Here is a 72,089-nt window from a genome sequence, read left to right as displayed (position 1 = left end):
TTAAAATATTCACCAAAAATACAAATTTCACTGGAATCCGATGGGGACTGCTGTGTCTCATTCAGCGAGTAGAGGACCACATTCGTGACGAATTTCGAGTCAATCGGTCAAAAGACGACCGTAACCCTAACCCTAGCTCCATAACCCTAACCCTAACCCTAACCCTAATGCCAGCCTTAAGGCAGTCTCATGAAACATTGTCTCTTTTCACTAAAATATTCACCAAAAATACAAATTTCACCGGAATCCGATGGGGACTGCTGTGTCTCGTTCAGCCAGTATAGGAGCACATTTGGGAGCGATTTCGAGTCAATCGGTCCAAAGACCTGGAAGCTATTGAAAAAATGGGCCACTTTTTTCTTTAAAATATTCACCAAAAATACAAATTTCACCGGAATCCGATGGGGACTGCTGTGTCTCGTTCAGCCAGTATAGGAGCACATTTGGGAGCGATTTCGAGTCAATCGGTCCAAAGACCTGGAAGCTATTGAAAAAATGGGCCACTTTTTTCTTTAAAATATTCACCAAAAATACAAATTTCACTGGAATCCGATGGGGACTGCTGTGTCTCATTCAGCGAGTAGAGGACCACATTCGTGACGAATTTCGAGTCAATCGGTCAAAAGACGACCGTAACCCTAACCCTAGCTCCATAACCCTAACCCTAACCCTAACCCTAATGCCAGTCTTAAGGCAGTCTCATGAAACATTGTCTCTTTTCACTAAAATATTCACCAAAAATACAAATTTCACCGGAATCCGATGGGGACTGCTGTGTCTCGTTCAGCCAGTATAGGAGCACATTTGGGAGCGATTTCGAGTCAATCGGTCCAAAGACCTGGAAGCTATTGAAAAAATGGGCCACTTTTTTCTTTAAAATATTCACCAAAAATACAAATTTCACCGGAATCCGATGGGGACTGCTGTGTCTCGTTCAGCCAGTATAGGAGCACATTTGGGAGCGATTTCGAGTCAATCGGTCCAAAGACCTGGAAGCTATTGAAAAAATGGGCCACTTTTTTCTTTAAAATATTCACCAAAAATACAAATTTCACCGGAATCCGATGGGGACTGCTGTGTCTCGTTCAGCCAGTATAGGAGCACATTTGGCAGCGATTTCGAGTCAATCGGTCCAAAGACCTGGAAGCTATTGAAAAAATGGGCCACTTTTTTCTTTAAAATATTCACCAAAAATACAAATTTCACCGGAATCCGATGGGGACTGCTGTGTCTCATTCAGCGAGTAGAGGACCACATTCGTGACGAATTTCGAGTCAATCGGTCAAAAGACGACCGTAACCCTAACCCTAGCTCCATAACCCTAACCCTAACCCTAACCCTAATGCCAGCCTTAAGGCAGTCTCATGAAACATTGTCTCTTTTCACTAAAATATTCACCAAAAATACAAATTTCACCGGAATCCGATGGGGACTGCTGTGTCTCGTTCAGCCAGTATAGGAGCACATTTGGCAGCGATTTCGAGTCAATCGGTCCAAAGACCTGGAAGCTATTGAAAAAATGGGCCACTTTTTTCTTTAAAAATATTCACCAAAAATACAAATTTCACCGGAATCCGATGGGGACTGCTGTGTCTCATTCAGCGAGTAGAAGACCACATTCGTGACGAATTTCGAGTCAATCGGTCAAAAGACGACCGTAACCCTAACCCTAGCTCCATAACCCTAACCCTAACCCTAACCCTAATGCCAGCCTTAAGGCAGTCTCATGAAACATTGTCTCTTTTCACTAAAATATTCACCAAAAATACAAATTTCACCGGAATCCGATGGGGACTGCTGTGTCTCGTTCAGCCAGTATAGGAGCACATTTGGCAGCGATTTCGAGTCAATCGGTCCAAAGACCTGGAAGCTATTGAAAAAATGGGCCACTTTTTTCTTTAAAATATTCACCAAAAATACAAATTTCACCGGAATCCGATGGGGACTGCTGTGTCTCGTTCAGCCAGTATAGGAGCACATTTGGGAGCGAGTTCGAGTCAATCGGTCCAAAGACCTGGAAGCTATTGAAAAAATGGGCCACTTTTTTCTTTAAAATATTCACCAAAAATACAAATTTCACTGGAATCCGATGGGGACTGCTGTGTCTCATTCAGCGAGTAGAGGACCACATTCGTGACGAATTTCGAGTCAATCGGTCAAAAGACGACCGTAACCCTAACCCTAGCTCCATAACCCTAACTCTAACCCTAATGCCAGCCTTAAGGCAGTCTCATGAAACATTGTCTCTTTTCACTAAAATATTCACCAAAAATACAAATTTCACCGGAATCCGATGGGGACTGCTGTGTCTCGTTCAGCCAGTATAGGAGCACATTTGGGAGCGATTTCGAGTCAATCGGTCCAAAGACCTGGAAGCTATTGAAAAAATGGGCCACTTTTTTCTTTAAAATATTCACCAAAAATACAAATTTCACCGGAATCCGATGGGGACTGCTGTGTCTCGTTCAGCCAGTATAGGAGCACATTTGGGAGCGATTTCGAGTCAATCGGTCCAAAGACCTGGAAGCTATTGAAAAAATGGGCCACTTTTTTCTTTAAAATATTCACCAAAAATACAAATTTCACTGGAATCCGATGGGGACTGCTGTGTCTCATTCAGCGAGTAGAGGACCACATTCGTGACGAATTTCGAGTCAATCGGTCAAAAGACGACCGTAACCCTAACCCTAGCTCCATAACCCTAACCCTAACCCTAACCCTAATGCCAGCCTTAAGGCAGTCTCATGAAACATTGTCTCTTTTCACTAAAATATTCACCAAAAATACAAATTTCACCGGAATCCGATGGGGACTGCTGTGTCTCGTTCAGCCAGTATAGGAGCACATTTGGGAGCGATTTCGAGTCAATCGGTCCAAAGACCTGGAAGCTATTGAAAAAATGGGCCACTTTTTTCTTTAAAATATTCACCAAAAATACAAATTTCACCGGAATCCGATGGGGACTGCTGTGTCTCGTTCAGCCAGTATAGGAGCACATTTGGGAGCGATTTCGAGTCAATCGGTCCAAAGACCTGGAAGCTATTGAAAAAATGGGCCACTTTTTTCTTTAAAATATTCACCAAAAATACAAATTTCACCGGAATCCGATGGGGACTGCTGTGTCTCGTTCAGCCAGTATAGGAGCACATTTGGGAGCGATTTCGAGTCAATCGGTCCAAAGACCTGGAAGCTATTGAAAAAATGGGCCACTTTTTTCTTTAAAATATTCACCAAAAATACAAATTTCACTGGAATCCGATGGGGACTGCTGTGTCTCATTCAGCGAGTAGAGGACCACATTCGTGACGAATTTCGAGTCAATCGGTCAAAAGACGACCGTAACCCTAACCCTAGCTCCATAACCCTAACCCTAACCCTAACCCTAATGCCAGCCTTAAGGCAGTCTCATGAAACATTGTCTCTTTTCACTAAAATATTCACCAAAAATACAAATTTCACCGGAATCCGATGGGGACTGCTGTGTCTCGTTCAGCCAGTATAGGAGCACATTTGGGAGCGATTTCGAGTCAATCGGTCCAAAGACCTGGAAGCTATTGAAAAAATGGGCCACTTTTTTCTTTAAAATATTCACCAAAAATACAAATTTCACCGGAATCCGATGGGGACTGCTGTGTCTCATTCAGCGAGTAGAGGACCACATTCGTGACGAATTTCGAGTCAATCGGTCAAAAGACGACCGTAACCCTAACCCTAGCTCCATAACCCTAACCCTAACCCTAACCCTAATGCCAGCCTTAAGGCAGTCTCATGAAACATTGTCTCTTTTCACTAAAATATTCACCAAAAATACAAATTTCACCGGAATCCGATGGGGACTGCTGTGTCTCGTTCAGCCAGTATAGGAGCACATTTGGCAGCGATTTCGAGTCAATCGGTCCAAAGACCTGGAAGCTATTGAAAAAATGGGCCACTTTTTTCTTTAAAAATATTCACCAAAAATACAAATTTCACCGGAATCCGATGGGGACTGCTGTGTCTCATTCAGCGAGTAGAGGACCACATTCGTGACGAATTTCGAGTCAATCGGTCAAAAGACGACCGTAACCCTAACCCTAGCTCCATAACCCTAACCCTAACCCTAACCCTAATGCCAGCCTTAAGGCAGTCTCATGAAACATTGTCTCTTTTCACTAAAATATTCACCAAAAATACAAATTTCACCGGAATCCGATGGGGACTGCTGTGTCTCGTTCAGCCAGTATAGGAGCACATTTGGGAGCGATTTCGAGTCAATCGGTCCAAAGACCTGGAAGCTATTGAAAAAATGGGCCACTTTTTTCTTTAAAATATTCACCAAAAATACAAATTTCACCGGAATCCGATGGGGACTGCTGTGTCTCGTTCAGCCAGTATAGGAGCACATTTGGCAGCGATTTCGAGTCAATCGGTCCAAAGACCTGGAAGCTATTGAAAAAATGGGCCACTTTTTTCTTTAAAATATTCACCAAAAATACAAATTTCACCGGAATCCGATGGGGACTGCTGTGTCTCATTCAGCGAGTAGAGGACCACATTCGTGACGAATTTCGAGTCAATCGGTCAAAAGACGACCGTAACCCTAACCCTAGCTCCATAACCCTAACCCTAACCCTAACCCTAATGCCAGCCTTAAGGCAGTCTCATGAAACATTGTCTCTTTTCACTAAAATATTCACCAAAAATACAAATTTCACCGGAATCCGATGGGGACTGCTGTGTCTCGTTCAGCCAGTATAGGAGCACATTTGGGAGCGATTTCGAGTCAATCGGTCCAAAGACCTGGAAGCTATTGAAAAAATGGGTCACTTTTTTCTTTAAAATATTCACCAAAAATACAAATTTCACCGGAATCCGATGGGGACTGCTGTGTCTCGTTCAGCCAGTATAGGAGCACATTTGGGAGCGATTTCGAGTCAATCGGTCCAAAGACCTGGAAGCTATTGAAAAAATGGGCCACTTTTTTCTTTAAAATATTCACCAAAAATACAAATTTCACCGGAATCCGATGGGGACTGCTGTGTCTCATTCAGCGAGTAGAGGACCACATTCGTGACGAATTTCGAGTCAATCGGTCAAAAGACGACCGTAACCCTAACCCTAGCTCCATAACCCTAACCCTAACCCTAACCCTAATGCCAGCCTTAAGGCAGTCTCATGAAACATTGTCTCTTTTCACTAAAATATTCACCAAAAATACAAATTTCACCGGAATCCGATGGGGACTGCTGTGTCTCGTTCAGCCAGTATAGGAGCACATTTGGGAGCGATTTCGAGTCAATCGGTCCAAAGACCTGGAAGCTATTGAAAAAATGGGCCACTTTTTTCTTTAAAATATTCACCAAAAATACAAATTTCACCGGAATCCGATGGGGACTGCTGTGTCTCGTTCAGCCAGTATAGGAGCACATTTGGGAGCGATTTCGAGTCAATCGGTCCAAAGACCTGGAAGCTATTGAAAAAATGGGCCACTTTTTTCTTTAAAATATTCACCAAAAATACAAATTTCACCGGAATCTGATGGGGACTGCTGTGTCTCGTTCAGCCAGTATAGGAGCACATTTGGGAGCGATTTCGAGTCAATCAGTCCAAAGACCTGGAAGCTATTGAAAAAATGGGCCACTTTTTTCTTTAAAATATTCACCAAAAATACAAATTTCACCGGAATCCGATGGGGACTGCTGTGTCTCATTCAGCGAGTAGAGGACCACATTCGTGACGAATTTCGAGTCAATCGGTCAAAAGACGACCGTAACCCTAACCCTAGCTCCATAACCCTAACCCTAACCCTAACCCTAATGCCAGCCTTAAGGCAGTCTCATGAAACATTGTCTCTTTTCACTAAAATATTCACCAAAAGTACAAATTTCACCGGAATCCGATGGGGACTGCTGTGTCTCGTTCAGCCAGTATAGGAGCACATTTGGGAGCGATTTCGAGTCAATCGGTCCAAAGACCTGGAAGCTATTGAAAAAATGGGCCACTTTTTTCTTTAAAATATTCACCAAAAATACAAATTTCACCGGAATCCGATGGGGACTGCTGTGTCTCGTTCAGCCAGTATAGGAGCACATTTGGCAGCGATTTCGAGTCAATCGGTCCAAAGACCTGGAAGCTATTGAAAAAATGGGCCACTTTTTTCTTTAAAATATTCACCAAAAATACAAATTTCACCGGAATCCGATGGGGACTGCTGTGTCTCATTCAGCGAGTAGAGGACCACATTCGTGACGAATTTCGAGTCAATCGGTCAAAAGACGACCGTAACCCTAACCCTAGCTCCATAACCCTAACCCTAACTCTAATGCCAGCCTTAAGGCAGTCTCATGAAACATTGTCTCTTTTCACTAAAATATTCACCAAAAATACAAATTTCACCGGAATCCGATGGGGACTGCTGTGTCTCATTCAGCCAGTATAGGAGCACATTTGGGAGCGATTTCGAGTCAATCGGTCCAAAGACCTGGAAGCTATTGAAAAAATGGGCCACTTTTTTCTTTAAAATATTCACCAAAAATACAAATTTCACCGGAATCCGATGGGGACTGCTGTGTCTCGTTCAGCCAGTATAGGAGCACATTTGGGAGCGATTTCGAGTCAATCGGTCCAAAGACCTGGAAGCTATTGAAAAAATGGGCCACTTTTTTCTTTAAAATATTCACCAAAAATACAAATTTCACCGGAATCCGATGGGGACTGCTGTGTCTCATTCAGCGAGTAGAGGACCACATTCGTGACGAATTTCGAGTCAATCGGTCAAAAGACGACCGTAACCCTAACCCTAGCTCCATAACCCTAACCCTAACCCTAACCCTAATGCCAGCCTTAAGGCAGTCTCATGAAACATTGTCTCTTTTCACTAAAATATTCACCAAAAATACAAATTTCACCGGAATCCGATGGGGACTGCTGTGTCTCGTTCAGCCAGTATAGGAGCACATTTGGGAGCGATTTCGAGTCAATCGGTCCAAAGACCTGGAAGCTATTGAAAAAATGGGCCACTTTTTTCTTTAAAATATTCACCAAAAATACAAATTTCACCGGAATCCGATGGGGACTGCTGTGTCTCGTTCAGCCAGTATAGGAGCACATTTGGGAGCGATTTCGAGTCAATCGGTCCAAAGACCTGGAAGCTATTGAAAAAATGGGCCACTTTTTTCTTTAAAATATTCACCAAAAATACAAATTTCACCGGAATCCGATGGGGACTGCTGTGTCTCATTCAGCGAGTAGAGGACCACATTCGTGACGAATTTCGAGTCAATCGGTCAAAAGACGACCGTAACCCTAACCCTAGCTCCATAACCCTAACCCTAACCCTAACCCTAATGCCAGCCTTAAGGCAGTCTCATGAAACATTGTCTCTTTTCACTAAAATATTCACCAAAAATACAAATTTCACCGGAATCCGATGGGGACTGCTGTGTCTCGTTCAGCCAGTATAGGAGCACATTTGGGAGCGATTTCGAGTCAATCGGTCCAAAGACCTGGAAGCTATTGAAAAAATGGGTCACTTTTTTCTTTAAAATATTCACCAAAAATACAAATTTCACCGGAATCCGATGGGGACTGCTGTGTCTCGTTCAGCCAGTATAGGAGCACATTTGGGAGCGATTTCGAGTCAATCGGTCCAAAGACCTGGAAGCTATTGAAAAAATGGGCCACTTTTTTCTTTAAAATATTCACCAAAAATACAAATTTCACCGGAATCCGATGGGGACTGCTGTGTCTCATTCAGCGAGTAGAGGACCACATTCGTGACGAATTTCGAGTCAATCGGTCAAAAGACGACCGTAACCCTAACCCTAGCTCCATAACCCTAACCCTAACCCTAACCCTAATGCCAGCCTTAAGGCAGTCTCATGAAACATTGTCTCTTTTCACTAAAATATTCACCAAAAATACAAATTTCACCGGAATCCGATGGGGACTGCTGTGTCTCGTTCAGCCAGTATAGGAGCACATTTGGGAGCGATTTCGAGTCAATCGGTCCAAAGACCTGGAAGCTATTGAAAAAATGGGCCACTTTTTTCTTTAAAATATTCACCAAAAATACAAATTTCACCGGAATCCGATGGGGACTGCTGTGTCTCGTTCAGCCAGTATAGGAGCACATTTGGGAGCGATTTCGAGTCAATCGGTCCAAAGACCTGGAAGCTATTGAAAAAATGGGCCACTTTTTTCTTTAAAATATTCACCAAAAATACAAATTTCACCGGAATCTGATGGGGACTGCTGTGTCTCGTTCAGCCAGTATAGGAGCACATTTGGGAGCGATTTCGAGTCAATCGGTCCAAAGACCTGGAAGCTATTGAAAAAATGGGCCACTTTTTTCTTTAAAATATTCACCAAAAATACAAATTTCACCGGAATCCGATGGGGACTGCTGTGTCTCATTCAGCGAGTAGAGGACCACATTCGTGACGAATTTCGAGTCAATCGGTCAAAAGACGACCGTAACCCTAACCCTAGCTCCATAACCCTAACCCTAACCCTAACCCTAATGCCAGCCTTAAGGCAGTCTCATGAAACATTGTCTCTTTTCACTAAAATATTCACCAAAAATACAAATTTCACCGGAATCCGATGGGGACTGCTGTGTCTCGTTCAGCCAGTATAGGAGCACATTTGGGAGCGATTTCGAGTCAATCGGTCCAAAGACCTGGAAGCTATTGAAAAAATGGGCCACTTTTTTCTTTAAAATATTCACCAAAAATACAAATTTCACCGGAATCCGATGGGGACTGCTGTGTCTCGTTCAGCCAGTATAGGAGCACATTTGGCAGCGATTTCGAGTCAATCGGTCCAAAGACCTGGAAGCTATTGAAAAAATGGGCCACTTTTTTCTTTAAAATATTCACCAAAAATACAAATTTCACCGGAATCCGATGGGGACTGCTGTGTCTCATTCAGCGAGTAGAGGACCACATTCGTGACGAATTTCGAGTCAATCGGTCAAAAGACGACCGTAACCCTAACCCTAGCTCCATAACCCTAACCCTAACTCTAATGCCAGCCTTAAGGCAGTCTCATGAAACATTGTCTCTTTTCACTAAAATATTCACCAAAAATACAAATTTCACCGGAATCCGATGGGGACTGCTGTGTCTCATTCAGCCAGTATAGGAGCACATTTGGGAGCGATTTCGAGTCAATCGGTCCAAAGACCTGGAAGCTATTGAAAAAATGGGCCACTTTTTTCTTTAAAATATTCACCAAAAATACAAATTTCACCGGAATCCGATGGGGACTGCTGTGTCTCGTTCAGCCAGTATAGGAGCACATTTGGGAGCGATTTCGAGTCAATCGGTCCAAAGACCTGGAAGCTATTGAAAAAATGGGCCACTTTTTTCTTTAAAATATTCACCAAAAATACAAATTTCACCGGAATCCGATGGGGACTGCTGTGTCTCATTCAGCGAGTAGAGGACCACATTCGTGACGAATTTCGAGTCAATCGGTCAAAAGACGACCGTAACCCTAACCCTAGCTCCATAACCCTAACCCTAACCCTAACCCTAATGCCAGCCTTAAGGCAGTCTCATGAAACATTGTCTCTTTTCACTAAAATATTCACCAAAAATACAAATTTCACCGGAATCCGATGGGGACTGCTGTGTCTCGTTCAGCCAGTATAGGAGCACATTTGGGAGCGATTTCGAGTCAATCGGTCCAAAGACCTGGAAGCTATTGAAAAAATGGGCCACTTTTTTCTTTAAAATATTCACCAAAAATACAAATTTCACCGGAATCTGATGGGGACTGCTGTGTCTCGTTCAGCCAGTATAGGAGCACATTTGGGAGCGATTTCGAGTCAATCGGTCCAAAGACCTGGAAGCTATTGAAAAAATGGGCCACTTTTTTCTTTAAAATATTCACCAAAAATACAAATTTCACCGGAATCCGATGGGGACTGCTGTGTCTCATTCAGCGAGTAGAGGACCACATTCGTGACGAATTTCGAGTCAATCGGTCAAAAGACGACCGTAACCCTAACCCTAGCTCCATAACCCTAACCCTAACCCTAATGCCAGCCTTAAGGCAGTCTCATGAAACATTGTCTCTTTTCACTAAAATATTCACCAAAAATACAAATTTCACCGGAATCCGATGGGGACTGCTGTGTCTCATTCAGCCAGTATAGGAGCACATTTGGGAGCGATTTCGAGTCAATCGGTCCAAAGACCTGGAAGTTATTGAAAAAATGGGCCACTTTTTTCTTTAAAATATTCACCAAAAATACAAATTTCACCGGAATCCGATGGGGACTGCTGTGTCTCGTTCAGCCAGTATAGGAGCACATTTGGGAGCGATTTCGAGTCAATCGGTCCAAAGACCTGGAAGCTATTGAAAAAATGGGCCACTTTTTTCTTTAAAATATTCACCAAAAATACAAATTTCACCGGAATCCGATGGGGACTGCTGTGTCTCATTCAGCGAGTAGAGGACCACATTCGTGACGAATTTCGAGTCAATCGGTCAAAAGACGACCGTAACCCTAACCCTAGCTCCATAACCCTAACCCTAACCCTAACCCTAATGCCAGCCTTAAGGCAGTCTCATGAAACATTGTCTCTTTTCACTAAAATATTCACCAAAAATACAAATTTCACCGGAATCCGATGGGGACTGCTGTGTCTCGTTCAGCCAGTATAGGAGCACATTTGGGAGCGATTTCGAGTCAATCGGTCCAAAGACCTGGAAGCTATTGAAAAAATGGGCCACTTTTTTCTTTAAAATATTCACCAAAAATACAAATTTCACCGGAATCCGATGGGGACTGCTGTGTCTCGTTCAGCCAGTATAGGAGCACATTTGGCAGCGATTTCGAGTCAATCGGTCCAAAGACCTGGAAGCTATTGAAAAAATGGGCCACTTTTTTCTTTAAAATATTCACCAAAAATACAAATTTCACCAGAATCCGATGGGGACTCCTGTGTCTCGTTCAGCCATTATAGGAGCACATTTGGCAGCGATTTCGAGTCAATCGGTCCAAAGACCTGGAAGCTATTGAAAAAATGGGCCACTTTTTTCTTTAAAATATTCACCAAAAATACAAATTTCACCGGAATCCGATGGGGACTGCTGTGTCTCATTCAGCGAGTAGAGGACCACATTTGTGACGAATTTCGAGTCAATCGGTCAAAAGACGACCGTAACCCTAACCCTAGCTCCATAACCCTAACCCTAACCCTAACCCTAATGCCAGCCTTAAGGCAGTCTCATGAAACATTGTCTCTTTTCACTAAAATATTCACCAAAAATACAAATTTCACCGGAATCCGATGGGGACTGCTGTGTCTCGTTCAGCCAGTATAGGAGCACATTTGGGAGCGATTTCGAGTCAATCGGTCCAAAGACCTGGAAGCTATTGAAAAAATGGGCCACTTTTTTCTTTAAAATATTCACCAAAAATACAAATTTCACCGGAATCTGATGGGGACTGCTGTGTCTCGTTCAGCCAGTATAGGAGCACATTTGGGAGCGATTTCGAGTCAATCGGTCCAAAGACCTGGAAGCTATTGAAAAAATGGGCCACTTTTTTCTTTAAAATATTCACCAAAAATACAAATTTCACCGGAATCCGATGGGGACTGCTGTGTCTCGTTCAGCCAGTATAGGAGCACATTTGGCAGCGATTTCGAGTCAATCGGTCCAAAGACCTGGAAGCTATTGAAAAAATGGGCCACTTTTTTCTTTAAAATATTCACCAAAAATACAAATTTCACCGGAATCCGATGGGGACTGCTGTGTCTCATTCAGCGAGTAGAGGACCACATTCGTGACGAATTTCGAGTCAATCGGTCAAAAGACGACCGTAACCCTAACCCTAGCTCCATAACCCTAACCCTAACTCTAATGCCAGCCTTAAGGCAGTCTCATGAAACATTGTCTCTTTTCACTAAAATATTCACCAAAAATACAAATTTCACCGGAATCCGATGGGGACTGCTGTGTCTCATTCAGCCAGTATAGGAGCACATTTGGGAGCGATTTCGATTCAATCGGTCCAAAGACCTGGAAGCTATTGAAAAAATGGGCCACTTTTTTCTTTAAAATATTCACCAAAAATACAAATTTCACCGGAATCCGATGGGGACTGCTGTGTCTCATTCAGCGAGTAGAGGACCACATTCGTGACGAATTTCGAGTCAATCGGTCAAAAGACGACCGTAACCCTAACCCTAGCTCCATAACCCTAACCCTAACCCTAACCCTAATGCCAGCCTTAAGGCAGTCTCATGAAACATTGTCTCTTTTCACTAAAATATTCACCAAAAATACAAATTTGACCGGAATCCGATGGGGACTGCTGTGTCTCGTTCAGCCAGTATAGGAGCACATTTGGGAGCGATTTCGAGTCAATCGGTCCAAAGACCTGGAAGCTATTGAAAAAATGGGCCACTTTTTTCTTTAAAATATTCACCAAAAATACAAATTTCACCGGAATCTGATGGGGACTGCTGTGTCTCGTTCAGCCAGTATAGGAGCACATTTGGGAGCGATTTCGAGTCAATCGGTCCAAAGACCTGTAAGCTATTGAAAAAATGGGCCACTTTTTTCTTTAAAATATTCACCAAAAATACAAATTTCACCGGAATCCGATGGGGACTGCTGTGTCTCATTCAGCGAGTAGAGGACCACATTCGTGACGAATTTCGAGTCAATCGGTCAAAAGACGACCGTAACCCTAACCCTAGCTCCATAACCCTAACCCTAACCCTAACCCTAATGCCAGCCTTAAGGCAGTCTCATGAAACATTGTCTCTTTTCACTAAAATATTCACCAAAAATACAAATTTCACCGGAATCCGATGGGGACTGCTGTGTCTCGTTCAGCCAGTATAGGAGCATATTTGGGAGCGATTTCGAGTCAATCGGTCCAAAGACCTGGAAGCTATTGAAAAAATGGGCCACTTTTTTCTTTAAAATATTCACCAAAAATACAAATTTCACCGGAATCCGATGGGGACTGCTGTGTCTCGTTCAGCCAGTATAGGAGCACATTTGGCAGCGATTTCGAGTCAATCGGTCCAAAGACCTGGAAGTTATTGAAAAAATGGGCCACTTTTTTCTTTAAAATATTCACCAAAAATACAAATTTCACCGGAATCCGATGGGGACTGCTGTGTCTCATTCAGCGAGTAGAGGACCACATTCGTGACGAATTTCGAGTCAATCGGTCAAAAGACGACCGTAACCCTAACCCTAGCTCCATAACCCTAACCCTAACTCTAATGCCAGCCTTAAGGCAGTCTCATGAAACATTGTCTCTTTTCACTAAAATATTCACCAAAAATACAAATTTCACCGGAATCCGATGGGGACTGCTGTGTCTCATTCAGCCAGTATAGGAGCACATTTGGGAGCGATTTCGATTCAATCGGTCCAAAGACCTGGAAGCTATTGAAAAAATGGGCCACTTTTTTCTTTAAAATATTCACCAAAAATACAAATTTCACCGGAATCCGATGGGGACTGCTGTGTCTCGTTCAGCCAGTATAGGAGCACATTTGGTAGCGATTTCGAGTCAATCGGTCCAAAGACCTGGAAGCTATTGAAAAAATGGGCCACTTTTTTCTTTAAAATATTCACCAAAAATACAAATTTCACCGGAATCCGATGGGGACTGCTGTGTCTCATTCAGCGAGTAGAGGACCACATTCGTGACGAATTTCGAGTCAATCGGTCAAAAGACGACCGTAACCCTAACCCTAGCTCCATAACCCTAACCCTAACCCTAACCCTAATGCCAGCCTTAAGGCAGTCTCATGAAACATTGTCTCTTTTCACTAAAATATTCACCAAAAATACAAATTTCACCGGAATCCGATGGGGACTGCTGTGTCTCGTTCAGCCAGTATAGGAGCACATTTGGCAGCGATTTCGAGTCAATCGGTCCAAAGACCTGGAAGCTATTGAAAAAATGGGCCACTTTTTTCTTTAAAATATTCACCAAAAATACAAATTTCACCGGAATCCGATGGGGACTGCTGTGTCTCATTCAGCGAGTAGAGGACCACATTCGTGACGAATTTCGAGTCAATCGGTCAAAAGACGACCGTAACCCTAACCCTAGCTCCATAACCCTAACCCTAACCCTAACCCTAATGCCAGCCTTAAGGCAGTCTCATGAAACATTGTCTCTTTTCACTAAAATATTCACCAAAAATACAAATTTCACCGGAATCCAATGGGGACTGCTGTGTCTCGTTCAGCCAGTATAGGAGCACATTTGGGAGCGATTTCGAGTCAATCGGTCCAAAGACCTGGAAGCTATTGAAAAAATGGGCCACTTTTTTCTTTAAAATATTCACCAAAAATACAAATTTCACCGGAATCCGATGGGGACTGCTGTGTCTCGTTCAGCCAGTATAGGAGCACATTTGGCAGCGATTTCGAGTCAATCGGTCCAAAGACCTGGAAGCTATTGAAAAAATGGGCCACTTTTTTCTTTAAAATATTCACCAAAAATACAAATTTCACCGGAATCCGATGGGGACTGCTGTGTCTCATTCAGCGAGTAGAGGACCACATTCGTGACGAATTTCGAGTCAATCGGTCAAAAGACGACCGTAACCCTAACCCTAGCTCCATAACCCTAACCCTAACCCTAACCCTAATGCCAGCCTTAAGGCAGTCTCATGAAACATTGTCTCTTTTCACTAAAATATTCACCAAAAATACAAATTTCACCGGAATCCGATGGGGACTGCTGTGTCTCGTTCAGCCAGTATAGGAGCACATTTGGGAGCGATTTCGAGTCAATCGGTCCAAAGACCTGGAAGCTATTGAAAAAATGGGCCACTTTTTTCTTTAAAATATTCACCAAAAATACAAATTTCACCGGAATCCGATGGGGACTGCTGTGTCTCATTCAGCGAGTAGAGGACCACATTCGTGACGAATTTCGAGTCAATCGGTCAAAAGACGACCGTAACCCTAACCCTAGCTCCATAACCCTAACCCTAACCCTAACCCTAATGCCAGCCTTAAGGCAGTCTCATGAAACATTGTCTCTTTTCACTAAAATATTCACCAAAAATACAAATTTCACCGGAATCCGATGGGGACTGCTGTGTCTCGTTCAGCCAGTATAGGAGCACATTTGGGAGCGATTTCGAGTCAATCGGTCCAAAGACCTGGAAGCTATTGAAAAAATGGGCCACTTTTTTCTTTAAAATATTCACCAAAAATACAAATTTCACCGGAATCCGATGGGGACTGCTGTGTCTCGTTCAGCCAGTATAGGAGCACATTTGGGAGCGATTTCGAGTCAATCGGTCCGAAGACCTGGAAGCTATTGAAAAAATGGGCCACTTTTTTCTTTAAAATATTCACCAAAAATACAAATTTCACCGGAATCCGATGGGGACTGCTGTGTCTCATTCAGCGAGTAGAGGACCACATTCGTGACGAATTTCGAGTCAATCGGTCAAAAGACGACCGTAACCCTAACCCTAGCTCCATAACCCTAACCCTAACCCTAACCCTAATGCCAGCCTTAAGGCAGTCTCATGAAACATTGTCTCTTTTCACTAAAATATTCACCAAAAATACAAATTTCACCGGAATCCGATGGGGACTGCTGTGTCTCGTTCAGCCAGTATAGGAGCATATTTGGGAGCGATTTCGAGTCAATCGGTCCAAAGACCTGGAAGCTATTGAAAAAATGGGCCACTTTTTTCTTTAAAATATTCACCAAAAATACAAATTTCACCGGAATCCGATGGGGACTGCTGTGTCTCGTTCAGCCAGTATAGGAGCACATTTGGCAGCGATTTCGAGTCAATCGGTCCAAAGACCTGGAAGTTATTGAAAAAATGGGCCACTTTTTTCTTTAAAATATTCACCAAAAATACAAATTTCACCGGAATCCGATGGGGACTGCTGTGTCTCATTCAGCGAGTAGAGGACCACATTCGTGACGAATTTCGAGTCAATCGGTCAAAAGACGACCGTAACCCTAACCCTAGCTCCATAACCCTAACCCTAACTCTAATGCCAGCCTTAAGGCAGTCTCATGAAACATTGTCTCTTTTCACTAAAATATTCACCAAAAATACAAATTTCACCGGAATCCGATGGGGACTGCTGTGTCTCATTCAGCCAGTATAGGAGCACATTTGGGAGCGATTTCGATTCAATCGGTCCAAAGACCTGGAAGCTATTGAAAAAATGGGCCACTTTTTTCTTTAAAATATTCACCAAAAATACAAATTTCACCGGAATCCGATGGGGACTGCTGTGTCTCGTTCAGCCAGTATAGGAGCACATTTGGTAGCGATTTCGAGTCAATCGGTCCAAAGACCTGGAAGCTATTGAAAAAATGGGCCACTTTTTTCTTTAAAATATTCACCAAAAATACAAATTTCACCGGAATCCGATGGGGACTGCTGTGTCTCATTCAGCGAGTAGAGGACCACATTCGTGACGAATTTCGAGTCAATCGGTCAAAAGACGACCGTAACCCTAACCCTAGCTCCATAACCCTAACCCTAACCCTAACCCTAATGCCAGCCTTAAGGCAGTCTCATGAAACATTGTCTCTTTTCACTAAAATATTCACCAAAAATACAAATTTCACCGGAATCCGATGGGGACTGCTGTGTCTCGTTCAGCCAGTATAGGAGCACATTTGGGAGCGATTTCGAGTCAATCGGTCCAAAGACCTGGAAGCTATTGAAAAAATGGGCCACTTTTTTCTTTAAAATATTCACCAAAAATACAAATTTCACCGGAATCCGATGGGGACTGCTGTGTCTCGTTCAGCCAGTATAGGAGCACATTTGGCAGCGATTTCGAGTCAATCGGTCCAAAGACCTGGAAGCTATTCAAAAAATGGGCCACTTTTTTCTTTAAAATATTCACCAAAAATACAAATTTCACCGGAATCCGATGGGGACTGCTGTGTCTCATTCAGCGAGTAGAGGACCACATTCGTGACGAATTTCGAGTCAATCGGTCAAAAGACGACCGTAACCCTAACCCTAGCTCCATAACCCTAACCCTAACCCTAACCCTAATGCCAGCCTTAAGGCAGTCTCATGAAACATTGTCTCTTTTCACTAAAATATTCACCAAAAATACAAATTTCACCGGAATCCAATGGGGACTGCTGTGTCTCGTTCAGCCAGTATAGGAGCACATTTGGGAGCGATTTCGAGTCAATCGGTCCAAAGACCTGGAAGCTATTGAAAAAATGGGCCACTTTTTTCTTTAAAATATTCACCAAAAATACAAATTTCACCGGAATCCGATGGGGACTGCTGTGTCTCGTTCAGCCAGTATAGGAGCACATTTGGCAGCGATTTCGAGTCAATCGGTCCAAAGACCTGGAAGCTATTGAAAAAATGGGCCACTTTTTTCTTTAAAATATTCACCAAAAATACAAATTTCACCGGAATCCGATGGGGACTGCTGTGTCTCATTCAGCGAGTAGAGGACCACATTCGTGACGAATTTCGAGTCAATCGGTCAAAAGACGACCGTAACCCTAACCCTAGCTCCATAACCCTAACCCTAACCCTAACCCTAATGCCAGCCTTAAGGCAGTCTCATGAAACATTGTCTCTTTTCACTAAAATATTCACCAAAAATACAAATTTCACCGGAATCCGATGGGGACTGCTGTGTCTCGTTCAGCCAGTATAGGAGCACATTTGGGAGCGATTTCGAGTCAATCGGTCCAAAGACCTGGAAGCTATTGAAAAAATGGGCCACTTTTTTCTTTAAAATATTCACCAAAAATACAAATTTCACCGGAATCCGATGGGGACTGCTGTGTCTCATTCAGCGAGTAGAGGACCACATTCGTGACGAATTTCGAGTCAATCGGTCAAAAGACGACCGTAACCCTAACCCTAGCTCCATAACCCTAACCCTAACCCTAACCCTAATGCCAGCCTTAAGGCAGTCTCATGAAACATTGTCTCTTTTCACTAAAATATTCACCAAAAATACAAATTTCACCGGAATCCGATGGGGACTGCTGTGTCTCGTTCAGCCAGTATAGGAGCACATTTGGGAGCGATTTCGAGTCAATCGGTCCAAAGACCTGGAAGCTATTGAAAAAATGGGCCACTTTTTTCTTTAAAATATTCACCAAAAATACAAATTTCACCGGAATCCGATGGGGACTGCTGTGTCTCGTTCAGCCAGTATAGGAGCACATTTGGGAGCGATTTCGAGTCAATCGGTCCGAAGACCTGGAAGCTATTGAAAAAATGGGCCACTTTTTTCTTTAAAATATTCACCAAAAATACAAATTTCACCGGAATCCGATGGGGACTGCTGTGTCTCATTCAGCGAGTAGAGGACCACATTCGTGACGAATTTCGAGTCAATCGGTCAAAAGACGACCGTAACCCTAACCCTAGCTCCATAACCCTAACCCTAACCCTAACCCTAATGCCAGCCTTAAGGCAGTCTCATGAAACATTGTCTCTTTTCACTAAAATATTCACCAAAAATACAAATTTCACCGGAATCCGATGGGGACTGCTGTGTCTCGTTCAGCCAGTATAGGAGCATATTTGGGAGCGATTTCGAGTCAATCGGTCCAAAGACCTGGAAGCTATTGAAAAAATGGGCCACTTTTTTCTTTAAAATATTCACCAAAAATACAAATTTCACCGGAATCCGATGGGGACTGCTGTGTCTCGTTCAGCCAGTATAGGAGCACATTTGGCAGCGATTTCGAGTCAATCGGTCCAAAGACCTGGAAGTTATTGAAAAAATGGGCCACTTTTTTCTTTAAAATATTCACCAAAAATACAAATTTCACCGGAATCCGATGGGGACTGCTGTGTCTCATTCAGCGAGTAGAGGACCACATTCGTGACGAATTTCGAGTCAATCGGTCAAAAGACGACCGTAACCCTAACCCTAGCTCCATAACCCTAACCCTAACTCTAATGCCAGCCTTAAGGCAGTCTCATGAAACATTGTCTCTTTTCACTAAAATATTCACCAAAAATACAAATTTCACCGGAATCCGATGGGGACTGCTGTGTCTCATTCAGCCAGTATAGGAGCACATTTGGGAGCGATTTCGATTCAATCGGTCCAAAGACCTGGAAGCTATTGAAAAAATGGGCCACTTTTTTCTTTAAAATATTCACCAAAAATACAAATTTCACCGGAATCCGATGGGGACTGCTGTGTCTCGTTCAGCCAGTATAGGAGCACATTTGGTAGCGATTTCGAGTCAATCGGTCCAAAGACCTGGAAGCTATTGAAAAAATGGGCCACTTTTTTCTTTAAAATATTCACCAAAAATACAAATTTCACCGGAATCCGATGGGGACTGCTGTGTCTCATTCAGCGAGTAGAGGACCACATTCGTGACGAATTTCGAGTCAATCGGTCAAAAGACGACCGTAACCCTAACCCTAGCTCCATAACCCTAACCCTAACCCTAACCCTAATGCCAGCCTTAAGGCAGTCTCATGAAACATTGTCTCTTTTCACTAAAATATTCACCAAAAATACAAATTTCACCGGAATCCGATGGGGACTGCTGTGTCTCGTTCAGCCAGTATAGGAGCACATTTGGGAGCGATTTCGAGTCAATCGGTCCAAAGACCTGGAAGCTATTGAAAAAATGGGCCACTTTTTTCTTTAAAATATTCACCAAAAATACAAATTTCACCGGAATCCGATGGGGACTGCTGTGTCTCGTTCAGCCAGTATAGGAGCACATTTGGCAGCGATTTCGAGTCAATCGGTCCAAAGACCTGGAAGCTATTCAAAAAATGGGCCACTTTTTTCTTTAAAATATTCACCAAAAATACAAATTTCACCGGAATCCGATGGGGACTGCTGTGTCTCATTCAGCGAGTAGAGGACCACATTCGTGACGAATTTCGAGTCAATCGGTCAAAAGACGACCGTAACCCTAACCCTAGCTCCATAACCCTAACCCTAACCCTAATGCCAGCCTTAAGGCAGTCTCATGAAACATTGTCTCTTTTCACTAAAATATTCACCAAAAATACAAATTTCACCGGAATCCGATGGGGACTGCTGTGTCTCGTTCAGCCAGTATAGGAGCACATTTGGGAGCGATTTCGAGTCAATCGGTCCAAAGACCTGGAAGCTATTGAAAAAATGGGCCACTTTTTTCTTTAAAATATTCACCAAAAATACAAATTTCACCGGAATCCGATGGGGACTGCTGTGTCTCGTTCAGCCAGTATAGGAGCACATTTGGGAGCGATTTCGAGTCAATCGGTCCAAAGACCTGGAAGCTATTGAAAAAATGGGCCACTTTTTTCTTTAAAATATTCACCAAAAATACAAATTTCACCGGAATCCGATGGGGACTGCTGTGTCTCATTCAGCGAGTAGAGGACCACATTCGTGACGAATTTCAAGTCAATCGGTCAAAAGACGACCGTAACCCTAACCCTAGCTCCATAACCCTAACCCTAACCCTAACCCCAATGCCAGCCTTAAGGCAGTCTCATGAAACATTGTCTCTTTTCACTAAAATATTCACCAAAAATACAAATTTCACCGGAATCCGATGGGGACTGCTGTGTCTCGTTCAGCCAGTATAGGAGCACATTTGGGAGCGATTTCGAGTCAATCGGTCCAAAGACCTGGAAGCTATTGAAAAAATGGGCCACTTTTTTCTTTAAAATATTCACCAAAAATACAAATTTCACTGGAATCCGATGGGGACTGCTGTGTCTCGTTCAGCCAGTATAGGAGCACATTTGGGAGCGATTTCGAGTCAATCGGTCCAAAGACCTGGAAGTTATTGAAAAAATGGGCCACTTTTTTCTTTAAAATATTCACCAAAAATACAAATTTCACCGGAATCCGATGGGGACTGCTGTGTCTCATTCAGCGAGTAGAGGACCACATTCGTGACGAATTTCGAGTCAATCGGTCAAAAGACGACCGTAACCCTAACCCTAGCTCCATAACCCTAACCCTAACTCTAATGCCAGCCTTAAGGCAGTCTCATGAAACATTGTCTCTTTTCACTAAAATATTCACCAAAAATACAAATTTCACCGGAATCCGATGGGGACTGCTGTGTCTCATTCAGCCAGTATAGGAGCACATTTGGGAGCGATTTCGATTCAATCGGTCCAAAGACCTGGAAGCTATTGAAAAAATGGGCCACTTTTTTCTTTAAAATATTCACCAAAAATACAAATTTCACCGGAATCCGATGGGGACTGCTGTGTCTCGTTCAGCCAGTATAGGAGCACATTTGGTAGCGATTTCGAGTCAATCGGTCCAAAGACCTGGAAGCTATTGAAAAAATGGGCCACTTTTTTCTTTAAAATATTCACCAAAAATACAAATTTCACCGGAATCCGATGGGGACTGCTGTGTCTCATTCAGCGAGTAGAGGACCACATTCGTGACGAATTTCGAGTCAATCGGTCAAAAGACGACCGTAACCCTAACCCTAGCTCCATAACCCTAACCCTAACCCTAACCCTAATGCCAGCCTTAAGGCAGTCTCATGAAACATTGTCTCTTTTCACTAAAATATTCACCAAAAATACAAATTTCACCGGAATCCGATGGGGACTGCTGTGTCTCGTTCAGCCAGTATAGGAGCACATTTGGGAGCGATTTCGAGTCAATCGGTCCAAAGACCTGGAAGCTATTGAAAAAATGGGCCACTTTTTTCTTTAAAATATTCACCAAAAATACAAATTTCACCGGAATCCGATGGGGACTGCTGTGTCTCGTTCAGCCAGTATAGGAGCACATTTGGCAGCGATTTCGAGTCAATCGGTCCAAAGACCTGGAAGCTATTCAAAAAATGGGCCACTTTTTTCTTTAAAATATTCACCAAAAATACAAATTTCACCGGAATCCGATGGGGACTGCTGTGTCTCATTCAGCGAGTAGAGGACCACATTCGTGACGAATTTCGAGTCAATCGGTCAAAAGACGACCGTAACCCTAACCCTAGCTCCATAACCCTAACCCTAACCCTAACCCTAATGCCAGCCTTAAGGCAGTCTCATGAAACATTGTCTCTTTTCACTAAAATATTCACCAAAAATACAAATTTCACCGGAATCCAATGGGGACTGCTGTGTCTCGTTCAGCCAGTATAGGAGCACATTTGGGAGCGATTTCGAGTCAATCGGTCCAAAGACCTGGAAGCTATTGAAAAAATGGGCCACTTTTTTCTTTAAAATATTCACCAAAAATACAAATTTCACCGGAATCCGATGGGGACTGCTGTGTCTCGTTCAGCCAGTATAGGAGCACATTTGGCAGCGATTTCGAGTCAATCGGTCCAAAGACCTGGAAGCTATTGAAAAAATGGGCCACTTTTTTCTTTAAAATATTCACCAAAAATACAAATTTCACCGGAATCCGATGGGGACTGCTGTGTCTCATTCAGCGAGTAGAGGACCACATTCGTGACGAATTTCGAGTCAATCGGTCAAAAGACGACCGTAACCCTAACCCTAGCTCCATAACCCTAACCCTAACCCTAACCCTAATGCCAGCCTTAAGGCAGTCTCATGAAACATTGTCTCTTTTCACTAAAATATTCACCAAAAATACAAATTTCACCGGAATCCGATGGGGACTGCTGTGTCTCGTTCAGCCAGTATAGGAGCACATTTGGGAGCGATTTCGAGTCAATCGGTCCAAAGACCTGGAAGCTATTGAAAAAATGGGCCACTTTTTTCTTTAAAATATTCACCAAAAATACAAATTTCACCGGAATCCGATGGGGACTGCTGTGTCTCATTCAGCGAGTAGAGGACCACATTCGTGACGAATTTCGAGTCAATCGGTCAAAAGACGACCGTAACCCTAACCCTAGCTCCATAACCCTAACCCTAACCCTAACCCTAATGCCAGCCTTAAGGCAGTCTCATGAAACATTGTCTCTTTTCACTAAAATATTCACCAAAAATACAAATTTCACCGGAATCCGATGGGGACTGCTGTGTCTCGTTCAGCCAGTATAGGAGCACATTTGGGAGCGATTTCGAGTCAATCGGTCCAAAGACCTGGAAGCTATTGAAAAAATGGGCCACTTTTTTCTTTAAAATATTCACCAAAAATACAAATTTCACCGGAATCCGATGGGGACTGCTGTGTCTCGTTCAGCCAGTATAGGAGCACATTTGGGAGCGATTTCGAGTCAATCGGTCCGAAGACCTGGAAGCTATTGAAAAAATGGGCCACTTTTTTCTTTAAAATATTCACCAAAAATACAAATTTCACCGGAATCCGATGGGGACTGCTGTGTCTCATTCAGCGAGTAGAGGACCACATTCGTGACGAATTTCGAGTCAATCGGTCAAAAGACGACCGTAACCCTAACCCTAGCTCCATAACCCTAACCCTAACCCTAACCCTAATGCCAGCCTTAAGGCAGTCTCATGAAACATTGTCTCTTTTCACTAAAATATTCACCAAAAATACAAATTTCACCGGAATCCGATGGGGACTGCTGTGTCTCGTTCAGCCAGTATAGGAGCATATTTGGGAGCGATTTCGAGTCAATCGGTCCAAAGACCTGGAAGCTATTGAAAAAATGGGCCACTTTTTTCTTTAAAATATTCACCAAAAATACAAATTTCACCGGAATCCGATGGGGACTGCTGTGTCTCGTTCAGCCAGTATAGGAGCACATTTGGCAGCGATTTCGAGTCAATCGGTCCAAAGACCTGGAAGTTATTGAAAAAATGGGCCACTTTTTTCTTTAAAATATTCACCAAAAATACAAATTTCACCGGAATCCGATGGGGACTGCTGTGTCTCATTCAGCGAGTAGAGGACCACATTCGTGACGAATTTCGAGTCAATCGGTCAAAAGACGACCGTAACCCTAACCCTAGCTCCATAACCCTAACCCTAACTCTAATGCCAGCCTTAAGGCAGTCTCATGAAACATTGTCTCTTTTCACTAAAATATTCACCAAAAATACAAATTTCACCGGAATCCGATGGGGACTGCTGTGTCTCATTCAGCCAGTATAGGAGCACATTTGGGAGCGATTTCGATTCAATCGGTCCAAAGACCTGGAAGCTATTGAAAAAATGGGCCACTTTTTTCTTTAAAATATTCACCAAAAATACAAATTTCACCGGAATCCGATGGGGACTGCTGTGTCTCGTTCAGCCAGTATAGGAGCACATTTGGTAGCGATTTCGAGTCAATCGGTCCAAAGACCTGGAAGCTATTGAAAAAATGGGCCACTTTTTTCTTTAAAATATTCACCAAAAATACAAATTTCACCGGAATCCGATGGGGACTGCTGTGTCTCATTCAGCGAGTAGAGGACCACATTCGTGACGAATTTCGAGTCAATCGGTCAAAAGACGACCGTAACCCTAACCCTAGCTCCATAACCCTAACCCTAACCCTAACCCTAATGCCAGCCTTAAGGCAGTCTCATGAAACATTGTCTCTTTTCACTAAAATATTCACCAAAAATACAAATTTCACCGGAATCCGATGGGGACTGCTGTGTCTCGTTCAGCCAGTATAGGAGCACATTTGGGAGCGATTTCGAGTCAATCGGTCCAAAGACCTGGAAGCTATTGAAAAAATGGGCCACTTTTTTCTTTAAAATATTCACCAAAAATACAAATTTCACCGGAATCCGATGGGGACTGCTGTGTCTCGTTCAGCCAGTATAGGAGCACATTTGGCAGCGATTTCGAGTCAATCGGTCCAAAGACCTGGAAGCTATTCAAAAAATGGGCCACTTTTTTCTTTAAAATATTCACCAAAAATACAAATTTCACCGGAATCCGATGGGGACTGCTGTGTCTCATTCAGCGAGTAGAGGACCACATTCGTGACGAATTTCGAGTCAATCGGTCAAAAGACGACCGTAACCCTAACCCTAGCTCCATAACCCTAACCCTAACCCTAATGCCAGCCTTAAGGCAGTCTCATGAAACATTGTCTCTTTTCACTAAAATATTCACCAAAAATACAAATTTCACCGGAATCCGATGGGGACTGCTGTGTCTCGTTCAGCCAGTATAGGAGCACATTTGGGAGCGATTTCGAGTCAATCGGTCCAAAGACCTGGAAGCTATTGAAAAAATGGGCCACTTTTTTCTTTAAAATATTCACCAAAAATACAAATTTCACCGGAATCCGATGGGGACTGCTGTGTCTCGTTCAGCCAGTATAGGAGCACATTTGGGAGCGATTTCGAGTCAATCGGTCCAAAGACCTGGAAGCTATTGAAAAAATGGGCCACTTTTTTCTTTAAAATATTCACCAAAAATACAAATTTCACCGGAATCCGATGGGGACTGCTGTGTCTCATTCAGCGAGTAGAGGACCACATTCGTGACGAATTTCAAGTCAATCGGTCAAAAGACGACCGTAACCCTAACCCTAGCTCCATAACCCTAACCCTAACCCTAACCCCAATGCCAGCCTTAAGGCAGTCTCATGAAACATTGTCTCTTTTCACTAAAATATTCACCAAAAATACAAATTTCACCGGAATCCGATGGGGACTGCTGTGTCTCGTTCAGCCAGTATAGGAGCACATTTGGGAGCGATTTCGAGTCAATCGGTCCAAAGACCTGGAAGCTATTGAAAAAATGGGCCACTTTTTTCTTTAAAATATTCACCAAAAATACAAATTTCACTGGAATCCGATGGGGACTGCTGTGTCTCGTTCAGCCAGTATAGGAGCACATTTGGGAGCGATTTCGAGTCAATCGGTCCAAAGACCTGGAAGCTATTGAAAAAATGGGCCACTTTTTTCTTTAAAATATTCACCAAAAATACAAATTTCACCGGAATCCGATGGGGACTGCTGTGTCTCATTCAGCGAGTAGAGGACCACATTCGTGACGAATTTCAAGTCAATCGGTCAAAAGACGACCGTAACCCTAACCCTAGCTCCATAACCCTAACCCTAACCCTAACCCTAATGCCAGCCTTAAGGCAGTCTCATGAAACATTGTCTCTTTTCACTAAAATATTCACCAAAAATACAAATTTCACCGGAATCCGATGGGGACTGCTGTGTCTCATTCAGCGAGTAGAGGACCACATTCGTGACGAATTTCGAGTCAATCGGTCAAAAGACGACCGTAACCCTAACCCTAGCTCCATAACCCTAACCCTAACCCTAACCCTAATGCCAGCCTTAAGGCAGTCTCATGAAACATTGTCTCTTTTCACTAAAATATTCACCAAAAATACAAATTTCACCGGAATCCAATGGGGACTGCTGTGTCTCGTTCAGCCAGTATAGGAGCACATTTGGGAGCGATTTCGAGTCAATCGGTCCAAAGACCTGGAAGCTATTGAAAAAATGGGCCACTTTTTTCTTTAAAATATTCACCAAAAATACAAATTTCACCGGAATCCGATGGGGACTGCTGTGTCTCGTTCAGCCAGTATAGGAGCACATTTGGCAGCGATTTCGAGTCAATCGGTCCAAAGACCTGGAAGCTATTGAAAAAATGGGCCACTTTTTTCTTTAAAATATTCACCAAAAATACAAATTTCACCGGAATCCGATGGGGACTGCTGTGTCTCATTCAGCGAGTAGAGGACCACATTCGTGACGAATTTCGAGTCAATCGGTCAAAAGACGACCGTAACCCTAACCCTAGCTCCATAACCCTAACCCTAACCCTAACCCTAATGCCAGCCTTAAGGCAGTCTCATGAAACATTGTCTCTTTTCACTAAAATATTCACCAAAAATACAAATTTCACCGGAATCCGATGGGGACTGCTGTGTCTCGTTCAGCCAGTATAGGAGCACATTTGGGAGCGATTTCGAGTCAATCGGTCCAAAGACCTGGAAGCTATTGAAAAAATGGGCCACTTTTTTCTTTAAAATATTCACCAAAAATACAAATTTCACCGGAATCCGATGGGGACTGCTGTGTCTCATTCAGCGAGTAGAGGACCACATTCGTGACGAATTTCGAGTCAATCGGTCAAAAGACGACCGTAACCCTAACCCTAGCTCCATAACCCTAACCCTAACCCTAACCCTAATGACAGCCTTAAGGCAGTCTCATGAAACATTGTCTCTTTTCACTAAAATATTCACCAAAAATACAAATTTCACCGGAATCCGATGGGGACTGCTGTGTCTCGTTCAGCCAGTATAGGAGCACATTTGGGAGCGATTTCGAGTCAATCGGTCCAAAGACCTGGAAGCTATTGAAAAAATGGGCCACTTTTTTCTTTAAAATATTCACCAAAAATACAAATTTCACCGGAATCCGATGGGGACTGCTGTGTCTCATTCAGCGAGTAGAGGACCACATTCGTGACGAATTTCGAGTCAATCGGTCAAAAGACGACCGTAACCCTAACCCTAGCTCCATAACCCTAACCCTAACCCTAACCCTAATGCCAGCCTTAAGGCAGTCTCATGAAACATTGTCTCTTTTCACTAAAATATTCACCAAAAATACAAATTTCACCGGAATCCGATGGGGACTGCTGTGTCTCGTTCAGCCAGTATAGGAGCACATTTGGGAGCGATTTCGAGTCAATCGGTCCAAAGACCTGGAAGCTATTGAAAAAATGGGCCACTTTTTTCTTTAAAATATTCACCAAAAATACAAATTTCACCGGAATCCGATGGGGACTGCTGTGTCTCGTTCAGCCAGTATAGGAGCACATTTGGGAGCGATTTCGAGTCAATCGGTCCGAAGACCTGGAAGCTATTGAAAAAATGGGCCACTTTTTTCTTTAAAATATTCACCAAAAATACAAATTTCACCGGAATCCGATGGGGACTGCTGTGTCTCATTCAGCGAGTAGAGGACCACATTCGTGACGAATTTCGAGTCAATCGGTCAAAAGACGACCGTAACCCTAACCCTAGCTCCATAACCCTAACCCTAACCCTAACCCTAATGCCAGCCTTAAGGCAGTCTCATGAAACATTGTCTCTTTTCACTAAAATATTCACCAAAAATACAAATTTCACCGGAATCCGATGGGGACTGCTGTGTCTCGTTCAGCCAGTATAGGAGCACATTTGGGAGCGATTTCGAGTCAATCGGTCCAAAGACCTGGAAGCTATTGAAAAAATGGGCCACTTTTTTCTTTAAAATATTCACCAAAAATACAAATTTCACCGGAATCCGATGGGGACTGCTGTCTCTCATTCAGCGAGTAGAGGACCACATTCGTGACGAATTTCGAGTCAATCGGTCAAAAGACGACCGTAACCCTAACCCTAGCTCCATAACCCTAACCCTAACCCTAACCCTAATGCCAGCCTTAAGGCAGTCTCATGAAACATTGTCTCTTTTCACTAAAATATTCACCAAAAATACAAATTTCACCGGAATCCGATGGGGACTGCTGTGTCTCGTTCAGCCAGTATAGGAGCACATTTGGGAGCGATTTCGAGTCAATCGGTCCAAAGACCTGGAAGCTATTGAAAAAATGGGCCACTTTTTTCTTTAAAATATTCACCAAAAATACAAATTTCACCGGAATCCGATGGGGACTGCTGTGTCTCGTTCAGCCAGTATAGGAGCACATTTGGGAGCGATTTCGAGTCAATCGGTCCGAAGACCTGGAAGCTATTGAAAAAATGGGCCACTTTTTTCTTTAAAATATTCACCAAAAATACAAATTTCACCGGAATCCGATGGGGACTGCTGTGTCTCATTCAGCGAGTAGAGGACCACATTCGTGACGAATTTCAAGTCAATCGGTCAAAAGACGACCGTAACCCTAACCCTAGCTCCATAACCCTAACCCTAACCCTAACCCTAATGCCAGCCTTAAGGCAGTCTCATGAAACATTGTCTCTTTTCACTAAAATATTCACCAAAAATACAAATTTCACCGGAATCCGATGGGGACTGCTGTGTCTCATTCAGCGAGTAGAGGACCACATTCGTGACGAATTTCGAGTCAATCGGTCAAAAGACGACCGTAACCCTAACCCTAGCTCCATAACCCTAACCCTAACCCTAACCCTAATGCCAGCCTTAAGGCAGTCTCATGAAACATTGTCTCTTTTCACTAAAATATTCACCAAAAATACAAATTTCACCGGAATCCAATGGGGACTGCTGTGTCTCGTTCAGCCAGTATAGGAGCACATTTGGGAGCGATTTCGAGTCAATCGGTCCAAAGACCTGGAAGCTATTGAAAAAATGGGCCACTTTTTTCTTTAAAATATTCACCAAAAATACAAATTTCACCGGAATCCGATGGGGACTGCTGTGTCTCGTTCAGCCAGTATAGGAGCACATTTGGCAGCGATTTCGAGTCAATCGGTCCAAAGACCTGGAAGCTATTGAAAAAATGGGCCACTTTTTTCTTTAAAATATTCACCAAAAATACAAATTTCACCGGAATCCGATGGGGACTGCTGTGTCTCATTCAGCGAGTAGAGGACCACATTCGTGACGAATTTCGAGTCAATCGGTCAAAAGACGACCGTAACCCTAACCCTAGCTCCATAACCCTAACCCTAACCCTAACCCTAATGCCAGCCTTAAGGCAGTCTCATGAAACATTGTCTCTTTTCACTAAAATATTCACCAAAAATACAAATTTCACCGGAATCCGATGGGGACTGCTGTGTCTCGTTCAGCCAGTATAGGAGCACATTTGGGAGCGATTTCGAGTCAATCGGTCCAAAGACCTGGAAGCTATTGAAAAAATGGGCCACTTTTTTCTTTAAAATATTCACCAAAAATACAAATTTCACCGGAATCCGATGGGGACTGCTGTGTCTCATTCAGCGAGTAGAGGACCACATTCGTGACGAATTTCGAGTCAATCGGTCAAAAGACGACCGTAACCCTAACCCTAGCTCCATAACCCTAACCCTAACCCTAACCCTAATGACAGCCTTAAGGCAGTCTCATGAAACATTGTCTCTTTTCACTAAAATATTCACCAAAAATACAAATTTCACCGGAATCCGATGGGGACTGCTGTGTCTCGTTCAGCCAGTATAGGAGCACATTTGGGAGCGATTTCGAGTCAATCGGTCCAAAGACCTGGAAGCTATTGAAAAAATGGGCCACTTTTTTCTTTAAAATATTCACCAAAAATACAAATTTCACCGGAATCCGATGGGGACTGCTGTGTCTCATTCAGCGAGTAGAGGACCACATTCGTGACGAATTTCGAGTCAATCGGTCAAAAGACGACCGTAACCCTAACCCTAGCTCCATAACCCTAACCCTAACCCTAACCCTAATGCCAGCCTTAAGGCAGTCTCATGAAACATTGTCTCTTTTCACTAAAATATTCACCAAAAATACAAATTTCACCGGAATCCGATGGGGACTGCTGTGTCTCGTTCAGCCAGTATAGGAGCACATTTGGGAGCGATTTCGAGTCAATCGGTCCAAAGACCTGGAAGCTATTGAAAAAATGGGCCACTTTTTTCTTTAAAATATTCACCAAAAATACAAATTTCACCGGAATCCGATGGGGACTGCTGTGTCTCGTTCAGCCAGTATAGGAGCACATTTGGGAGCGATTTCGAGTCAATCGGTCCGAAGACCTGGAAGCTATTGAAAAAATGGGCCACTTTTTTCTTTAAAATATTCACCAAAAATACAAATTTCACCGGAATCCGATGGGGACTGCTGTGTCTCATTCAGCGAGTAGAGGACCACATTCGTGACGAATTTCGAGTCAATCGGTCAAAAGACGACCGTAACCCTAACCCTAGCTCCATAACCCTAACCCTAACCCTAACCCTAATGCCAGCCTTAAGGCAGTCTCATGAAACATTGTCTCTTTTCACTAAAATATTCACCAAAAATACAAATTTCACCGGAATCCGATGGGGACTGCTGTGTCTCGTTCAGCCAGTATAGGAGCACATTTGGGAGCGATTTCGAGTCAATCGGTCCAAAGACCTGGAAGCTATTGAAAAAATGGGCCACTTTTTTCTTTAAAATATTCACCAAAAATACAAATTTCACCGGAATCCGATGGGGACTGCTGTCTCTCATTCAGCGAGTAGAGGACCACATTCGTGACGAATTTCGAGTCAATCGGTCAAAAGACGACCGTAACCCTAACCCTAGCTCCATAACCCTAACCCTAACCCTAACCCTAATGCCAGCCTTAAGGCAGTCTCATGAAACATTGTCTCTTTTCACTAAAATATTCACCAAAAATACAAATTTCACCGGAATCCGATGGGGACTGCTGTGTCTCGTTCAGCCAGTATAGGAGCACATTTGGGAGCGATTTCGAGTCAATCGGTCCAAAGACCTGGAAGCTATTGAAAAAATGGGCCACTTTTTTCTTTAAAATATTCACCAAAAATACAAATTTCACCGGAATCCGATGGGGACTGCTGTGTCTCGTTCAGCCAGTATAGGAGCACATTTGGGAGCGATTTCGAGTCAATCGGTCCGAAGACCTGGAAGCTATTGAAAAAATGGGCCACTTTTTTCTTTAAAATATTCACCAAAAATACAAATTTCACCGGAATCCGATGGGGACTGCTGTGTCTCATTCAGCGAGTAGAGGACCACATTCGTGACGAATTTCGAGTCAATCGGTCAAAAGACGACCGTAACCCTAACCCTAGCTCCATAACCCTAACCCTAACCCTAACCCTAATGCCAGCCTTAAGGCAGTCTCATGAAACATTGTCTCTTTTCACTAAAATATTCACCAAAAATACAAATTTCACCGGAATCCGATGGGGACTGCTGTGTCTCGTTCAGCCAGTATAGGAGCACATTTGGGAGCGATTTCGAGTCAATCGGTCCAAAGACCTGGAAGCTATTGAAAAAATGGGCCACTTTTTTCTTTAAAATATTCACCAAAAATACAAATTTCACCGGAATCCGATGGGGACTGCTGTGTCTCGTTCAGCCAGTATAGGAGCACATTTGGCAGCGATTTCGAGTCAATCGGTCCAAAGACCTGGAAGCTATTGAAAAAATGGGCCACTTTTTTCTTTAAAATATTCACCAAAAATACAAATTTCACCGGAATCCGATGGGGACTGCTGTGTCTCATTCAGCGAGTAGAGGACCACATTCGTGACGAATTTCGAGTCAATCGGTCAAAAGACGACCGTAACCCTAACCCTAGCTCCATAACCCTAACCCTAACTCTAATGCCAGCCTTAAGGCAGTCTCATGAAACATTGTCTCTTTTCACTAAAATATTCACCAAAAATACAAATTTCACCGGAATCCGATGGGGACTGCTGTGTCTCATTCAGCCAGTATAGGAGCACATTTGGGAGCGATTTCGAGTCAATCGGTCCAAAGACCTGGAAGCTATTGAAAAAATGGGCCACTTTTTTCTTTAAAATATTCACCAAAAATACAAATTTCACCGGAATCCGATGGGGACTGCTGTGTCTCGTTCAGCCAGTATAGGAGCACATTTGGGAGCGATTTCGAGTCAATCGGTCCAAAGACCTGGAAGCTATTGAAAAAATGGGCCACTTTTTTCTTTAAAATATTCACCAAAAATACAAATTTCACCGGAATCCGATGGGGACTGCTGTGTCTCATTCAGCGAGTAGAGGACCACATTCGTGACGAATTTCGAGTCAATCGGTCAAAAGACGACCGTAACCCTAACCCTAGCTCCATAACCCTAACCCTAACCCTAACCCTAATGCCAGCCTTAAGGCAGTCTCATGAAACATTGTCTCTTTTCACTAAAATATTCACCAAAAATACAAATTTCACCGGAATCCGATGGGGACTGCTGTGTCTCGTTCAGCCAGTATAGGAGCACATTTGGGAGCGATTTCGAGTCAATCGGTCCAAAGACCTGGAAGCTATTGAAAAAATGGGCCACTTTTTTCTTTAAAATATTCACCAAAAATACAAATTTCACCGGAATCCGATGGGGACTGCTGTGTCTCGTTCAGCCAGTATAGGAGCACATTTGGGAGCGATTTCGAGTCAATCGGTCCAAAGACCTGGAAGCTATTGAAAAAATGGGCCACTTTTTTCTTTAAAATATTCACCAAAAATACAAATTTCACCGGAATCCGATGGGGACTGCTGTGTCTCATTCAGCGAGTAGAGGACCACATTCGTGACGAATTTCGAGTCAATCGGTCAAAAGACGACCGTAACCCTAACCCTAGCTCCATAACCCTAACCCTAACCCTAACCCTAATGCCAGCCTTAAGGCAGTCTCATGAAACATTGTCTCTTTTCACTAAAATATTCACCAAAAATACAAATTTCACCGGAATCCGATGGGGACTGCTGTGTCTCGTTCAGCCAGTATAGGAGCACATTTGGGAGCGATTTCGAGTCAATCGGTCCAAAGACCTGGAAGCTATTGAAAAAATGGGCCACTTTTTTCTTTAAAATATTCACCAAAAATACAAATTTCACCGGAATCCGATGGGGACTGCTGTGTCTCGTTCAGCCAGTATAGGAGCACATTTGGCAGCGATTTCGAGTCAATCGGTCCAAAGACCTGGAAGCTATTGAAAAAATGGGCCACTTTTTTCTTTAAAATATTCACCAAAAATACAAATTTCACCGGAATCCGATGGGGACTGCTGTGTCTCATTCAGCGAGTAGAGGACCACATTCGTGACGAATTTCGAGTCAATCGGTCAAAAGACGACCGTAACCCTAACCCTAGCTCCATAACCCTAACCCTAACCCTAACCCTAATGCCAGCCTTAAGGCAGTCTCATGAAACATTGTCTCTTTTCACTAAAATATTCACCAAAAATACAAATTTCACCGGAATCCGATGGGGACTGCTGTGTCTCGTTCAGCCAGTATAGGAGCACATTTGGGAGCGATTTCGAGTCAATCGGTCCAAAGACCTGGAAGCTATTGAAAAAATGGGCCACTTTTTTCTTTAAAATATTCACCAAAAATACAAATTTCACCGGAATCCGATGGGGACTGCTGTGTCTCGTTCAGCCAGTATAGGAGCACATTTGGCAGCGATTTCGAGTCAATCGGTCCAAAGACCTGGAAGCTATTGAAAAAATGGGCCACTTTTTTCTTTAAAATATTCACCAAAAATACAAATTTCACCGGAATCCGATGGGGACTGCTGTGTCTCATTCAGCGAGTAGAGGACCACATTCGTGACGAATTTCGAGTCAATCGGTCAAAAGACGACCGTAACCCTAACCCTAGCTCCATAACCCTAACCCTAACTCTAATGCCAGCCTTAAGGCAGTCTCATGAAACATTGTCTCTTTTCACTAAAATATTCACCAAAAATACAAATTTCACCGGAATCCGATGGGGACTGCTGTGTCTCATTCAGCCAGTATAGGAGCACATTTGGGAGCGATTTCGAGTCAATCGGTCCAAAGACCTGGAAGCTATTGAAAAAATGGGCCACTTTTTTCTTTAAAATATTCACCAAAAATACAAATTTCACCGGAATCCGATGGGGACTGCTGTGTCTCGTTCAGCCAGTATAGGAGCACATTTGGGAGCGATTTCGAGTCAATCGGTCCAAAGACCTGGAAGCTATTGAAAAAATGGGCCACTTTTTTCTTTAAAATATTCACCAAAAATACAAATTTCACCGGAATCCGATGGGGACTGCTGTGTCTCATTCAGCGAGTAGAGGACCACATTCGTGACGAATTTCGAGTCAATCGGTCAAAAGACGACCGTAACCCTAACCCTAGCTCCATAACCCTAACCCTAACCCTAACCCTAATGCCAGCCTTAAGGCAGTCTCATGAAACATTGTCTCTTTTCACTAAAATATTCACCAAAAATACAAATTTCACCGGAATCCGATGGGGACTGCTGTGTCTCGTTCAGCCAGTATAGGAGCACATTTGGGAGCGATTTCGAGTCAATCGGTCCAAAGACCTGGAAGCTATTGAAAAAATGGGCCACTTTTTTCTTTAAAATATTCACCAAAAATACAAATTTCACCGGAATCCGATGGGGACTGCTGTGTCTCGTTCAGCCAGTATAGGAGCACATTTGGGAGCGATTTCGAGTCAATCGGTCCAAAGACCTGGAAGCTATTGAAAAAATGGGCCACTTTTTTCTTTAAAATATTCACCAAAAATACAAATTTCACCGGAATCCGATGGGGACTGCTGTGTCTCATTCAGCGAGTAGAGGACCACATTCGTGACGAATTTCGAGTCAATCGGTCAAAAGACGACCGTAACCCTAACCCTAGCTCCATAACCCTAACCCTAACCCTAACCCTAATGCCAGCCTTAAGGCAGTCTCATGAAACATTGTCTCTTTTCACTAAAATATTCACCAAAAATACAAATTTCACCGGAATCCGATGGGGACTGCTGTGTCTCGTTCAGCCAGTATAGGAGCACATTTGGGAGCGATTTCGAGTCAATCGGTCCAAAGACCTGGAAGCTATTGAAAAAATGGGCCACTTTTTTCTTTAAAATATTCACCAAAAATACAAATTTCACCGGAATCCGATGGGGACTGCTGTGTCTCGTTCAGCCAGTATAGGAGCACATTTGGCAGCGATTTCGAGTCAATCGGTCCAAAGACCTGGAAGCTATTGAAAAAATGGGCCACTTTTTTCTTTAAAATATTCACCAAAAATACAAATTTCACCGGAATCCGATGGGGACTGCTGTGTCTCGTTCAGCCAGTATAGGAGCACATTTGGCAGCGATTTCGAGTCAATCGGTCCAAAGACCTGGAAGCTATTGAAAAAATGGGCCACTTTTTTCTTTAAAATATTCACCAAAAATACAAATTTCACCGGAATCCGATGGGGACTGCTGTGTCTCATTCAGCGAGTAGAGGACCACATTCGTGACGAATTTCGAGTCAATCGGTCAAAAGACGACCGTAACCCTAACCCTAGCTCCATAACCCTAACCCTAACCCTAACCCTAATGCCAGCCTTAAGGCAGTCTCATGAAACATTGTCTCTTTTCACTAAAATATTCACCAAAAATACAAATTTCACCGGAATCCGATGGGGACTGCTGTGTCTCGTTCAGCCAGTATAGGAGCACATTTGGGAGCGATTTCGAGTCAATCGGTCCAAAGACCTGGAAGCTATTGAAAAAATGGGCCACTTTTTTCTTTAAAATATTCACCAAAAATACAAATTTCACCGGAATCCGATGGGGACTGCTGTGTCTCGTTCAGCCAGTATAGGAGCACATTTGGCAGCGATTTCGAGTCAATCGGTCCAAAGACCTGGAAGCTATTGAAAAAATGGGCCACTTTTTTCTTTAAAATATTCACCAAAAATACAAATTTCACCGGAATCCGATGGGGACTGCTGTGTCTCATTCAGCGAGTAGAGGACCACATTCGTGACGAATTTCGAGTCAATCGGTCAAAAGACGACCGTAACCCTAACCCTAGCTCCATAACCCTAACCCTAACTCTAATGCCAGCCTTAAGGCAGTCTCATGAAACATTGTCTCTTTTCACTAAAATATTCACCAAAAATACAAATTTCACCGGAATCCGATGGGGACTGCTGTGTCTCATTCAGCCAGTATAGGAGCACATTTGGGAGCGATTTCGAGTCAATCGGTCCAAAGACCTGGAAGCTATTGAAAAAATGGGCCACTTTTTTCTTTAAAATATTCACCAAAAATACAAATTTCACCGGAATCCGATGGGGACTGCTGTGTCTCATTCAGCCAGTATAGGAGCACATTTGGGAGCGATTTCGAGTCAATCGGTCCAAAGACCTGGAAGCTATTGAAAAAATGGGCCACTTTTTTCTTTAAAATATTCACCAAAAATACAAATTTCACCGGAATCCGATGGGGACTGCTGTGTCTCGTTCAGCCAGTATAGGAGCACATTTGGGAGCGATTTCGAGTCAATCGGTCCAAAGACCTGGAAGCTATTGAAAAAATGGGCCACTTTTTTCTTTAAAATATTCACCAAAAATACAAATTTCACCGGAATCCGATGGGGACTGCTGTGTCTCATTCAGCGAGTAGAGGACCACATTCGTGACGAATTTCAAGTCAATCGGTCAAAAGACGACCGTAACCCTAACCCTAGCTCCATAACCCTAACCCTAACCCTAACCCTAATGCCAGCCTTAAGGCAGTCTCATGAAACATTGTCTCTTTTCACTAAAATATTCACCAAAAATACAAATTTCACCGGAATCCGATGGGGACTGCTGTGTCTCGTTCAGCCAGTATAGGAGCACATTTGGGAGCGATTTCGAGTCAATCGGTCCAAAGACCTGGAAGCTATTGAAAAAATGGGCCACTTTTTTCTTTAAAATATTCACCAAAAATACAAATTTCACCGGAATCCGATGGGGACTGCTGTGTCTCATTCAGCGAGTAGAGGACCACATTCGTGACGAATTTCAAGTCAATCGGTCAAAAGACGACCGTAACCCTAACCCTAGCTCCATAACCCTAACCCTAACCCTAACCCTAATGCCAGCCTTAAGGCAGTCTCATGAAACATTGTCTCTTTTCACTAAAATATTCACCAAAAATACAAATTTCACCGGAATCCGATGGGGACTGCTGTGTCTCGTTCAGCCAGTATAGGAGCACATTTGGGAGCGATTTCGAGTCAATCGGTCCAAAGACCTGGAAGCTATTGAAAAAATGGGCCACTTTTTTCTTTAAAATATTCACCAAAAATACAAATTTCACCAGAATCCGATGGGGACTGCTGTGTCTCGTTCAGCCAGTATAGGAGCACATTTGGGAGCGATTTCGAGTCAATCGGTCCAAAGACCTGGAAGCTATTGAAAAAATGGGCCACTTTTTTCTTTAAAATATTCACCAAAAATACAAATTTCACCGGAATCCGATGGGGACTGCTGTGTCTCGTTCAGCCAGTATAGGAGCACATTTGGCAGCGATTTCGAGTCAATCGGTCCAAAGACCTGGAAGCTATTGAAAAAATGGGCCACTTTTTTCTTTAAAATATTCACCAAAAATACAAATTTCACCGGAATCCGATGGGGACTGCTGTCTCTCATTCAGCGAGTAGAGGACCACATTCGTGACGAATTTCGAGTCAATCGGTCAAAAGACGACCGTAACCCTAACCCTAGCTCCATAACCCTAACCCTAACCCTAATGCCAGCCTTAAGGCAGTCTCATGAAACATTGTCTCTTTTCACTAAAATATTCACCAAAAATACAAATTTCACCGGAATCCGATGGGGACTGCTGTGTCTCGTTCAGCCAGTATAGGAGCACATTTGGGAGCGATTTCGAGTCAATCGGTCCAAAGACCTGGAAGCTATTGAAAAAATGGGCCACTTTTTTCTTTAAAATATTCACCAAAAATACAAATTTCACCGGAATCCGATGGGGACTGCTGTGTCTCATTCAGCGAGTAGAGGACCACATTCGTGACGAATTTCGAGTCAATCGGTCAAAAGACGACCGTAACCCTAACCCTAGCTCCATAACCCTAACCCTAACCCTAACCCTAATGCCAGCCTTAAGGCAGTCTCATGAAACATTGTCTCTTTTCACTAAAATATTCACCAAAAATACAAATTTCACCGGAATCCGATGGGGACTGCTGTGTCTCGTTCAGCCAGTATAGGAGCACATTTGGGAGCGATTTCGAGTCAATCGGTCCAAAGACCTGGAAGCTATTGAAAAAATGGGCCACTTTTTTCTTTAAAATATTCACCAAAAATACAAATTTCACCGGAATCCGATGGGGACTGCTGTGTCTCGTTCAGCCAGTATAGGAGCACATTTGGCAGCGATTTCGAGTCAATCGGTCCAAAGACCTGGAAGCTATTGAAAAAATGGGCCACTTTTTTCTTTAAAATATTCACCAAAAATACAAATTTCACCGGAATCCGATGGGGACTGCTGTGTCTCATTCAGCGAGTAGAGGACCACATTCGTGACGAATTTCGAGTCAATCGGTCAAAAGACGACCGTAACCCTAACCCTAGCTCCATAACCCTAACCCTAACCCTAACCCTAATGCCAGCCTTAAGGCAGTCTCATGAAACATTGTCTCTTTTCACTAAAATATTCACCAAAAATACAAATTTCACCGGAATCCGATGGGGACTGCTGTGTCTCGTTCAGCCAGTATAGGAGCACATTTGGGAGCGATTTCGAGTCAATCGGTCCAAAGACCTGGAAGCTATTGAAAAAATGGGCCACTTTTTTCTTTAAAATATTCACCAAAAATACAAATTTCACCGGAATCCGATGGGGACTGCTGTGTCTCATTCAGCGAGTAGAGGACCACATTCGTGACGAATTTCGAGTCAATCGGTCAAAAGACGACCGTAACCCTAACCCTAGCTCCATAACCCTAACCCTAACCCTAATGCCAGCCTTAAGGCAGTCTCATGAAACATTGTCTCTTTTCACTAAAATATTCACCAAAAATACAAATTTCACCGGAATCCGATGGGGACTGCTGTGTCTCGTTCAGCCAGTATAGGAGCACATTTGGGAGCGATTTCGAGTCAATCGGTCCAAAGACCTGGAAGCTATTGAAAAAATGGGCCACTTTTTTCTTTAAAATATTCACCAAAAATACAAATTTCACCGGAATCCGATGGGGACTGCTGTGTCTCATTCAGCGAGTAGAGGACCACATTCGTGACGAATTTCGAGTCAATCGGTCAAAAGACGACCGTAACCCTAACCCTAGCTCCATAACCCTAACCCTAACCCTAACCCTAATGCCAGCCTTAAGGCAGTCTCATGAAACATTGTCTCTTTTCACTAAAATATTCACCAAAAATACAAATTTCACCGGAATCCGATGGGGACTGCTGTGTCTCGTTCAGCCAGTATAGGAGCACATTTGGGAGCGATTTCGAGTCAATCGGTCCAAAGACCTGGAAGCTATTGAAAAAATGGGCCACTTTTTTCTTTAAAATATTCACCAAAAATACAAATTTCACCGGAATCCGATGGGGACTGCTGTGTCTCGTTCAGCCAGTATAGGAGCACATTTGGCAGCGATTTCGAGTCAATCGGTCCAAAGACCTGGAAGCTATTGAAAAAATGGGCCACTTTTTTCTTTAAAATATTCACCAAAAATACAAATTTCACCGGAATCCGATGGGGACTGCTGTGTCTCATTCAGCGAGTAGAGGACCACATTCGTGACGAATTTCGAGTCAATCGGTCAAAAGACGACCGTAACCCTAACCCTAGCTCCATAACCCTAACCCTAACCCTAATGCCAGCCTTAAGGCAGTCTCATGAAACATTGTCTCTTTTCACTAAAATATTCACCAAAAATACAAATTTCACCGGAATCCGATGGGGACTGCTGTGTCTCGTTCAGCCAGTATAGGAGCACATTTGGGAGCGATTTCGAGTCAATCGGTCCAAAGACCTGGAAGCTATTGAAAAAATGGGCCACTTTTTTCTTTAAAATATTCACCAAAAATACAAATTTCACCGGAATCCGATGGGGACTGCTGTGTCTCGTTCAGCCAGTATAGGAGCACATTTGGGAGCGATTTCGAGTCAATCGGTCCGAAGACCTGGAAGCTATTGAAAAAATGGGCCACTTTTTTCTTTAAAATATTCACCAAAAATACAAATTTCACCGGAATCCGATGGGGACTGCTGTGTCTCGTTCAGCCAGTATAGGAGCACATTTGGGAGCGATTTCGAGTCAATCGGTCCAAAGACCTGGAAGCTATTGAAAAAATGGGCCACTTTTTTCTTTAAAATATTCACCAAAAATACAAATTTCACCGGAATCCGATGGGGACTGCTGTGTCTCATTCAGCGAGTAGAGGACCACATTCGTGACGAATTTCGAGTCAATCGGTCAAAAGACGACCGTAACCCTAACCCTAGCTCCATAACCCTAACCCTAACCCTAACCCTAATGCCAGCCTTAAGGCAGTCTCATGAAACATTGTCTCTTTTCACTAAAATATTCACCAAAAATACAAATTTCACCGGAATCCGATGGGGACTGCTGTGTCTCGTTCAGCCAGTATAGGAGCACATTTGGGAGCGATTTCGAGTCAATCGGTCCAAAGACCTGGAAGCTATTGAAAAAATGGGCCACTTTTTTCTTTAAAATATTCACCAAAAATACAAATTTCACCGGAATCCGATGGGGACTGCTGTGTCTCGTTCAGCCAGTATAGGAGCACATTTGGGAGCGATTTCGAGTCAATCGGTCCAAAGACCTGGAAGCTATTGAAAAAATGGGCCACTTTTTTCTTTAAAATATTCACCAAAAATACAAATTTCACCGGAATCCGATGGGGACTGCTGTGTCTCATTCAGCGAGTAGAGGACCACATTCGTGACGAATTTCGAGTCAATCGGTCAAAAGACGACCGTAACCCTAACCCTAGCTCCATAACCCTAACCCTAACCCTAACCCTAATGCCAGCCTTAAGGCAGTCTCATGAAACATTGTCTCTTTTCACTAAAATATTCACCAAAAATACAAATTTCACCGGAATCCGATGGGGACTGCTGTGTCTCGTTCAGCCAGTATAGGAGCACATTTGGGAGCGATTTCGAGTCAATCGGTCCAAAGACCTGGAAGCTATTGAAAAAATGGGCCACTTTTTTCTTTAAAATATTCACCAAAAATACAAATTTCACGGGAATCCGATGGGGACTGCTGTGTCTCGTTCAGCCAGTATAGGAGCACATTTGGGAGCGATTTCGAGTCAATCGGTCCAAAGACCTGGAAGCTATTGAAAAAATGGGCCACTTTTTTCTTTAAAATATTCACCAAAAATACAAATTTCACCGGAATCCGATGGGGACTGCTGTGTCTCATTCAGCGAGTAGAGGACCACATTCGTGACGAATTTCGAGTCAATCGGTCAAAAGACGACCGTAACCCTAACCCTAGCTCCATAACCCTAACCCTAACCCTAACCCTAATGCCAGCCTTAAGGCAGTCTCATGAAACATTGTCTCTTTTCACTAAAATATTCACCAAAAATACAAATTTCACCGGAATCCGATGGGGACTGCTGTGTCTCGTTCAGCCAGTATAGGAGCACATTTGGGAGCGATTTCGAGTCAATCGGTCCAAAGACCTGGAAGCTATTGAAAAAATGGGCCACTTTTTTCTTTAAAATATTCACCAAAAATACAAATTTCACCGGAATCCGATGGGGACTGCTGTGTCTCGTTCAGCCAGTATAGGAGCACATTTGGGAGCGATTTCGAGTCAATCGGTCCGAAGACCTGGAAGCTATTGAAAAAATGGGCCACTTTTTTCTTTAAAATATTCACCAAAAATACAAATTTCACCGGAATCCGATGGGGACTGCTGTGTCTCATTCAGCGAGTAGAGGACCACATTCGTGACGAATTTCGAGTCAATCGGTCAAAAGACGACCGTAACCCTAACCCTAGCTCCATAACCCTAACCCTAACCCTAACCCTAATGCCAGCCTTAAGGCAGTCTCATGAAACATTGTCTCTTTTCACTAAAATATTCACCAAAAATACAAATTTCACCGGAATCCGATGGGGACTGCTGTGTCTCGTTCAGCCAGTATAGGAGCACATTTGGGAGCGATTTCGAGTCAATCGGTCCAAAGACCTGGAAGCTATTGAAAAAATGGGCCACTTTTTTCTTTAAAATATTCACCAAAAATACAAATTTCACCGGAATCCGATGGGGACTGCTGTGTCTCGTTCAGCCAGTATAGGAGCACATTTGGCAGCGATTTCGAGTCAATCGGTCCAAAGACCTGGAAGCTATTGAAAAAATGGGCCACTTTTTTCTTTAAAATATTCACCAAAAATACAAATTTCACCGGAATCCGATGGGGACTGCTGTGTCTCATTCAGCGAGTAGAGGACCACATTCGTGACGAATTTCGAGTCAATCGGTCAAAAGACGACCGTAACCCTAACCCTAGCTCCATAACCCTAACCCTAACCCTAACCCTAATGCCAGCCTTAAGGCAGTCTCATGAAACATTGTCTCTTTTCACTAAAATATTCACCAAAAATACAAATTTCACCGGAATCCGATGGGGACTGCTGTGTCTCGTTCAGCCAGTATAGGAGCACATTTGGGAGCGATTTCGAGTCAATCGGTCCAAAGACCTGGAAGCTATTGAAAAAATGGGCCACTTTTTTCTTTAAAATATTCACCAAAAATACAAATTTCACCGGAATCCGATGGGGACTGCTGTGTCTCGTTCAGCCAGTATAGGAGCACATTTGGGAGCGATTTCGAGTCAATCGGTCCAAAGACCTGGAAGCTATTGAAAAAATGGGCCACTTTTTTCTTTAAAATATTCACCAAAAATACAAATTTCACGGGAATCCGATGGGGACTGCTGTGTCTCGTTCAGCCAGTATAGGAGCACATTTGGGAGCGATTTCGAGTCAATCGGTCCAAAGACCTGGAAGCTATTGAAAAAATGGGCCACTTTTTTCTTTAAAATATTCACCAAAAATACAAATTTCACCGGAATCCGATGGGGACTGCTGTGTCTCATTCAGCGAGTAGAGGACCACATTCGTGACGAATTTCGAGTCAATCGGTCAAAAGACGACCGTAACCCTAACCCTAGCTCCATAACCCTAACCCTAACCCTAACCCTAATGCCAGCCTTAAGGCAGTCTCATGAAACATTGTCTCTTTTCACTAAAATATTCACCAAAAATACAAATTTCACCGGAATCCGATGGGGACTGCTGTGTCTCGTTCAGCCAGTATAGGAGCACATTTGGGAGCGATTTCGAGTCAATCGGTCCAAAGACCTGGAAGCTATTGAAAAAATGGGCCACTTTTTTCTTTAAAATATTCACCAAAAATACAAATTTCACCGGAATCCGATGGGGACTGCTGTGTCTCGTTCAGCCAGTATAGGAGCACATTTGGGAGCGATTTCGAGTCAATCGGTCCGAAGACCTGGAAGCTATTGAAAAAATGGGCCACTTTTTTCTTTAAAATATTCACCAAAAATACAAATTTCACCGGAATCCGATGGGGACTGCTGTGTCTCATTCAGCGAGTAGAGGACCACATTCGTGACGAATTTCGAGTCAATCGGTCAAAAGACGACCGTAACCCTAACCCTAGCTCCATAACCCTAACCCTAACCCTAACCCTAATGCCAGCCTTAAGGCAGTCTCATGAAACATTGTCTCTTTTCACTAAAATATTCACCAAAAATACAAATTTCACCGGAATCCGATGGGGACTGCTGTGTCTCGTTCAGCCAGTATAGGAGCACATTTGGGAGCGATTTCGAGTCAATCGGTCCAAAGACCTGGAAGCTATTGAAAAAATGGGCCACTTTTTTCTTTAAAATATTCACCAAAAATACAAATTTCACCGGAATCCGATGGGGACTGCTGTGTCTCGTTCAGCCAGTATAGGAGCACATTTGGCAGCGATTTCGAGTCAATCGGTCCAAAGACCTGGAAGCTATTGAAAAAATGGGCCACTTTTTTCTTTAAAATATTCACCAAAAATACAAATTTCACCGGAATCCGATGGGGACTGCTGTGTCTCATTCAGCGAGTAGAGGACCACATTCGTGACGAATTTCGAGTCAATCGGTCAAAAGACGACCGTAACCCTAACCCTAGCTCCATAACCCTAACCCTAACCCTAACCCTAATGCCAGCCTTAAGGCAGTCTCATGAAACATTGTCTCTTTTCACTAAAATATTCACCAAAAATACAAATTTCACCGGAATCCGATGGGGACTGCTGTGTCTCGTTCAGCCAGTATAGGAGCACATTTGGGAGCGATTTCGAGTCAATCGGTCCAAAGACCTGGAAGCTATTGAAAAAATGGGCCACTTTTTTCTTTAAAATATTCACCAAAAATACAAATTTCACCGGAATCCGATGGGGACTGCTGTGTCTCGTTCAGCCAGTATAGGAGCACATTTGGGAGCGATTTCGAGTCAATCGGTCCAAAGACCTGGAAGCTATTGAAAAAATGGGCCACTTTTTTCTTTAAAATATTCACCAAAAATACAAATTTCACCGGAATCCGATGGGGACTGCTGTGTCTCGTTCAGCCAGTATAGGAGCACATTTGGGAGCGATTTCGAGTCAATCGGTCCAAAGACCTGGAAGCTATTGAAAAAATGGGCCACTTTTTTCTTTAAAATATTCACCAAAAATACAAATTTCACCGGAATCCGATGGGGACTGCTGTGTCTCATTCAGCGAGTAGAGGACCACATTCGTGACGAATTTCGAGTCAATCGGTCAAAAGACGACCGTAACCCTAACCCTAGCTCCATAACCCTAACCCTAACCCTAACCCTAATGCCAGCCTTAAGGCAGTCTCATGAAACATTGTCTCTTTTCACTAAAATATTCACCAAAAATACAAATTTCACCGGAATCCGATGGGGACTGCTGTGTCTCGTTCAGCCAGTATAGGAGCACATTTGGGAGCGATTTCGAGTCAATCGGTCCAAAGACCTGGAAGCTATTGAAAAAATGGGCCACTTTTTTCTTTAAAATATTCACCAAAAATACAAATTTCACCGGAATCCGATGGGGACTGCTGTGTCTCGTTCAGCCAGTATAGGAGCACATTTGGGAGCGATTTCGAGTCAATCGGTCCGAAGACCTGGAAGCTATTGAAAAAATGGGCCACTTTTTTCTTTAAAATATTCACCAAAAATACAAATTTCACCGGAATCCGATGGGGACTGCTGTGTCTCATTCAGCGAGTAGAGGACCACATTCGTGACGAATTTCGAGTCAATCGGTCAAAAGACGACCGTAACCCTAACCCTAGCTCCATAACCCTAACCCTAACCCTAACCCTAATGCCAGCCTTAAGGCAGTCTCATGAAACATTGTCTCTTTTCACTAAAATATTCACCAAAAATACAAATTTCACCGGAATCCGATGGGGACTGCTGTGTCTCGTTCAGCCAGTATAGGAGCACATTTGGGAGCGATTTCGAGTCAATCGGTCCAAAGACCTGGAAGCTATTGAAAAAATGGGCCACTTTTTTCTTTAAAATATTCACCAAAAATACAAATTTCACCGGAATCCGATGGGGACTGCTGTGTCTCGTTCAGCCAGTATAGGAGCACATTTGGCAGCGATTTCGAGTCAATCGGTCCAAAGACCTGGAAGCTATTGAAAAAATGGGCCACTTTTTTCTTTAAAATATTCACCAAAAATACAAATTTCACCGGAATCCGATGGGGACTGCTGTGTCTCATTCAGCGAGTAGAGGACCACATTCGTGACGAATTTCGAGTCAATCGGTCAAAAGACGACCGTAACCCTAACCCTAGCTCCATAACCCTAACCCTAACCCTAACCCTAATGCCAGCCTTAAGGCAGTCTCATGAAACATTGTCTCTTTTCACTAAAATATTCACCAAAAATACAAATTTCACCGGAATCCGATGGGGACTGCTGTGTCTCGTTCAGCCAGTATAGGAGCACATTTGGGAGCGATTTCGAGTCAATCGGTCCAAAGACCTGGAAGCTATTGAAAAAATGGGCCACTTTTTTCTTTAAAATATTCACCAAAAATACAAATTTCACCGGAATCCGATGGGGACTGCTGTGTCTCGTTCAGCCAGTATAGGAGCACATTTGGCAGCGATTTCGAGTCAATCGGTCCAAAGACCTGGAAGCTATTGAAAAAATGGGCCACTTTTTTCTTTAAAATATTCACCAAAAATACAAATTTCACCGGAATCCGATGGGGACTGCTGTGTCTCATTCAGCGAGTAGAGGACCACATTCGTGACGAATTTCGAGTCAATCGGTCAAAAGACGACCGTAACCCTAACCCTAGCTCCATAACCCTAACCCTAACCCTAACCCTAATGCCAGCCTTAAGGCAGTCTCATGAAACATTGTCTCTTTTCACTAAAATATTCACGAAAAATACAAATTTCACCGGAATCCGATGGGGACTGCTGTGTCTCGTTCAGCCAGTATAGGAGCACATTTGGGAGCGATTTCGAGTCAATCGGTCCAAAGACCTGGAAGCTATTGAAAAAATGGGCCACTTTTTTCTTTAAAATATTCACCAAAAATACAAATTTCACCGGAATCTGATGGGGACTGCTGTGTCTCGTTCAGCCAGTATAGGAGCACATTTGGGAGCGATTTCGAGTCAATCGGTCCAAAGACCTGGAAGCTATTGAAAAAATGGGCCACTTTTTTCTTTAAAATATTCACCAAAAATACAAATTTCACCGGAATCCGATGGGGACTGCTGTGTCTCGTTCAGCCAGTATAGGAGCACATTTGGCAGCGATTTCGAGTCAATCGGTCCAAAGACCTGGAAGCTATTGAAAAAATGGGCCACTTTTTTCTTTAAAATATTCACCAAAAATACAAATTTCACCGGAATCCGATGGGGACTGCTGTGTCTCATTCAGCGAGTAGAGGACCACATTCGTGACGAATTTCGAGTCAATCGGTCAAAAGACGACCGTAACCCTAACCCTAGCTCCATAACCCTAACCCTAACCCTAATGCCAGCCTTAAGGCAGTCTCATGAAACATTGTCTCTTTTCACTAAAATATTCACCAAAAATACAAATTTCACCGGAATCCGATGGGGACTGCTGTGTCTCGTTCAGCCAGTATAGGAGCACATTTGGGAGCGATTTCGAGTCAATCGGTCCAAAGACCTGGAAGCTATTGAAAAAATGGGCCACTTTTTTCTTTAAAATATTCACCAAAAATACAAATTTCACCGGAATCCGATGGGGACTGCTGTGTCTCGTTCAGCCAGTATAGGAGCACATTTGGGAGCGATTTCGAGTCAATCGGTCCAAAGACCTGGAAGCTATTGAAAAAATGGGCCACTTTTTTCTTTAAAATATTCACCAAAAATACAAATTTCACCGGAATCCGATGGGGACTGCTGTGTCTCATTCAGCGAGTAGAGGACCACATTCGTGACGAATTTCGAGTCAATCGGTCAAAAGACGACCATAACCCTAACCCTAGCTCCATAACCCTAACCCTAACCCTAACCCTAATGCCAGCCTTAAGGCAGTCTCATGAAACATTGTCTCTTTTCACTAAAATATTCACCAAAAATACAAATTTCACCGGAATCCGATGGGGACTGCTGTGTCTCGTTCAGCCAGTATAGGAGCACATTTGGGAGCGATTTTGAGTCAATCGGTCCAAAGACCTGGAAGCTATTGAAAAAATGGGCCACTTTTTTCTTTAAAATATTCACCAAAAATACAAATTTCACCGGAATCCGATGGGGACTGCTGTGTCTCGTTCAGCCAGTATAGGAGCACATTTGGGAGCGATTTCGAGTCAATCGGTCCAAAGACCTGGAAGCTATTGAAAAAATGGGCCACTTTTTTCTTTAAAATATTCACCAAAAATACAAATTTCACCGGAATCCGATGGGGACTGCTGTGTCTCATTCAGCGAGTAGAGGACCACATTCGTGACGAATTTCGAGTCAATCGGTCCAAAGACCTGGAAGCTATTGAAAAAATGGGCCACTTTTTTCTTTAAAATATTCACCAAAAATACAAATTTCACCGGAATCCGATGGGGACTGCTGTGTCTCGTTCAGCCAGTATAGGAGCACATTTGGCAGCGATTTCGAGTCAATCGGTCCAAAGACCTGGAAGCTATTGAAAAAATGGGCCACTTTTTTCTTTAAAATATTCACCAAAAATACAAATTTCACCGGAATCCGATGGGGACTGCTGTGTCTCATTCAGCGAGTAGAGGACCACATTCGTGACGAATTTCGAGTCAATCGGTCAAAAGACGACCGTAACCCTAACCCTAGCTCCATAACCCTAACCCTAACTCTAATGCCAGCCTTAAGGCAGTCTCATGAAACATTGTCTCTTTTCACTAAAATATTCACCAAAAATACAAATTTCACCGGAATCCGATGGGGACTGCTGTGTCTCGTTCAGCCAGTATAGGAGCACATTTGGGAGCGATTTCGAGTCAATCGGTCCAAAGACCTGGAAGCTATTGAAAAAATGGGCCACTTTTTTCTTTAAAATATTCACCAAAAATACAAATTTCACCGGAATCCGATGGGGACTGCTGTGTCTCGTTCAGCCAGTATAGGAGCACATTTGGGAGCGATTTCGAGTCAATCGGTCCAAAGACCTGGAAGCTATTGAAAAAATGGGCCACTTTTTTCTTTAAAATATTCACCAAAAATACAAATTTCACCGGAATCCGATGGGGACTGCTGTGTCTCATTCAGCGAGTAGAGGACCACATTCGTGACGAATTTCGAGTCAATCGGTCAAAAGACGACCGTAACCCTAACCCTAGCTCCATAACCCTAACCCTAACCCTAACCCTAATGCCAGCCTTAAGGCAGTCTCATGAAACATTGTCTCTTTTCACTAAAATATTCACCAAAAATACAAATTTCACCGGAATCCGATGGGGACTGCTGTGTCTCGTTCAGCCAGTATAGGAGCACATTTGGGAGCGATTTCGAGTCAATCGGTCCAAAGACCTGGAAGCTATTGAAAAAATGGGCCACTTTTTTCTTTAAAATATTCACCAAAAATACAAATTTCACCGGAATCCGATGGGGACTGCTGTGTCTCGTTCAGCCAGTATAGGAGCACATTTGGCAGCGATTTCGAGTCAATCGGTCCAAAGACCTGGAAGCTATTGAAAAAATGGGCCACTTTTTTCTTTAAAATATTCACCAAAAATACAAATTTCACCGGAATCCGATGGGGACTGCTGTGTCTCATTCAGCGAGTAGAGGACCACATTCGTGACGAATTTCGAGTCAATCGGTCAAAAGACGACCGTAACCCTAACCCTAGCTCCATAACCCTAACCCTAACCCTAACCCTAATGCCAGCCTTAAGGCAGTCTCATGAAACATTGTCTCTTTTCACTAAAATATTCACCAAAAATACAAATTTCACCGGAATCCGATGGGGACTGCTGTGTCTCGTTCAGCCAGTATAGGAGCACATTTGGGAGCGATTTCGAGTCAATCGGTCCAAAGACCTGGAAGCTATTGAAAAAATGGGCCACTTTTTTCTTTAAAATATTCACCAAAAATACAAATTTCACCGGAATCCGATGGGGACTGCTGTGTCTCGTTCAGCCAGTATAGGAGCACATTTGGCAGCGATTTCGAGTCAATCGGTCCAAAGACCTGGAAGCTATTGAAAAAATGGGCCACTTTTTTCTTTAAAATATTCACCAAAAATACAAATTTCACCGGAATCCGATGGGGACTGCTGTGTCTCATTCAGCGAGTAGAGGACCACATTCGTGACGAATTTCGAGTCAATCGGTCAAAAGACGACCGTAACCCTAACCCTAGCTCCATAACCCTAACCCTAACCCTAACCCTAATGCCAGCCTTAAGGCAGTCTCATGAAACATTGTCTCTTTTCACTAAAATATTCACGAAAAATACAAATTTCACCGGAATCCGATGGGGACTGCTGTGTCTCGTTCAGCCAGTATAGGAGCACATTTGGGAGCGATTTCGAGTCAATCGGTCCAAAGACCTGGAAGCTATTGAAAAAATGGGCCACTTTTTTCTTTAAAATATTCACCAAAAATACAAATTTCACCGGAATCTGATGGGGACTGCTGTGTCTCGTTCAGCCAGTATAGGAGCACATTTGGGAGCGATTTCGAGTCAATCGGTCCAAAGACCTGGAAGCTATTGAAAAAATGGGCCACTTTTTTCTTTAAAATATTCACCAAAAATACAAATTTCACCGGAATCCGATGGGGACTGCTGTGTCTCGTTCAGCCAGTATAGGAGCACATTTGGCAGCGATTTCGAGTCAATCGGTCCAAAGACCTGGAAGCTATTGAAAAAATGGGCCACTTTTTTCTTTAAAATATTCACCAAAAATACAAATTTCACCGGAATCCGATGGGGACTGCTGTGTCTCATTCAGCGAGTAGAGGACCACATTCGTGACGAATTTCGAGTCAATCGGTCAAAAGACGACCGTAACCCTAACCCTAGCTCCATAACCCTAACCCTAACCCTAATGCCAGCCTTAAGGCAGTCTCATGAAACATTGTCTCTTTTCACTAAAATATTCACCAAAAATACAAATTTCACCGGAATCCGATGGGGACTGCTGTGTCTCGTTCAGCCAGTATAGGAGCACATTTGGGAGCGATTTCGAGTCAATCGGTCCAAAGACCTGGAAGCTATTGAAAAAATGGGCCACTTTTTTCTTTAAAATATTCACCAAAAATACAAATTTCACCGGAATCCGATGGGGACTGCTGTGTCTCGTTCAGCCAGTATAGGAGCACATTTGGGAGCGATTTCGAGTCAATCGGTCCAAAGACCTGGAAGCTATTGAAAAAATGGGCCACTTTTTTCTTTAAAATATTCACCAAAAATACAAATTTCACCGGAATCCGATGGGGACTGCTGTGTCTCATTCAGCGAGTAGAGGACCACATTCGTGACGAATTTCGAGTCAATCGGTCAAAAGACGACCATAACCCTAACCCTAGCTCCATAACCCTAACCCTAACCCTAACCCTAATGCCAGCCTTAAGGCAGTCTCATGAAACATTGTCTCTTTTCACTAAAATATTCACCAAAAATACAAATTTCACCGGAATCCGATGGGGACTGCTGTGTCTCGTTCAGCCAGTATAGGAGCACATTTGGGAGCGATTTTGAGTCAATCGGTCCAAAGACCTGGAAGCTATTGAAAAAATGGGCCACTTTTTTCTTTAAAATATTCACCAAAAATACAAATTTCACCGGAATCCGATGGGGACTGCTGTGTCTCGTTCAGCCAGTATAGGAGCACATTTGGGAGCGATTTCGAGTCAATCGGTCCAAAGACCTGGAAGCTATTGAAAAAATGGGCCACTTTTTTCTTTAAAATATTCACCAAAAATACAAATTTCACCGGAATCCGATGGGGACTGCTGTGTCTCATTCAGCGAGTAGAGGACCACATTCGTGACGAATTTCGAGTCAATCGGTCCAAAGACCTGGAAGCTATTGAAAAAATGGGCCACTTTTTTCTTTAAAATATTCACCAAAAATACAAATTTCACCGGAATCCGATGGGGACTGCTGTGTCTCGTTCAGCCAGTATAGGAGCACATTTGGCAGCGATTTCGAGTCAATCGGTCCAAAGACCTGGAAGCTATTGAAAAAATGGGCCACTTTTTTCTTTAAAATATTCACCAAAAATACAAATTTCACCGGAATCCGATGGGGACTGCTGTGTCTCATTCAGCGAGTAGAGGACCACATTCGTGACGAATTTCGAGTCAATCGGTCAAAAGACGACCGTAACCCTAACCCTAGCTCCATAACCCTAACCCTAACTCTAATGCCAGCCTTAAGGCAGTCTCATGAAACATTGTCTCTTTTCACTAAAATATTCACCAAAAATACAAATTTCACCGGAATCCGATGGGGACTGCTGTGTCTCGTTCAGCCAGTATAGGAGCACATTTGGGAGCGATTTCGAGTCAATCGGTCCAAAGACCTGGAAGCTATTGAAAAAATGGGCCACTTTTTTCTTTAAAATATTCACCAAAAATACAAATTTCACCGGAATCCGATGGGGACTGCTGTGTCTCGTTCAGCCAGTATAGGAGCACATTTGGGAGCGATTTCGAGTCAATCGGTCCAAAGACCTGGAAGCTATTGAAAAAATGGGCCACTTTTTTCTTTAAAATATTCACCAAAAATACAAATTTCACCGGAATCCGATGGGGACTGCTGTGTCTCATTCAGCGAGTAGAGGACCACATTCGTGACGAATTTCGAGTCAATCGGTCAAAAGACGACCGTAACCCTAACCCTAGCTCCATAACCCTAACCCTAACCCTAACCCTAATGCCAGCCTTAAGGCAGTCTCATGAAACATTGTCTCTTTTCACTAAAATATTCACCAAAAATACAAATTTCACCGGAATCCGATGGGGACTGCTGTGTCTCGTTCAGCCAGTATAGGAGCACATTTGGGAGCGATTTCGAGTCAATCGGTCCAAAGACCTGGAAGCTATTGAAAAAATGGGCCACTTTTTTCTTTAAAATATTCACCAAAAATACAAATTTCACCGGAATCCGATGGGGACTGCTGTGTCTCGTTCAGCCAGTATAGGAGCACATTTGGGAGCGATTTCGAGTCAATCGGTCCAAAGACCTGGAAGCTATTGAAAAAATGGGCCACTTTTTTCTTTAAAATATTCACCAAAAATACAAATTTCACCGGAATCCGATGGGGACTGCTGTGTCTCATTCAGCGAGTAGAGGACCACATTCGTGACGAATTTCGAGTCAATCGGTCAAAAGACGACCGTAACCCTAACCCTAGCTCCATAACCCTAACCCTAACCCTAACCCTAATGCCAGCCTTAAGGCAGTCTCATGAAACATTGTCTCTTTTCACTAAAATATTCACCAAAAATACAAATTTCACCGGAATCCGATGGGGACTGCTGTGTCTCGTTCAGCCAGTATAGGAGCACATTTGGGAGCGATTTCGAGTCAATCGGTCCAAAGACCTGGAAGCTATTGAAAAAATGGGCCACTTTTTTCTTTAAAATATTCACCAAAAATACAAATTTCACCGGAATCCGATGGGGACTGCTGTGTCTCGTTCAGCCAGTATAGGAGCACATTTGGGAGCGATTTCGAGTCAATCGGTCCTAAGACCTGGAAGCTATTGAAAAAATGGGCCACTTTTTTCTTTAAAATATTCACCAAAAATACAAATTTCACCGGAATCCGATGGGGACTGCTGTGTCTCATTCAGCGAGTAGAGGACCACATTCGTGACGAATTTCGAGTCAATCGGTCAAAAGACGACCGTAACCCTAACCCTAGCTCCATAACCCTAACCCTAACCCTAACCCTAATGCCAGCCTTAAGGCAGTCTCATGAAACATTGTCTCTTTTCACTAAAATATTCACCAAAAATACAAATTTCACCGGAATCCGATGGGGACTGCTGTGTCTCGTTCAGCCAGTATAGGAGCACATTTGGGAGCGATTTCGAGTCAATCGGTCCAAAGTCCTGGAAGCTATTGAAAAAATGGGCCACTTTTTTCTTTAAAATATTCACCAAAAATACAAATTTCACCGGAATCCGATGGGGACTGCTGTGTCTCGTTCAGCCAGTATAGGAGCACATTTGGCAGCGATTTCGAGTCAATCGGTCCAAAGACCTGGAAGCTATTGAAAAAATGGGCCACTTTTTTCTTTAAAATATTCACCAAAAATACAAATTTCACCGGAATCCGATGGGGACTGCTGTCTCTCATTCAGCGAGTAGAGGACCACATTCGTGACGAATTTCGAGTCAATCGGTCAAAAGACGACCGTAACCCTAACCCTAGCTCCATAACCCTAACCCTAACCCTAATGCCAGCCTTAAGGCAGTCTCATGAAACATTGTCTCTTTTCACTAAAATATTCACCAAAAATACAAATTTCACCGGAATCCGATGGGGACTGCTGTGTCTCGTTCAGCCAGTATAGGAGCACATTTGGGAGCGATTTCGAGTCAATCGGTCCAAAGACCTGGAAGCTATTGAAAAAATGGGCCACTTTTTTCTTTAAAATATTCACCAAAAATACAAATTTCACCGGAATCCGATGGGGACTGCTGTGTCTCGTTCAGCCAGTATAGGAGCACATTTGGGAGCGATTTCGAGTCAATCGGTCCAAAGACCTGGAAGCTATTGAAAAAATGGGCCACTTTTTTCTTTAAAATATTCACCAAAAATACAAATTTCACCGGAATCCGATGGGGACTGCTGTGTCTCATTCAGCGAGTAGAGGACCACATTCGTGACGAATTTCGAGTCAATCGGTCAAAAGACGACCGTAACCCTAACCCTAGCTCCATAACCCTAACCCTAACCCTAACCCTAATGCCAGCCTTAAGGCAGTCTCATGAAACATTGTCTCTTTTCACTAAAATATTCACCAAAAATACAAATTTCACCGGAATCCGATGGGGACTGCTGTGTCTCGTTCAGCCAGTATAGGAGCACATTTGGGAGCGATTTCGAGTCAATCGGTCCAAAGACCTGGAAGCTATTGAAAAAATGGGCCACTTTTTTCTTTAAAATATTCACCAAAAATACAAATTTCACCGGAATCCGATGGGGACTGCTGTGTCTCGTTCAGCCAGTATAGGAGCACATTTGGCAGCGATTTCGAGTCAATCGGTCCAAAGACCTGGAAGCTATTGAAAAAATGGGCCACTTTTTTCTTTAAAATATTCACCAAAAATACAAATTTCACCGGAATCCGATGGGGACTGCTGTGTCTCATTCAGCGAGTAGAGGACCACATTCGTGACGAATTTCGAGTCAATCGGTCAAAAGACGACCGTAACCCTAACCCTAGCTCCATAACCCTAACCCTAACTCTAATGCCAGCCTTAAGGCAGTCTCATGAAACATTGTCTCTTTTCACTAAAATATTCACCAAAAATACAAATTTCACCGGAATCCGATGGGGACTGCTGTGTCTCATTCAGCCAGTATAGGAGCACATTTGGGAGCGGTTTCGAGTCAATCGGTCCAAAGACCTGGAAGCTATTGAAAAAATGGGCCACTTTTTTCTTTAAAATATTCACCAAAAATACAAATTTCACCGGAATCCGATGGGGACTGCTGTGTCTCGTTCAGCCAGTATAGGAGCACATTTGGGAGCGATTTCGAGTCAATCGGTCCAAAGACCTGGAAGCTATTGAAAAAATGGGCCACTTTTTTCTTTAAAATATTCACCAAAAATACAAATTTCACCGGAATCCGATGGGGACTGCTGTGTCTCATTCAGCGAGTAGAGGACCACATTCGTGACGAATTTCGAGTCAATCGGTCAAAAGACGACCGTAACCCTAACCCTAGCTCCATAACCCTAACCCTAACCCTAACCCTAATGCCAGCCTTAAGGCAGTCTCATGAAACATTGTCTCTTTTCACTAAAATATTCACCAAAAATACAAATTTCACCGGAATCCGATGGGGACTGCTGTGTCTCGTTCAGCCAGTATAGGAGCACATTTGGGAGCGATTTCGAGTCAATCGGTCCAAAGACCTGGAAGCTATTGAAAAAATGGGCCACTTTTTTCTTTAAAATATTCACCAAAAATACAAATTTCACCGGAATCCGATGGGGACTGCTGTGTCTCGTTCAGCCAGTATAGGAGCACATTTGGGAGCGATTTCGAGTCAATCGGTCCAAAGACCTGGAAGCTATTGAAAAAATGGGCCACTTTTTTCTTTAAAATATTCACCAAAAATACAAATTTCACCGGAATCCGATGGGGACTGCTGTGTCTCATTCAGCGAGTAGAGGACCACATTCGTGACGAATTTCGAGTCAATCGGTCAAAAGACGACCGTAACCCTAACCCTAGCTCCATAACCCTAACCCTAACCCTAACCCTAATGCCAGCCTTAAGGCAGTCTCATGAAACATTGTCTCTTTTCACTAAAATATTCACCAAAAATACAAATTTCACCGGAATCCGATGGGGACTGCTGTGTCTCGTTCAGCCAGTATAGGAGCACATTTGGGAGCGATTTCGAGTCAATCGGTCCAAAGACCTGGAAGCTATTGAAAAAATGGGCCACTTTTTTCTTTAAAATATTCACCAAAAATACAAATTTCACCGGAATCCGATGGGGACTGCTGTGTCTCGTTCAGCCAGTATAGGAGCACATTTGGCAGCGATTTCGAGTCAATCGGTCCAAAGACCTGGAAGCTATTGAAAAAATGGGCCACTTTTTTCTTTAAAATATTCACCAAAAATACAAATTTCACCGGAATCCGATGGGGACTGCTGTGTCTCATTCAGAGAGTAGAGGACCACATTCGTGACGAATTTCGAGTCAATCGGTCAAAAGACGACCGTAACCCTAATCCTAGCTCCATAACCCTAACCCTAACTCTAATGCCAGCCTTAAGGCAGTCTCATGAAACATTGTCTCTTTTCACTAAAATATTCACCAAAAATACAAATTTCACCGGAATCCGATGGGGACTGCTGTGTCTCATTCAGCCAGTATAGGAGCACATTTGGGAGCGATTTCGAGTCAATCGGTCCAAAGACCTGGAAGCTATTGAAAAAATGGGCCACTTTTTTCTTTAAAATATTCACCAAAAATACAAATTTCACCGGAATCCGATGGGGACTGCTGTGTCTCGTTCAGCCAGTATAGGAGCACATTTGGGAGCGATTTCGAGTCAATCGGTCCAAAGACCTGGAAGCTATTGAAAAAATGGGCCACTTTTTTCTTTAAAATATTCACCAAAAATACAAATTTCAACGGAATCCGATGGGGACTGCTGTGTCTCATTCAGCGAGTAGAGGACCACATTCGTGACGAATTTCGAGTCAATCGGTCAAAAGACGACCGTAACCCTAACCCTAGCTCCATAACCCTAACCCTAACCCTAACCCTAATGCCAGCCTTAAGGCAGTCTCATGAAACATTGTCTCTTTTCACTAAAATATTCACCAAAAATACAAATTTCACCGGAATCCGATGGGGACTGCTGTGTCTCGTTCAGCCAGTATAGGAGCACATTTGGGAGCGATTTCGAGTCAATCGGTCCAAAGACCTGGAAGCTATTGAAAAAATGGGCCACTTTTTTCTTTAAAATATTCACCAAAAATACAAATTTCACCGGAATCCGATGGGGACTGCTGTGTCTCATTCAGCGAGTAGAGGACCACATTCGTGACGAATTTCGAGTCAATCGGTCAAAAGACGACCGTAACCCTAACCCTAGCTCCATAACCCTAACCCTAACCCTAACCCTAATGCCAGCCTTAAGGCAGTCTCATGAAACATTGTCTCTTTTCACTAAAATATTCACCAAAAATACAAATTTCACCGGAATCCGATGGGGACTGCTGTGTCTCGTTCAGCCAGTATAGGAGCACATTTGGGAGCGATTTCGAGTCAATCGGTCCAAAGACCTGGAAGCTATTGAAAAAATGGGCCACTTTTTTCTTTAAAATATTCACCAAAAATACAAATTTCACCGGAATCCGATGGGGACTGCTGTGTCTCGTTCAGCCAGTATAGGAGCACATTTGGGAGCGATTTCGAGTCAATCGGTCCGAAGACCTGGAAGCTATTGAAAAAATGGGCCACTTTTTTCTTTAAAATATTCACCAAAAATACAAATTTCACCGGAATCCGATGGGGACTGCTGTGTCTCATTCAGCGAGTAGAGGACCACATTCGTGACGAATTTCGAGTCAATCGGTCAAAAGACGACCGTAACCCTAACCCTAGCTCCATAACCCTAACCCTAACCCTAACCCTAATGCCAGCCTTAAGGCAGTCTCATGAAACATTGTCTCTTTTCACTAAAATATTCACCAAAAATACAAATTTCACCGGAATCCGATGGGGACTGCTGTGTCTCGTTCAGCCAGTATAGGAGCACATTTGGGAGCGATTTCGAGTCAATCGGTCCAAAGACCTGGAAGCTATTGAAAAAATGGGCCACTTTTTTCTTTAAAATATTCACCAAAAATACAAATTTCACCGGAATCCGATGGGGACTGCTGTGTCTCGTTCAGCCAGTATAGGAGCACATTTGGCAGCGATTTCGAGTCAATCGGTCCAAAGACCTGGAAGCTATTGAAAAAATGGGCCACTTTTTTCTTTAAAATATTCACCAAAAATACAAATTTCACCGGAATCCGATGGGGACTGCTGTGTCTCATTCAGCGAGTAGAGGACCACATTCGTGACGAATTTCGAGTCAATCGGTCAAAAGACGACCGTAACCCTAACCCTAGCTCCATAACCCTAACCCTAACCCTAACCCTAATGCCAGCCTTAAGGCAGTCTCATGAAACATTGTCTCTTTTCACTAAAATATTCACCAAAAATACAAATTTCACCGGAATCCGATGGGGACTGCTGTGTCTCGTTCAGCCAGTATAGGAGCACATTTGGGAGCGATTTCGAGTCAATCGGTCCAAAGACCTGGAAGCTATTGAAAAAATGGGCCACTTTTTTCTTTAAAATATTCACCAAAAATACAAATTTCACCGGAATCCGATGGGGACTGCTGTGTCTCGTTCAGCCAGTATAGGAGCACATTTGGGAGCGATTTCGAGTCAATCGGTCCAAAGACCTGGAAGCTATTGAAAAAATGGGCCACTTTTTTCTTTAAAATATTCACCAAAAATACAAATTTCACCGGAATCCGATGGGGACTGCTGTGTCTCATTCAGCGAGTAGAGGACCACATTCGTGACGAATTTCGAGTCAATCGGTCAAAAGACGACCGTAACCCTAACCCTAGCTCCATAACCCTAACCCTAACCCTAACCCTAATGCCAGCCTTAAGGCAGTCTCATGAAACATTGTCTCTTTTCACTAAAATATTCACCAAAAATACAAATTTCACCGGAATCCGATGGGGACTGCTGTGTCTCGTTCAGCCAGTATAGGAGCACATTTGGGAGCGATTTCGAGTCAATCGGTCCAAAGACCTGGAAGCTATTTAAAAAATGGGCCACTTTTTTCTTTAAAATATTCACCAAAAATACAAATTTCACCGGAATCCGATGGGGACTGCTGTGTCTCGTTCAGCCAGTATAGGAGCACATTTGGCAGCGATTTCGAGTCAATCGGTCCAAAGACCTGGAAGCTATTGAAAAAATGGGCCACTTTTTTCTTTAAAATATTCACCAAAAATACAAATTTCACCGGAATCCGATGGGGACTGCTGTGTCTCATTCAGCGAGTAGAGGACCACATTCGTGACGAATTTCGAGTCAATCGGTCAAAAGACGACCGTAACCCTAACCCTAGCTCCATAACCCTAACCCTAACCCTAACCCTAATGCCAGCCTTAAGGCAGTCTCATGAAACATTGTCTCTTTTCACTAAAATATTCACCAAAAATACAAATTTCACCGGAATCCGATGGGGACTGCTGTGTCTCGTTCAGCCAGTATAGGAGCACATTTGGGAGCGATTTCGAGTCAATCGGTCCAAAGACCTGGAAGCTATTGAAAAAATGGGCCACTTTTTTCTTTAAAATATTCACCAAAAATACAAATTTCACCGGAATCCGATGGGGACTGCTGTGTCTCGTTCAGCCAGTATAGGAGCACATTTGGCAGCGATTTCGAGTCAATCGGTCCAAAGACCTGGAAGCTATTGAAAAAATGGGCCACTTTTTTCTTTAAAATATTCACCAAAAATACAAATTTCACCGGAATCCGATGGGGACTGCTGTGTCTCATTCAGCGAGTAGAGGACCACATTCGTGACGAATTTCGAGTCAATCGGTCAAAAGACGACCGTAACCCTAACCCTAGCTCCATAACCCTAACCCTAACCCTAACCCTAATGCCAGCCTTAAGGCAGTCTCATGAAACATTGTCTCTTTTCACTAAAATATTCACCAAAAATACAAATTTCACCGGAATCCGATGGGGACTGCTGTGTCTCGTTCAGCCAGTATAGGAGCACATTTGGGAGCGATTTCGAGTCAATCGGTCCAAAGACCTGGAAGCTATTGAAAAAATGGGCCACTTTTTTCTTTAAAATATTCACCAAAAATACAAATTTCACCGGAATCCGATGGGGACTGCTGTGTCTCGTTCAGCCAGTATAGGAGCACATTTGGCAGCGATTTCGAGTCAATCGGTCCAAAGACCTGGAAGCTATTGAAAAAATGGGCCACTTTTTTCTTTAAAATATTCACCAAAAATACAAATTTCACCGGAATCCGATGGGGACTGCTGTCTCTCATTCAGCGAGTAGAGGACCACATTCGTGACGAATTTCGAGTCAATCGGTCAAAAGACGACCGTAACCCTAACCCTAGCTCCATAACCCTAACCCTAACCCTAACCCTAATGCCAGCCTTAAGGCAGTCTCATGAAACATTGTCTCTTTTCACTAAAATATTCACCAAAAATACAAATTTCACCGGAATCCGATGGGGACTGCTGTGTCTCGTTCAGCCAGTATAGGAGCACATTTGGGAGCGATTTCGAGTCAATCGGTCCAAAGACCTGGAAGCTATTGAAAAAATGGGCCACTTTTTTCTTTAAAATATTCACCAAAAATACAAATTTCACCGGAATCCGATGGGGACTGCTGTGTCTCGTTCAGCCAGTATAGGAGCACATTTGGGAGCGATTTCGAGTCAATCGGTCCAAAGACCTGGAAGCTATTGAAAAAATGGGCCACTTTTTTCTTTAAAATATTCACCAAAAATACAAATTTCACCGGAATCCGATGGGGACTGCTGTGTCTCATTCAGCGAGTAGAGGACCACATTCGTGACGAATTTTGAGTCAATCGGTCAAAAGACGACCGTAACCCTAACCCTAGCTCCATAACCCTAACCCTAACCCTAACCCTAATGCCAGCCTTAAGGCAGTCTCATGAAACATTGTCTCTTTTCACTAAAATATTCACCAAAAATACAAATTTCACCGGAATCCGATGGGGACTGCTGTGTCTCGTTCAGCCAGTATAGGAGCACATTTGGGAGCGATTTCGAGTCAATCGGTCCAAAGACCTGGAAGCTATTGAAAAAATGGGCCACTTTTTTCTTTAAAATATTCACCAAAAATACAAATTTCACCGGAATCCGATGGGGACTGCTGTGTCTCGTTCAGCCAGTATAGGAGCACATTTGGGAGCGATTTCGAGTCAATCGGTCCAAAGACCTGGAAGCTATTGAAAAAATGGGCCACTTTTTTCTTTAAAATATTCACCAAAAATACAAATTTCACCGGAATCCGATGGGGACTGCTGTGTCTCATTCAGCGAGTAGAGGACCACATTCGTGACGAATTTCGAGTCAATCGGTCAAAAGACGACCGTAACCCTAACCCTAGCTCCATAACCCTAACCCTAACCCTAACCCTAATGCCAGCCTTAAGGCAGTCTCATGAAACATTGTCTCTTTTCACTAAAATATTCACCAAAAATACAAATTTCACCGGAATCCGATGGGGACTGCTGTGTCTCGTTCAGCCAGTATAGGAGCACATTTGGGAGCGATTTCGAGTCAATCGGTCCAAAGACCTGGAAGCTATTGAAAAAATGGGCCACTTTTTTCTTTAAAATATTCACCAAAAATACAAATTTCACCGGAATCCGATGGGGACTGCTGTGTCTCGTTCAGCCAGTATAGGAGCACATTTGGGAGCGATTTCGAGTCAATCGGTCCAAAGACCTGGAAGCTATTGAAAAAATGGGCCACTTTTTTCTTTAAAATATTCACCAAAAATACAAATTTCACCGGAATCCGATGGGGACTGCTGTGTCTCGTTCAGCCAGTATAGGAGCACATTTGGGAGCGATTTCGAGTCAATCGGTCCAAAGACCTGGAAGCTATTGAAAAAATGGGCCACTTTTTTCTTTAAAATATTCACCAAAAATACAAATTTCACCGGAATCCGATGGGGACTGCTGTGTCTCATTCAGCGAGTAGAGGACCACATTCGTGACGAATTTCGAGTCAATCGGTCAAAAGACGACCGTAACCCTAACCCTAGCTCCATAACCCTAACCCTAACCCTAACCCTAATGCCAGCCTTAAGGCAGTCTCATGAAACATTGTCTCTTTTCACTAAAATATTCACCAAAAATACAAATTTCACCGGAATCCGATGGGGACTGCTGTGTCTCGTTCAGCCAGTATAGGAGCACATTTGGCAGCGATTTCGAGTCAATCGGTCCAAAGACCTGGAAGCTATTGAAAAAATGGGCCACTTTTTTCTTTAAAATATTCACCAAAAATACAAATTTCACCGGAATCCGATGGGGACTGCTGTGTCTCATTCAGCGAGTAGAGGACCACATTCGTGACGAATTTCGAGTCAATCGGTCAAAAGACGACCGTAACCCTAACCCTAGCTCCATAACCCTAACCCTAACCCTAACCCTAATGCCAGCCTTAACGCAGTCTCATGAAACATTGTCTCTTTTCACTAAAATATTCACCAAAAATACAAATTTCACCGGAATCCGATGGGGACTGCTGTGTCTCGTTCAGCCAGTATAGGAGCACATTTGGGAGCGATTTCGAGTCAATCGGTCCAAAGACCTGGAAGCTATTGAAAAAATGGGCCACTTTTTTCTTTAAAATATTCACCAAAAATACAAATTTCACCGGAATCCGATGGGGACTGCTGTGTCTCGTTCAGCCAGTATAGGAGAACATTTGGCAGCGATTTCGAGTCAATCGGTCCAAAGACCTGGAAGCTATTGAAAAAATGGGCCACTTTTTTCTTTAAAATATTCACCAAAAATACAAATTTCACCGGAATCCGATGGGGACTGCTGTGTCTCATTCAGCGAGTAGAGGACCACATTCGTGACGAATTTCGAGTCAATCGGTCAAAAGACGACCGTAACCCTAACCCTAGCTCCATAACCCTAACCCTAACCCTAACCCTAATGCCAGCCTTAAGGCAGTCTCATGAAACATTGTCTCTTTTCACTAAAATATTCACCAAAAATACAAATTTCACCGGAATCCGATGGGGACTGCTGTGTCTCGTTCAGCCAGTATAGGAGCACATTTGGGAGCGATTTCGAGTCAATCGGTCCAAAGACCTGGAAGCTATTGAAAAAATGGGCCACTTTTTTCTTTAAAATATTCACCAAAAATACAAATTTCACCGGAATCCGATGGGGACTGCTGTGTCTCGTTCAGCCAGTATAGGAGCACATTTGGCAGCGATTTCGAGTCAATCGGTCCAAAGACCTGGAAGCTATTGAAAAAATGGGCCACTTTTTTCTTTAAAATATTCACCAAAAATACAAATTTCACCGGAATCCGATGGGGACTGCTGTCTCTCATTCAGCGAGTAGAGGACCACATTCGTGACGAATTTCGAGTCAATCGGTCAAAAGACGACCGTAACCCTAACCCTAGCTCCATAACCCTAACCCTAACCCTAATGCCAGCCTTAAGGCAGTCTCATGAAACATTGTCTCTTTTCACTAAAATATTCACCAAAAATACAAATTTCACCGGAATCCGATGGGGACTGCTGTGTCTCGTTCAGCCAGTATAGGAGCACATTTGGGAGCGATTTCGAGTCAATCGGTCCAAAGACCTGGAAGCTATTGAAAAAATGGGCCACTTTTTTCTTTAAAATATTCACCAAAAATACAAATTTCACCGGAATCCGATGGGGACTGCTGTGTCTCGTTCAGCCAGTATAGGAGCACATTTGGGAGCGATTTCGAGTCAATCGGTCCAAAGACCTGGAAGCTATTGAAAAAATGGGCCACTTTTTTCTTTAAAATATTCACCAAAAATACAAATTTCACCGGAATCCGATGGGGACTGCTGTGTCTCATTCAGCGAGTAGAGGACCACATTCGTGACGAATTTCGAGTCAATCGGTCAAAAGACGACCGTAACCCTAACCCTAGCTCCATAACCCTAACCCTAACCCTAACCCTAATGCCAGCTTTAAGGCAGTCTCATGAAACATTGTCTCTTTTCACTAAAATATTCACCAAAAATACAAATTTCACCGGAATCCGATGGGGACTGCTGTGTCTCGTTCAGCCAGTATAGGAGCACATTTGGGAGCGATTTCGAGTCAATCGGTCCAAAGACCTGGAAGCTATTGAAAAAATGGGCCACTTTTTTCTTTAAAATATTCACCAAAAATACAAATTTCACCGGAATCCGATGGGGACTGCTGTGTCTCATTCAGCGAGTAGAGGACCACATTCGTGACGAATTTCGAGTCAATCGGTCAAAAGACGACCGTAACCCTAACCCTAGCTCCATAACCCTAACCCTAACCCTAACCCTAATGCCAGCCTTAAGGCAGTCTCATGAAACATTGTCTCTTTTCACTAAAATATTCACCAAAAATACAAATTTCACCGGAATCCGATGGGGACTGCTGTGTCTCGTTCAGCCAGTATAGGAGCACATTTGGGAGCGATTTCGAGTCAATCGGTCCAAAGACCTGGAAGCTATTGAAAAAATGGGCCACTTTTTTCTTTAAAATATTCACCAAAAATACAAATTTCACCGGAATCCGATGGGGACTGCTGTGTCTCGTTCAGCCAGTATAGGAGCACATTTGGGAGCGATTTCGAGTCAATCGGTCCAAAGACCTGGAAGCTATTGAAAAAATGGGCCACTTTTTTCTTTAAAATATTCACCAAAAATACAAATTTCACCGGAATCCGATGGGGACTGCTGTGTCTCATTCAGCGAGTAGAGGACCACATTCGTGACGAATTTCGAGTCAATCGGTCAAAAGACGACCGTAACCCTAACCCTAGCTCCATAACCCTAACCCTAACCCTAACCCTAATGCCAGCCTTAAGGCAGTCTCATGAAACATTGTCTCTTTTCACTAAAATATTCACCAAAAATACAAATTTCACCGGAATCCGATGGGGACTGCTGTGTCTCGTTCAGCCAGTATAGGAGCACATTTGGGAGCGATTTCGAGTCAATCGGTCCAAAGACCTGGAAGCTATTGAAAAAATGGGCCACTTTTTTCTTTAAAATATTCACCAAAAATACAAATTTCACCGGAATCCGATGGGGACTGCTGTGTCTCGTTCAGCAAGTATAGGAGCACATTTGGGAGCGATTTCGAGTCAATCGGTCCGAAGACCTGGAAGCTATTGAAAAAATGGGCCACTTTTTTCTTTAAAATATTCACCAAAAATACAAATTTCACCGGAATCCGATGGGGACTGCTGTGTCTCATTCAGCGAGTAGAGGACCACATTCGTGACGAATTTCGAGTCAATCGGTCAAAAGACGACCGTAACCCTAACTCTAGCTCCATAACCCTAACCCTAACCCTAACCCTAATGCCAGCCTTAAGGCAGTCTCATGAAACATTGTCTCTTTTCACTAAAATATTCACCAAAAATACAAATTTCACCGGAATCCGATGGGGACTGCTGTGTCTCGTTCAGCCAGTATAGGAGCACATTTGGGAGCGATTTCGAGTCAATCGGTCCAAAGACCTGGAAGCTATTGAAAAAATGGGCCACTTTTTTCTTTAAAATATTCACCAAAAATACAAATTTCACCGGAATCCGATGGGGACTGCTGTGTCTCGTTCAGCCAGTATAGGAGCACATTTGGGAGCGATTTCGAGTCAATCGGTCCAAAGACCTGGAAGCTATTGAAAAAATGGGCCACTTTTTTCTTTAAAATATTCACCAAAAATACAAATTTCACCGGAATCCGATGGGGACTGCTGTGTCTCATTCAGCGAGTAGAAGACCACATTCGTGACGAATTTCGAGTCAATCGGTCAAAAGACGACCGTAACCCTAACCCTAGCTCCATAACCCTAACCCTAACCCTAACCCTAATGCCAGCCTTAAGGCAGTCTCATGAAACATTGTCTCTTTTCACTAAAATATTCACCAAAAATACAAATTTCACCGGAATCCGATGGGGACTGCTGTGTCTCGTTCAGCCAGTATAGGAGCACATTTGGCAGCGATTTCGAGTCAATCGGTCCAAAGACCTGGAAGCTATTGAATAAATGGGCCACTTTTTTCTTTAAAATATTCACCAAAAATACAAATTTCACCGGAATACGATGGGGACTGCTGTGTCTCATTCAGCGAGTAGAGGACCACATTCGTGACGAATTTCGAGTCAATCGGTCAAAAGACGACCGTAACCCTAACCCTAGCTCCATAACCCTAACCCTAACTCTAATGCCAGCCTTAAGGCAGTCTCATGAAACATTGTCTCTTTTCACTAAAATATTCACCAAAAATACAAATTTCACCGGAATCCGATGGGGACTGCTGTGTCTCGTTCAGCCAGTATAGGAGCACATTTGGGAGCGATTTCGAGTCAATCGGTCAAAAGACCTGGAAGCTATTGAAAAAATGGGCCACTTTTTTCTTTAAAATATTCACCAAAAATACAAATTTCACCGGAATCCGATGGGGACTGCTGTGTCTCATTCAGCGAGTAGAAGACCACATTCGTGACGAATTTCGAGTCAATCGGTCAAAAGACGACCGTAACCCTAACCCTAGCTCCATAACCCTAACCCTAACCCTAACCCTAATGCCAGCCTTAAGGCAGTCTCATGAAACATTGTCTCTTTTCACTAAAATATTCACCAAAAATACAAATTTCACCGGAATCCGATGGGGACTGCTGTGTCTCGTTCAGCCAGTATAGGAGCACATTTGGCAGCGATTTCGAGTCAATCGGTCCAAAGACCTGGAAGCTATTGAATAAATGGGCCACTTTTTTCTTTAAAATATTCACCAAAAATACAAATTTCACCGGAATACGATGGGGACTGCTGTGTCTCATTCAGCGAGTAGAGGACCACATTCGTGACGAATTTCGAGTCAATCGGTCAAAAGACGACCGTAACCCTAACCCTAGCTCCATAACCCTAACCCTAACTCTAATGCCAGCCTTAAGGCAGTCTCATGAAACATTGTCTCTTTTCACTAAAATATTCACCAAAAATACAAATTTCACCGGAATCCGATGGGGACTGCTGTGTCTCGTTCAGCCAGTATAGGAGCACATTTGGGAGCGATTTCGAGTCAATCGGTCAAAAGACCTGGAAGCTATTGAAAAAATGGGCCACTTTTTTCTTTAAAATATTCACCAAAAATACAAATTTCACCGGAATCCGATGGGGACTGCTGTGTCTCGTTCAGCCAGTATAGGAGCACATTTGGGAGCGATTTCGAGTCAATCGGTCCGAAGACCTGGAAGCTATTGAAAAAATGGGCCACTTTTTTCTTTAAAATATTCACCAAAAATACAAATTTCACCGGAATCCGATGGGGACTGCTGTGTCTCATTCAGCGAGTAGAGGACCACATTCGTGACGAATTTCGAGTCAATCGGTCAAAAGACGACCGTAACCCTAACCCTAGCTCCATAACCCTAACCCTAACCCTAACCCTAATGCCAGCCTTAAGGCAGTCTCATGAAACATTGTCTCTTTTCACTAAAATATTCACCAAAAATACAAATTTCACCGGAATCCGATGGGGACTGCTGTGTCTCGTTCAGCCAGTATAGGAGCACATTTGGGAGCGATTTCGAGTCAATCGGTCCAAAGACCTGGAAGCTATTGAAAAAATGGGCCACTTTTTTCTTTAAAATATTCACCAAAAATACAAATTTCACCGGAATCCGATGGGGACTGCTGTGTCTCGTTCAGCCAGTATAGGAGCACATTTGGCAGCGATTTCGAGTCAATCGGTCCAAAGACCTGGAAGCTATTGAAAAAATGGGCCACTTTTTTCTTTAAAATATTCACCAAAAATACAAATTTCACCGGAATCCGATGGGGACTGCTGTGTCTCGTTCAGCCAGTATAGGAGCACATTTGGGAGCGATTTCGAGTCAATCGGTCCAAAGACCTGGAAGCTATTGAAAAAATGGGCCACTTTTTTCTTTAAAATATTCACCAAAAATACAAATTTCACCGGAATCCGATGGGGACTGCTGTGTCTCATTCAGCGAGTAGAAGACCACATTCGTGACGAATTTCGAGTCAATCGGTCAAAAGACGACCGTAACCCTAACCCTAGCTCCATAACCCTAACCCTAACCCTAACCCTAATGCCAGCCTTAAGGCAGTCTCATGAAACATTGTCTCTTTTCACTAAAATATTCACCAAAAATACAAATTTCACCGGAATCCGATGGGGACTGCTGTGTCTCGTTCAGCCAGTATAGGAGCACATTTGGCAGCGATTTCGAGTCAATCGGTCCAAAGACCTGGAAGCTATTGAATAAATGGGCCACTTTTTTCTTTAAAATATTCACCAAAAATACAAATTTCACCGGAATACGATGGGGACTGCTGTGTCTCATTCAGCGAGTAGAGGACCACATTCGTGACGAATTTCGAGTCAATCGGTCAAAAGACGACCGTAACCCTAACCCTAGCTCCATAACCCTAACCCTAACTCTAATGCCAGCCTTAAGGCAGTCTCATGAAACATTGTCTCTTTTCACTAAAATATTCACCAAAAATACAAATTTCACCGGAATCCGATGGGGACTGCTGTGTCTCGTTCAGCCAGTATAGGAGCACATTTGGGAGCGATTTCGAGTCAATCGGTCAAAAGACCTGGAAGCTATTGAAAAAATGGGCCACTTTTTTCTTTAAAATATTCACCAAAAATACAAATTTCACCGGAATCCGATGGGGACTGCTGTGTCTCATTCAGCGAGTAGAAGACCACATTCGTGACGAATTTCGAGTCAATCGGTCAAAAGACGACCGTAACCCTAACCCTAGCTCCATAACCCTAACCCTAACCCTAACCCTAATGCCAGCCTTAAGGCAGTCTCATGAAACATTGTCTCTTTTCACTAAAATATTCACCAAAAATACAAATTTCACCGGAATCCGATGGGGACTGCTGTGTCTCGTTCAGCCAGTATAGGAGCACATTTGGCAGCGATTTCGAGTCAATCGGTCCAAAGACCTGGAAGCTATTGAATAAATGGGCCACTTTTTTCTTTAAAATATTCACCAAAAATACAAATTTCACCGGAATACGATGGGGACTGCTGTGTCTCATTCAGCGAGTAGAGGACCACATTCGTGACGAATTTCGAGTCAATCGGTCAAAAGACGACCGTAACCCTAACCCTAGCTCCATAACCCTAACCCTAACTCTAATGCCAGCCTTAAGGCAGTCTCATGAAACATTGTCTCTTTTCACTAAAATATTCACCAAAAATACAAATTTCACCGGAATCCGATGGGGACTGCTGTGTCTCGTTCAGCCAGTATAGGAGCACATTTGGGAGCGATTTCGAGTCAATCGGTCAAAAGACCTGGAAGCTATTGAAAAAATGGGCCACTTTTTTCTTTAAAATATTCACCAAAAATACAAATTTCACCGGAATCCGATGGGGACTGCTGTGTCTCGTTCAGCCAGTATAGGAGCACATTTGGGAGCGATTTCGAGTCAATCGGTCCGAAGACCTGGAAGCTATTGAAAAAATGGGCCACTTTTTTCTTTAAAATATTCACCAAAAATACAAATTTCACCGGAATCCGATGGGGACTGCTGTGTCTCATTCAGCGAGTAGAGGACCACATTCGTGACGAATTTCGAGTCAATCGGTCAAAAGACGACCGTAACCCTAACCCTAGCTCCATAACCCTAACCCTAACCCTAACCCTAATGCCAGCCTTAAGGCAGTCTCATGAAACATTGTCTCTTTTCACTAAAATATTCACCAAAAATACAAATTTCACCGGAATCCGATGGGGACTGCTGTGTCTCGTTCAGCCAGTATAGGAGCACATTTGGGAGCGATTTCGAGTCAATCGGTCCAAAGACCTGGAAGCTATTGAAAAAATGGGCCACTTTTTTCTTTAAAATATTCACCAAAAATACAAATTTCACCGGAATCCGATGGGGACTGCTGTGTCTCGTTCAGCCAGTATAGGAGCACATTTGGCAGCGATTTCGAGTCAATCGGTCCAAAGACCTGGAAGCTATTGAAAAAATGGGCCACTTTTTTCTTTAAAATATTCACCAAAAATACAAATTTCACCGGAATCCGATGGGGACTGCTGTCTCTCATTCAGCGAGTAGAGGACCACATTCGTGACGAATTTCGAGTCAATCGGTCAAAAGACGACCGTAACCCTAACCCTAGCTCCATAACCCTAACCCTAACCCTAATGCCAGCCTTAAGGCAGTCTCATGAAACATTGTCTCTTTTCACTAAAATATTCACCAAAAATACAAATTTCACCGGAATCCGATGGGGACTGCTGTGTCTCGTTCAGCCAGTATAGGAGCACATTTGGGAGCGATTTCGAGTCAATCGGTCCAAAGACCTGGAAGCTATTGAAAAAATGGGCCACTTTTTTCTTTAAAATATTCACCAAAAATACAAATTTCACCGGAATCCGATGGGGACTGCTGTGTCTCGTTCAGCCAGTATAGGAGCACATTTGGGAGCGATTTCGAGTCAATCGGTCCAAAGACCTGGAAGCTATTGAAAAAATGGGCCACTTTTTTCTTTAAAATATTCACCAAAAATACAAATTTCACCGGAATCCGATGGGGACTGCTGTGTCTCATTCAGCGAGTAGAGGACCACATTCGTGACGAATTTCGAGTCAATCGGTCAAAAGACGACCGTAACCCTAACCCTAGCTCCATAACCCTAACCCTAACCCTAACCCTAATGCCAGCCTTAAGGCAGTCTCATGAAACATTGTCTCTTTTCACTAAAATATTCACCAAAAATACAAATTTCACCGGAATCCGATGGGGACTGCTGTGTCTCGTTCAGCCAGTATAGGAGCACATTTGGCAGCGATTTCGAGTCAATCGGTCCAAAGACCTGGAAGCTATTGAATAAATGGGCCACTTTTTTCTTTAAAATATTCACCAAAAATACAAATTTCACCGGAATACGATGGGGACTGCTGTGTCTCATTCAGCGAGTAGAGGACCACATTCGTGACGAATTTCGAGTCAATCGGTCAAAAGACGACCGTAACCCTAACCCTAGCTCCATAACCCTAACCCTAACTCTAATGCCAGCCTTAAGGCAGTCTCATGAAACATTGTCTCTTTTCACTAAAATATTCACCAAAAATACAAATTTCACCGGAATCCGATGGGGACTGCTGTGTCTCGTTCAGCCAGTATAGGAGCACATTTGGGAGCGATTTCGAGTCAATCGGTCAAAAGACCTGGAAGCTATTGAAAAAATGGGCCACTTTTTTCTTTAAAATATTCACCAAAAATACAAATTTCACCGGAATCCGATGGGGACTGCTGTGTCTCATTCAGCGAGTAGAAGACCACATTCGTGACGAATTTCGAGTCAATCGGTCAAAAGACGACCGTAACCCTAACCCTAGCTCCATAACCCTAACCCTAACCCTAACCCTAATGCCAGCCTTAAGGCAGTCTCATGAAACATTGTCTCTTTTCACTAAAATATTCACCAAAAATACAAATTTCACCGGAATCCGATGGGGACTGCTGTGTCTCGTTCAGCCAGTATAGGAGCACATTTGGCAGCGATTTCGAGTCAATCGGTCCAAAGACCTGGAAGCTATTGAATAAATGGGCCACTTTTTTCTTTAAAATATTCACCAAAAATACAAATTTCACCGGAATACGATGGGGACTGCTGTGTCTCATTCAGCGAGTAGAGGACCACATTCGTGACGAATTTCGAGTCAATCGGTCAAAAGACGACCGTAACCCTAACCCTAGCTCCATAACCCTAACCC

This window comes from Pagrus major, chromosome 4 (genome assembly GCF_040436345.1).
Source record: "Pagrus major chromosome 4, Pma_NU_1.0".
NCBI classification, from domain to species: Eukaryota; Metazoa; Chordata; class Actinopteri; order Spariformes; family Sparidae; genus Pagrus; species Pagrus major.
This window is presented reverse-complemented; position numbering follows the sequence as displayed.